The sequence below is a fragment of the Apium graveolens genome, chromosome 6, assembly GCF_009905375.1.
Source record: "Apium graveolens cultivar Ventura chromosome 6, ASM990537v1, whole genome shotgun sequence".
In the NCBI taxonomy this organism is placed as follows: domain Eukaryota; kingdom Viridiplantae; phylum Streptophyta; class Magnoliopsida; order Apiales; family Apiaceae; genus Apium; species Apium graveolens.
In genome coordinates, this window is record NC_133652.1 from 262,973,135 (window position 1) to 263,045,223 (window position 72,089).

Sequence of the window (72,089 nt, forward strand, 5' to 3'; positions counted from 1 at the left end):
TCCCCCTCCCATCGAGCAATTAATTTTGACGAGATAGCAAATAAGGAGGGGCTCAGAACAAATATTGAGCTAATTGATGAAGTCCGAGACCAGGCGGTAGCAAGAATGGAAAAGTATAAGGAGAAAACCAAAGAGCACTTCAGCAAGAAGTCCCGGGTCAAAAACTTTTAAGTTAGAGACTTGGTCCTTCGAGACACGGAAGCTTTAGATTCCACCAACACTGGGAAGCTAATGCCAAGGTGGGAAGGCCTATATAAAGTCAAGGAAGTTCTAAGGCCAGGAACATACAAGCTCATGAACATGGATGAATCTGAGATCCCAAATACATGGCATGGACTCAGGCTCAGAAAATTTTATCAGTAGAAGAAGCAACCAAAAGCAACCAAAACTTGTAGCCTATGGCAAGCAACCAATCTATGATCCTATATTTTGTATGAAGAAAATTTCAAGTCAATGAAAAGAGTTTTCCTTTCTTAGAAAGTTATTACTTTTAAATTACTAGTAAACAAAGCAAAAAACAATCCGGATATAGTCTTATAACCGGGTTCGAAGCAAAAAACAAAAGCAACCACTATTTGCTTAGAAAATTTCTAAGTAAATAGAGCAATCAATCAATCCGGATATGGTATCATACCCGGATTGAAAGCAAATTCAAAAGAAAAAAATCAACCCGGATAAGCATTCGAATCCAGGTTGAAAACAACCATGATGTACTCAGATTATTTTCTAAGTACATAAAACAAATAAGCAAACATCAATCCGGGTAGGTATCAAACCCGGATTAAAACCAAAGCCAAAAGCAAAAATCAACCTGTATAAGCATTCAAATCCGGATCGATATACTATAGGAAAAGCAAAGTCAACCCGGATAAGGCTTCATACCCGGAACAACCCGGCTATAAACCCAATCCGGGTTGGGGGCCATAGCCACAGCCCGGATCAGGATCATTTGTGCAATAGAACAAGGATCCGGATTACTCATAAAAATAAAAACTACAGACTGAAGGAGAAAGACAACGAAAGTAAGAATTAAAAGCAGGATCCGGGTCGCCATCAATCCGGAACAAATTCAAACATTACAAATAACCCAAGTTCAAATACGAAAATCACAAATCCAAGCAAAAGGAAAATTACAGGGGCTGGGCCCGAGAAGCTTATCAAAGCTGGTCCGGACCTAGAGGAAACTGGGGCAGGGGCCGTCATAAGGTTCCGGTTCTCCCTTACCCTGCTCAACTGCAGCCTTCACAGCCAGGAACTCCTGGATGAAGCTCTCCCAGGATTCCAAGGGATCGGTCTTTATATGACGTTCAGCAACAACCCAGGATCTGCGGACCTCAGGCACCCCAGCTTGGGCAACCTCAAATTCATAGACATTACTGGCTTTAAATTAGGCATTTATAGCTTCCTTGTTCAAGTCTTCCTTAGCAGCGAGTTCAGCTTTCAGCCTCTCTACCTCCTTCGCAAGCCCCTCAGCCCGGTCCTCTGCATCCTTCAGCTTCTCATTTAACCCGGATTCAACAGTCCGAAAGCTCTCCCGGGCCTCCTCCAGCTATCCCTATAAACTATCAGCCCGTATCTTCTCAATGTTAGTCCGGTTGTTGGCCTCCCGGATCTCCGTGAAAGCGACATCTGAGCAGATAGATATGGCACTCCCGAGCTGAGAAGAGATAAAAATGAAGCTAAGTACATAATGAATTGGGGGCATAATCCGGGACTAAAAACCTGGAAATTCAGAAATTACCTGCCCCATTGCCCAGTCACCCTCTTCAAGGCAGCAGCCATGCTGTATCCCTCAATCTCCTCCCAGTCATCTTTGGAAGGGATACTGGACATGAACCCGACTAGGTCGACCAGAGATTTGGTACCTATCTTCATCTGGCCCTCTGCCTTCTGAGTTGCATACAACCTGGTTGGAAACCACAGCTTTGCCCCGGGGGGGCTTGGTCGGGACGGACTTCCTTTTCTTCCTCGGGGGATCATCACCACCTGGAATCTCCTGGACCTCAGGCTCAGACTCGTGGCCCGGATCCGGGATGTTCTGAGGAACGGAAGATTCGGCTCCTCCCTCAATATCCGCGGAACCAGATCCGGGACCCGGAGCCCTCTTACTCGTCTTAAAGGCCAAGCCGAGAGTGTTGAATGCCGCAACATAAGCAGAAGAAGACATGATTTTGAGGAAATTGCAGTTGAGATGAGGCAAACCTGCAGAAATGAAACAAAAGGAGATCAAATCCCAGATCAAAGGCAAACATCTTATGCAGATAGGTTACAAGTAAAAAACCAAACTGGACTTTGATCCGGGTCATCAAGAAAAACAAGAGAACCGGATCAAAGGCAAACATCTTATACAAACAGGTTACAAGTGAAAAAGCAAACTAGACTTTGATTCGGATCATCAACCAAAGCAAGAGACCCGGATCAAAGGCAAACATCTTATGTAAAGAGACTACGATTAAAAATACAAACGGGACCTTAATCCGGATCATCAAACGAAGCAAGGGACCCGGATCAAAAGCCGACATTCTATCCAAACGTGTTAAAAGTAAAAAAAAGGAACCATAATCTGGATCATCAAGCGGGGCAAGGGATCTGGATCAATGGCAACATAGGTTAAAGAAAAACTTACAGCCAAGATTAAAAAAGCAGCTTATGGTTCATAAATGTGTCCCGAGTCGGCTGGAACTCGAAAGATTCGCAGAAACACCTGATCTGCGAAACAGCTTGGCCTTCAAGCACAACCGAGTTGAACTTAGTTTGAACTCCCTCAGTTGTAAGTAGGGGAGATAAGCCAAGTCATATCCCTTCAAAAGGATAATCTCCCCATTCCAATACTTCAAAGAAGACTGGTGCATGATTGGCTTGGCTCTACCCGGACCATAACCACACTCCACGGTCCGGAACCTAATCTCGTAGAAAGGTTTCTGACTGGATTTAGAAAGATAGAAGATCTGGTGGAAGAGCTTCAAAGTCGGCAGGAATCCGGATTTATTACAGCAAGCGATAAACCAGGTCATCGACTTTATTCCATTCGGAGTGATTTGCATCGGGGATATCTTGTACACATGCTTGCAGAGGTGTTTGATGAACATGTGGCACCGGGCTCCACCCAGATCTAAGATGTTCCATCTAGAATGGGACAAAGCCGTCTTCCGGCCGGTGATAGATCCTTTCATGGGGTTCCGGCCATCTCCATTCAATTTCGGGCATCAACTGGAAAGTAGCCCGGACCGCCTCATTCATCTCGCCTGGATCCGCCTTAGAGAACGAATCCTTCAGCTGGTAATGATCCCAGCTTATAGGGAACTCAACAAACATCCTCTCGAGAGCTTCCTGGTTATATACCCCGGGGTGACCGTTAGGCTGTCTATCATACCTAACCCTGCTATAATAGACCTCATTTTCAATCTCAGTTGGCTTTTCAACAAAATGGTACTTTACATCTATCCAATACCCCTCGAGCGTGAAGGGAACTAAGCCCCTTGGCATCTTCTTATACCGGAACTTCGAGATTATCTCAGTGGAAGGAAAGGCTTTCTTAACCATCTCGAACCGGATCTGTTCTCTATCAAAGGAATCCGGATCACTCTCACCTTCAGGAAAGGTCGGGTAGCAGTTAAAAACTTTTTATAGCCCGCTCCTTGGTCCGGACCATATACCTATTAAAATGAAGGTCAGTTAGCCTGGGCCCTACATATTTTATTTTGTTTTGCTAAGCGGTCCGAATCAAGTATGTTATGTTAATTTTACCATAACCTAATGATCCGGACCACCAATGCAAGTCCAACCCAGAAAAACATCAACGATCCGGATCATGTTAACTATAAGCCAAAGATTTTAAAAATCATGGACCCGGATCCAGGTGGCAAGCACCCCGATCCGGATCCATAGCAACCAAAAACAGATTAAAAACCCCAAGTGCAATCCTATCCAAAAGCTACCCCAGATCCGGGTTCAGCACCTCCTACCTAGATCCAAATTTAAAACCCTAACCCACAAATAGAAATTATGGGAATCAAAAAGCAAAACATGAAGTTTTTGACTATACACACATACATTTCAACCAAGAACACGAAGAACAACCATTTAAAAACCCAGAAAAATCAAACACAAAACCCTGATTCCTCATGCAAAAACATAGCGAAACCAGCAGATCTATATATATACATAAGCAAAAACAAGTAAACCCACTACAAAACAAACCAAAACATAAAGAATCCATAATAAAATCGAAGCATCCAATAACTCAGTGAAAATTACAAAAAATCGAGAAGACAAATGAAGAAAGGAAGAAGGAAACTTACAAGCTTTAGAGCGGTGAAGAAGTACGGGGCGAGGCAGAAATAGGAGCAAAATCCAAGCCTTTAAATCACGGTAAAAGCTTCGAGATTTTCAAAGAGAGAAGGAGAAGAGACTTTGGGTTTTTTGTTATTTGTGAGTATAAAAGAAAAGGAAGAAAGAATGGAGAAGGACCCCTTTTATAGGAGCAGGAGCATAGAACCGCCCCCACCACGTGGCGTAGCAGGATTGGCTGACAGAGCAGTTACAAATTAAAGCAAAATTAAAAGCAAATTGAAGGTACATAATCATGAGAGGGCAATTTTCAAGGAATATAGTTGCTAACAATTCAAAATTATTGGGGGAAAAGCTGAAAAATGTTACAAATTCCCAATTCTTTCAGAATCCAGAGCCCTCAACCCGGATCAATGACCATTATCCTGATCCTAATGGACCCGGATCGATGGCCTTCAGGGGGCAGAAATTTCTCCAACCAAATTATTCTATAATCCGGATTGGTCCCTACTACACCAGATCCGGATTGGGGGGCAACCAGGGGAATTTTTTTTTCTAAAGCATCAACTCTTCCACCTTAATCCGGATTGGTATCTACCACACCAGATCCGGATTGGGGGGCAACCAGGCGCATAAATTTTTCCAAAGCTTCAATTCTTCTACCTTAATTCGGATTAGCATCTACTACACCAGATCCGGATTGGGGGGCAACCAGGCGCATAAATTTTTCAAAGCATCAATTCTTCTACCTTAATCCGGATTGGTATCTATCACACCAGATCCAAATTAGGGGGCAACCAGGCGCAGTAATTTTTCCAAAGCTTCAATTCTTCTACCTTAATTCAGATTGGTATCTACCACACCAGATCCGGATTGGGGGGCAACCAGGCGCAGAAATTTTTGCAAAGCTAAAATTCTTCTACCTTAATCCGGATTGGTATCTACTACACCAGATCCGGATTGGGGGTAACCAGGCACATAAATTTTTCCAAAGCTTCAATTCTTCTACCTTAATCCAGATTGGTATCTACCACACCAGATCCGGATTGGGGGGCAACCAGGCGCACAAATTTTTCCAAAGCTTAAAATCTTCTACCTTAATCCGGATTGGTATCTATCACACCAGATCCGGATTGGGGGGCAACCAGGCACATAAATTTTCCTCCTACAGCAACAGCTATGTGACAATACTCTACTCCCTCATCCAGAAAATCTGCATAAGGGAGTGGGGGGGAAAATGATAGGGTATAAGCGACCCGGCTAGGATCCAACCTGGATCCAAAGGATATCAGGCTCAACCTATGAACCAAGACCCCCCTCTCCCAGGACAACCAAGTGGAGAGACCAGGCCCGGGGCCATCCCATGACCCGGATCCGGATCGAACCCGGAACCTGGACCATCTGCCTACCTGGATCCGGATTAGGGCCGAGATCACCATGAGGGGGGTCCCAGCAAATACATGCGCATTCCACAACCTGCCAAGGAAGGGTATGTGGGCACGTGACGGTGACAGCTATCAACAACCAATATACCAGACAAGCACGGCGCGTGTCAGAAGGCCGTTAGGACATCCTGGAGGTGGTCCTCCCCTGGACACGTGTAAGCAATCTATCCAAGCTATGCGCCCTCTACTCCCAAGATCCAATGGCCCTGATTTACAGGTAACAACCCCTAAACCCTACCTTTGGGCTATATATACCCCCAAGGGTGAAGGGTTTAGGGCTTAGAAAAAAGATTCACACTTTGGGTCACTCCCTCCCTCATATCCGCACACACCCACAACAACCTTTCTATCACATACATACATCTTCATCTTCTCCAAAACCCTATTCTTATTCTTATACCAGAGGCACTGTGGGAGCCAAACCCCCCTTCCGGTGTTGTTTTGCAGATACCCAACCAGCAGCTACACCTCATTCACACCCAGAAGGTCCAGGAACGGCGTCGGACGGAGCCGCCCGCTCACCGGAGTTATCACCACAATCCTATATCAGCTGCACCCTTGAGGTACTTGAAAATTCTTTTCACAGCTATTAGATGAGGTTCTCTTAGATCATCCTGAAATCTTGCACAAAGATAGGTAGCATACATGATATCAGGTCTACTTGCAGTTAAATAGAATAAAGAGCCAATCATACCTCTGTAGTTAGTAATATCTACTGATGATCCAGTATCTTTATCTAACTTGGTTGCAGTGGCCATGGGAGTTGAAGTAGTAGAACTGTCTTGCATTTTAAATTTCTTGAGTAGATTTCTGGTGTACTTGGATTGACTGATGAAAGTACCTTCTTCATTTTGTTTGACTTGAAGTCCCAAAAAATAGCTCAACTCTCCCATCATACTCATTTGATATCTTGACTGCATTAGCTTGGAAAATCTTTCACAGAGCTTTGTATTTGTACAGCCAATGATGATATCATCAACATATATATGTACCAAAAGTAAGTCATTTCCATGGTTGAGGTAGAATAAAGTCTTGTCAATTGTGCCTCTGTTAAATCCACTTTCCAGAAGAAATTGAGCTAAAGTCTCATACCATGCTCTTGGAGCTTGCTTAAGGCCATAAAGTGCTTTATCAAGTCTGTAGACATGATTAGGAAATTTTGGATCCACAAATCCTGGAGGTTGTTCAACATACACCTCTTCCTCCAATTCTCCATTGAGAAAAGCACTTTTCACATCCATTTGAAAGACTTTAAACTTTTTGTGAGCAGCATAAGCCAAAAAGATTCTTATAGCTTCCAATCTAGCAACTGGTGCAAAATTTTCATCATAATCAATACCCTTCTGTTGAGAGTAACCTTTAGCAACCAGCCTTGCTTTGTTCCTTGTAATTATGCCATCACTGTCAGTTTTATTTCTGAACACCCATTTTGTGCCAATAATTGATCTATTCTTTGGTCTTGGCACTAGGGTCCAGACTTTATTTCTTTCAAATTCATTTAACTGTTCCTGCATTACTTGCACCCAATCAGCATCTTGAAGAGCTTCATTCACTTTCTTTAGTTTAGTCTTAGATAGAAAGGAATGATAGAGACATTCATTTGATGTTGCTGTATTAGTTCTGACACCTGCTTCAGAATCTCCAATTATTAAGTCAGGTGTATGTGCTTTAGTCCACTTCCTTGCAGATGGAAGTTGATCTCTAGAACTGGATCCTCCCTCATGATCCATGCTGTCTCCATCAACATTTTCTTATGTCCCCCCTGTAATTATGCTCTCTGAGACTTCAGAATTTGAGTTGGATCCTTCAGGAATTGAAGAATTAGAGTTTCCAGAGTTATTAGAATTTGGCTCATCAGAACTTGATGAATCAAAACTTGAAGAGCCAGTGACAGGTTTTGATGCTTCTTGAGAGTCTTGAGTTGTGGTAGGATCTTCAGCTTGCTCCCCCTGAACAGGTGCATTTTTCCTTGGAGTAGTTACCACAGTTTCAATGACATCAGAATTTAACCGTCAGAACTTACAGGATCAGGATTTAGGTCATCAAAATTTACAGAATTAGAATTTTAATCTTAATTTTCAAATCTCAGCTGATCATGTTCATTGAAATTTTCAAGTCCAGTAATCTTCTTATCATCAAAAGATACATTGATAGATTCCATGACAACCCTTGTTCTTAAATTATAGACTCTGAAGGCTTTTGTGGAAAGTGGATATCCAACAAAAATTCCTTCATCAGCTTTTAGATCAAATTTTGACAGCTGTTCAGGATGAGTCTTAAGAACAAAACACTTACATCCAAATACATGAAAATATTTCAGATTTGGCTTCTTTTTCATCACCATCTCATATGGTGTTTTTTCATGCTGGTGATCAGTGTAGCATTCTGTGTAAAACAAGCAGTCTACATAGCTTCAGCCCAAAAGTAGATTGGCAGCTTTGCTTCATCAAGCATAGTTCGTGCAGCTTCAATAAGAGTCCTGTTCTTTCTTTCTAAAACTCCAATTTGTTGTGGAGTTCCAGGTGCAGAAAATTCCTGCTTGATTTCATGCTCTTTGCAGAACTCTTCCATGATTGAATTCTTGAACTCAGTGCCATTCTCACTTCTTATGATTTTAACAGAATCTTTGACCAATTTATCCAGCTGTTTGACATGATCAGTTAGAGTAGATGCAGTTTCAGTCTTCTTGTGCAAGAAATACACCCAAGTGTATCTTGTGAACTCATCCACTATAACCATAGCATATTTCTTCTTTACAATTGACATGATATTGACTGGACCAAATAGATCAACATGCAGTAAGTGATAAGGCGCAATAATTGAGGATTCAGTTTTGCTCTTGAATGAAGATTTTCTTAGTTTTGCCTTTTGACATGAATCACAAAGGCCATCAGGAGCAAATACTGATTTTGGCAGTCCTCTCACAAGATCTTTCTTTACAAGCTCATTTATATTGTTGAAATTTAAATGAGAGAGTCTCTTGTGCCAATTCCAGCTTTTTTCAATTGATGCTCTACTTAACAGACAGATTGGAGAACCATCAGAACTTGTTAAAAGACTGGCTTCATATATGTTACCATGTCTGTAACCTTTCAGAACCACTTTGCCTGTAGAATTACTTACAACTTCACAGTGTTCTTCAAAGAAATCCACATGATAACCTCTGTCACAGATTTGACTCACACTTAGCAGATTGTTTTTAAGTCCTGAGACAAGAGCCACTGATTCAATGATGACATTCCCAAGATTGATATTTCCATATCCCAAAGTTTTTCCCATGTTGCCATCTCCATAAGAAACTCCTGGGCCAGCTTTCTCCGTAAAGTCTAATAGCAGGGCTTTATTTCCCGTTGCCCTGCAATCACAAAGACCACTATTGGTTAGTTTTAAGGACCCAGACTTGCTTGGATCCTTTGGCCTTATTAAGTTTGTTAGCATTTACAGTAGATTTAATTTCAGAGTTTATGCTAACATACTGTTTATCAGACTTTATATCAGACTTTGCATCAGACTTTACACTAGAAGGAATAATGCTAACTTTCTTTGAAGAAGGTTTTATTTGATAATAATCATAGTACTAACTATGATATTCCTTAAAAGTATAAATGGAATGCCATAAACTACCACAATGAAAACAAGGATTTTGTGGTTTAAACCTAACAGACTGACTCTTAACTCCTGACCTAGGAGGTAAAGAGTTTATATCCTTATTCTTCCTGCAAAAAGAAGCAAGATGGTTAGAGTTTCCACAGTTATAACATTTCTTTCTAGGAGCATTAGGAACAGGCATATAATTATTACTTTTATTCACACCTTTCTTTTCATTCCAATTTTTCCTAGCTTCCTTTACCTTGTTCACATTCTTAATCTCTTTCAGCTTATGCTTAAGCCGCTTCTTTGTCATTAAGCCTATATTTACTTCAGCTGATTTATCCTGTTTTAATTTGTCAGAAGTTGACTTTTCTTTGACTTCTGTTTTAGAATCTATCATCTTTTCATAATCAAACTTAACATTTTTTGCTAAAAACTTAACAGGATTTATCTTGGGCTTAATAGTCTGTTTAACAACAATTGGCTCAATTTGCACAGTTCTTTTTTCACTTTTATCATCTCCATAACCTAAGCCCTCTTTTCAGTTTCCACTACTTAGTAAATTCTGAGTAGTTCTGCCAGAGTTAGTCCAAGTTCTGATGATCTCTTTCATTTTCTAAATCAGTTTTTAGAGATTCATTCAATTTTAGCACTTCATCTCTAACATACAAAACCTCATCTCTTTCTTTCTTAGTTTGATGAAGAAAAACTAATTCCTTTTCTAATTAGTCATTTTTGTTTTTAAGAGCAAGATTTTCAGATGTTAACCTTTCACATGTTAAAGTCTGATCTCTAAAACTAATGAACATGGTTTTAAGATATAATCTCAACTCAGTAATATCATCAGTATGAAAAACATAAGTTGTTTGAGGTACCTTCAGTTCAGCAGTGTCAGTACTGCTATCAGCATTTGCCATCAAGGCATAGTTCACCTCATCTTCAGAATCTGAAGTGTCTGTCCAGCTTTTCTTCTTTGTGACAAGTGCCTTTCCTTTATCACTTTTTCCTTTCTTGTAGTCAGGAGATATGTGGCCTCTTTCACCATAATTGTAGCATTTGACACTTGAGTTGTCTCTTCTGTCAGACTTTCCTCCTTTGCCTTCAGACTTTCTGAACCATTTCTGTTATGGATAAAAAACATCTAGTTATTTATTGCGTGTATTTAATGTTAGGGTTTGATAAGCTTCGAGCTTTAATGGCTGCGCTTGTGTTTCATGGTTTGAATCCGCCCTCACAAGATGCCTACGTACCTTAGCGTATGCCAAGGATCAAGCCAAAATGTAGTTCTTGGTGATGCATGCCCTCGGGGCTATGGCAACGAGAGCTCACCAAGGACGTAGTGACTTTCATGTCCTTCAAGGACTAAGTCTAAAATGTCATTCCAGGTAATGGCCTCGTGGCTTGTAGGATGCCTTCGTGGTTTTACGATGCTTAAAGTTGTCTTCCAAACCGTGGTTTCATAGTGGTGACGTATGGAGCTCTTGTCCAAAACGTTCTGCTGAAGTTGAAGGGGTAAGACCCTTTATATAGATGTTGAGAGTCTAGGAATTATGATAGAATTGGGTGACTTGATGGGCAAATCCCCTTCTCAAACTGGACTTTGGAGTCCTAGAAAGCAGGAATTAGTTTCCTTCTGAATTTGGGTTGCTTGGAGGCTACTTCTTGTAGAAGTAGTTATTTATTTGAACACATTTATTGGGCTGTTTAATTAGCCCCTTTATTAATTACGAATTTAATAAATAGTTAGGGTTTTGGGCCTCATTAATTGGGCATTCCCCTTTGACCAAATCAGGTCTAATTAATGCGATATTAACTCCGCAATTAGGGTTGTTTTTATTCCCTATCATTTGCCCCCCAACTTCTGGGAAACACACTCGATGTTTCGTAGAAGGTAGGTTATCTCTTACCCTATCTGGGTTATCGTTTTTAGCGTAAAGTGTGGAGCAACCTACACATTTACAACGATTTGCCTTATCCGAGGCTTCAGGATATTTTTTGGAATTTATATAATTTTCCATACTCATTTTCTTACCTTATTCCTATTTTTAGGAATTTTATGGTATTTTTCCTTAATTTTCGGGGATTATCTCGTACTCGTAGATATTTTCTCTAAATTTTTAGGAATTTTTTCCGTACCTCAGGGTATTTTTCATATTTTTTCCTAATATTTTAGGAATTTTTCCGTACCTCTGGGTATTTTTCATAATTTTTCCTAATATTTTAGGAATTTTTTCGTAGCACCGGGTATTTTCCTAATATTTTAGGAATTTTTCCGTACCTCCGGGTATTTTTCATAATTTTTCCTAATATTTTAGAAATTTTTCCGTACCTCTGGGTATTTTTTGTAATTTTTCCTAATATTTTAGGAATTTTTCCTTACCTCCGGGTATTTTTTATAATTTTTCATAATATTTTAGGAATTATTCCGTACCTCTGGGTATTTTTCGTAATTTTTCCTAATATTTTAGGAATTTTTCTGTACCTCCGGTATTTTTCTTTTTATTTCTGGTCAAAATTCGACCAGGATGCGTTCTGGTCGAACTGATTTTAGACCAGGATGCGTCTTGGTCGAACTGATTTTAGACCAGGATACATCCTGGTTGAACTATGGGTCATTCCTTCATCCTGATCGAACTCATTTTAGACCAGGATGTGTTCTGGTCGAACTGATTTTAGACCAGGATGCGTTCTGGTCGAACATATTTTAGACCATGATGCGTTCTAGTTGAATTATAGGTCATTCCTTCATCCTGATCGAACTCATTTTAGACCAGGATGTGTTCTGGTCGAACTGATTTTAGACCAGGATTTCTGGTCGACCTGATTTTAGACCAGGATGCGTTCTGGTTGAACTATGGGTCATTCCTTCATCCTTGTTGAACTCATTTTAGACCAGGATGCGTTCTGGTCGAACTGATTTTAGACCAGGATGCGTTCTGGTTGAACTATGAGCTGATTTGTCATCCTAGTCGTATGGATTTTCGACCAGGATTCTCCCCTTTTTCGATGAACACTCTCGTCAGATTATGGGATATTTCAACACTCTAGTCGAATTGATTTTCGACCAGGAATCCTGACCCCGTATACCAGGAATCCTAATCCTTTAGACCAGGAATCCTGACCCTGTATACCAGGAATCCTAATCCTATAGACCAGGAATCCTGACCCCGTATACCAGGAATCCTAGTCCTTTAGACCAGGAATCCTGACCTGAACTCTGGTCTAACTATGAGCTGATTTGTCATCCTAGTCGTATGGATTTTTTGACCAGGATTCTCCCCTTTTTCGATGAACACTCTCGTCGGATTATGGGCTATTTCAACACTCTGGTCGAATTGATTTTCGACCAGGAATCCTGACCTCGTATACCAGGAATCCTAGTCTTTTAGACCAGGAACTCTGAATTACGGGTTACCATCCTTTTAATGGCCATAACTTTTCACTTTTTGCTATGATTTGAGCATATAATATACCGAATCGAAGCTTATTACGAGCTCTAACTCATAATGGCATCTTCATTTTTTTTGCGTGCCTTGATCCCTCAATTTGGACGGAAAGTGGCCTAGACGAGCCTTCAATCAACGTGGCCTCTACGAGCCTTATTTCTAGTTAGTCCAACCAGGTGAGTTGTCCTACTTAAATTCTCAACTAGATTAAACCTTGAGGTTTAAGGTATGTTGAGCCTGAGTACCTTATTTTCTCAAAATATTTCCAAGTTTGTGGGATCCTTATCCCAAATATGTTTATGTTTAGGGACGACCCTTCGAATATAGATATTGCCTTTTCTTTCTGCCCAATTTAGGACGCTTTGATCTTTCCGAGGACTAAGTCTCTCTATCGATGAAATCTTTCTTTTTCTCTTGCATTATAGTCATCGAAACTTGTTGCAGATGCTCAACAATCCCGGTGTTGGCTTCAGTGAATCTAAAGTATGTGTCATCATGTCTTCCTCGTTCTCCCCGGGCTCAAAGACCTCAACCTTTAGAGTTTTTTGAGTGATTCATAATGGCATCACAACCTCAGCTTTATCATCCAGTAAGAATGGAATAAGTCCTATAATTTCTTTGCAAGTGGCATATCTGCCTAGTCATTTCTCGAGTATTCGTCCCTCTTTCAGTCCATCAAGGATTACTCGACTTCCTGTGGAACATGATTTACTATCACTCTTCTCACATCATTGATGTTGTACTGTCCTCTATCACCCGTCACTAGGATTTATATGAGTTCATACCTTTATATCGCACTTTTTTACGGGAATTGTGTCACTTGGATGTTGGTTATACAACTAATGGTTATAGCCTCAATCTTCTTTGTGTCAGGATCTACCTCCGGGCACTGGCTATGGGAATGTATCAAGAGTATCAATCTTATACGTTGTAAATGAGACATGGGAATTGGTTAAAATCAATATCTCATAAGATTTCCAAACTACACGTGTGTGCTTCCGAATTCAAGTATACTTTCCTCTCACAATCTTTGGCATCAGCCATCATCTTTGGCTAATATAATCTAAATAGGATACGTTTTAAGTGTCAACCTTGCCCCCCGAGACCAACTCCATTTTTCGTGTTCTCATGCATTTCAGGTAATGAGTTACGAACTACTTCTTGTACAAAGTCCTTGTTATCGGATCAAGCTTCAAAGCTTTTTCCAGCATTTTTCATGCTTCCATGGCATCGTCGGGTCATCGACTAGTTTGAATCGAGACTTCTAGGCAATGAGTCCTCGCACATATCGGTGCTATCAACTTTGTATTAGTTTTTGGGTCTTTGAGACTTAGAAGTAAAAACTTCCCGTATAAGTTTGTATCTCTTGAGTCACGACCCTCATGCCTTCCTTCCTCAGGATGTAAAATTCATCAAACTCGGTCATGACTTCACAAGTCTCTCATATCTTGTTGGCGAATCTATTGATTCTAAAACTCCAGCCTTCTGGTCGACTTATCTTTAATTCAGACAACCCGGTTAAACCGTATTTCGGTCAGGATTCAGTCTCCTTTCGAGCTGAATTCTGCTCAACTACTATTTTTTCCGGTGTCAGCCCTGCCCCCTGGGTGCTGCTCATGGATGAACTTCTTTCGAGGTTAGTTCCGGTTCTAGGGTCCCAGGTATTCCGAGTACGAAATTACAAAGAATTTCTTACATAACACCTCTCAACCAGAGTGTACCTAGGTGCTTTTGCAATGGCATTCATGCCTCATATGCATTGGGAAATCACTAGTTTCTAGCTAAACCTTCATAAAATTAACCCAACAATTTTCCACACCTACTATTGGTATCAACTTGGAATCCATGCTTCAGGTTCCGAAATTTATAAATCTTTATCGTTGAATATTCAAACTCAAATTGGACATTATCCTTCATGATTTCCTCCACTAGGATGTAACTTTACGAAACATCCATTGAATTTATTCACGGCTTCGCATGCCTCTTTTGTACTTTGTTTCGAATTCCCCATTTACTTGAGAAATCACCAACACCGAGTCTCCATAGACTTTGAGGTTTTCAACCCTCAAGGTTCGAGCTAAACCAAGTCTGACCATCGAGGCCTTATTTTCAACTTCGTCATTCATTATTGAGAAATCCGATGTCGAGGTTAACTATATCATTAATCCGTCATGAATTTGCAACACTTACTTTTGTTTTGAATGTTCCATTAAAATAGAGAACCAACTAGTACTTCAGTATGATATATATATCTTGTCCTACATGTTTTCTTGCCCTCATAGGGTATCTCATCCTGCCCCCTAACTTCTTGGTTGTCAATAGGACATTCAACCATGAAGTCGACCAAATATTGAACCTTAGATAATGTACATGTTTATACTAAATTCGTCACGCGCGGTTATCCACTTAAACCACCTTCCACCAGCCTCAGGGCTGTGTATTGTGCCCCCCGGGGTTAGTTTGGCACATTTGGAAATACAGTTTAACTTCCTCATGCCGTGGTCATGGCTAACGCGAACTTCTCAATACTAGAGTTATTCACATAATTTTTCAATGACCCAATATATGGGTTGCTGAACCTCCATGTCTTTTCTCACAGGGGCAAGTCTCAATTACACAATTGAGTTTTCCATGTATAAATTTAGTACTTCTTCTAGTGTTCCGGTTTTCTGCTTCTTCAATTTCTCAAAGATTACATGGATTTCATCAATCCATAATGGGTCCTTTATTTTCTTCAATACCGTGAAGAAGGGAAAACACTTGTCACTGGGTTCAAAGATGAACCTCTCCTAAATCGCACTCTTTAGTTTCTCTATATTCTTAATGAAAGATGTGGGTTCCATAACCAGGAATCTTATCATCATGGCCTTGATTCCCCACTCAGAGATGTGGCCCAAAAATTTACGAATCCTATCTCGAAGGCACACCTTGTAGGATTTAACATTACCTTGTGGTGCATCAGCACTTCAAATTCCTCTCGGAGGTGTTTCATGTATTCTGCCTTGTCTAGGCTTTTAATTTCATTATACCATAGACTCTCATGGTCTTTCAATAGAGATGCTCAAAAAATTTTACTTTCTAACCTTTGGTAGGTGGCATCTGGTTTCTCAAAATAAAAGCAGCAAAAAGATACATAATATTACAAAGTTAATAAGGAGTGGTACCTTAGAAATGCCGTCCTTATAATCAGCTTACTGTTTTGTGGTTTCTCGCCTGCCAAGGGCAAGAATTCCTCTTCTTTTTCCTCAATGTACTCCGGTTACAAGTGGATAAGAATCATATCTGCTGTCGAATTTTCTCATTGCTCGTCGAACTTTCGGAATTCCATGTCTTCTTTTGGGAGGACCTGCCCCCCACTCAATCGGACCTTTAATCGTGGCAACATATCATAAAAGGCAAGTTGGGAATTAGTGATTCCCATTTTCCAAGCATCTTTCACAGTTTTATATCATAGTGTGATGATCATCGGGTCTTCATGGGAGAATTTCAACTCTTTCGAATCAGAATAATCAAAATTATTGGAAATTTCCATTGTCGCTCCTTATGGTGTACTACCTTTCGGGCGCAAGATTTCATTAATTTTCTTGAAGTCCCAGCGATTATTAGTCTTCTAAAGATCATATTGACAATCGGCCCTCGGGGCTGCTTATTTTCCTGGAGTATCTTGATCTCCCCTTTTATTCTTCATAATCTTTCATTCTATTATTTCTCTACCATTTTGGTGAACCTCTTTAGTATCCCTCCTCGAATTTATAACTTAATTGTATTCCTTAGCTAACGGCAATCGTCGATGTCCTCTATGTGAAATCTCGGATATAAATTTTTGTTCCTCTTTTCAGGGTTGGTGCGTAGTGGCATCGGCCATCAACAGTCTTCATCTTTTTTAATTTTCATCAACATGCGGCTTCTTGGAGTATTAAAATTTGCACACTTGGTTAATTTCGGTTCTCTGTTGTTCTTTCTTGTGGGGAAAGTCTCCATCAGAGATACTTATCCTTAGCATCACACTTTTGATCCTCCTTTTGCTTCTAGTTGTTATCTTCATCACCTCCTATCAGGGGTCAAATTCTTCTTCATGTTATTTATTTTCACCTCCCCGCTGTTGCAACCTATGTATGTTTTTCATATTGGTTTCGGCCAATGATAACTTAAAGTTAACATCCTAGGCTCCTTGTTGGACTATCAAAGACATCATATCATTCAAGTATATGGTTATCTAGGATTTTCTTTGAATCGGTCTAGGTCATATAAAGATTTTTTTATCCTCGTTTCATGTTCTTGGGGATGCAGTGTGGCTCATGTACTTTTGCACCATAATTGTAACGCCCCCAAATCCGGGGTCAGAGGATTTGGTCGTCACTATAAAACTTCAATCCAAATCAACCTGTTTAATCAATAAATAAATGCCAGCGGAAGATATTTAGCATAAATGACCCCAAACTAATCCAATATCTTTTAAGGTTACAGTTCTAGAAACAAGATATCCAAATTCCACCAATAAATTTTCACTTTCTTTTATAACTCTTTTCTATAAATTCCAACTCACAATTTAACCCACTAGTATAACTTCGAAATGAAGTATACTAGGCTCAAATAAAATACACAACTATAATATAATATAATATAAACAAATTATACATAAAAACTTACACTAATTCGCAAACCCTGGACCAACCACCTTCCAAGAGCTTCTTCTTTGCTTCCGCGAATTACGCAGCTAAACAGCTCAAGCTAGTCCTCACTGGAGGTTAAATTTGAAAACAGGCAAGTATGAGCGAAAGTAATGCTCAACAAGTTCATTATAATATATATATGGTTGTTTTGATATAAAACTGACGTCTGCATTAGAGCAGAACATTTGAAATCTTAATTGCTGAATCATAAAATTTTAGTTGAGAAATCCCAGAATTGATTCCTTAATTGTATTCAAAACCATTTTGATATTTTTGAGCAAAATGCTTCAACAATACTTTGAATCTTGACGAGAATAAAAGTCGTAAAACAGTCTTTACGGAAATATCGTAAACCAAAATAACATGAAACAATGATCATGGAATGAATCATAAACTTTACTCAAACCGAACTCTTGAAATCAATACTTATTTTGCTGTCATATCAAATTAGATATCAATACGAACTTTGATGTTCACAACACCCATACTGAAGTCAACATCAATCATCTATACTAATACCACCTGTGATATTTAACAACAACGTAAGTATCAGCATAAATCAGAATCTAAATCAAAACTGCATTTTACCATTATTCCAAAACAGAAATAGTTGATAAATCATTTATTCTATGATTATCAAAACAATAAAGAAATTTAGATATCAATTTAGGTTGGAACCAATAACATTTCATGCTGTTCCCGATGATCAGTCACGAAACAACACCGGTATCCCGCAGCCATACCGTAATTATAGGTACTACCCGTATCCCGAAGACATACGGTACCTATAGGGCGCCAGAAAAGGCATAACTAGCCTTGAAAGATATTACAGCTGGACCGATATCTCGATCACCTACGCTGTAACCAATAACCAGTAACCAGTAACCATTCCAATCTTAAAAACCTTTTTATTGAAAAAGGAGCCGAATCCTTCGACATCCTAAATAATTTTATTCCCCCATTCACTTGGGCAGGAATACTCGCAACAAAATCATCTTTTTCAAAACCCAAAACATTTATAAATCTGATAATTTGATAAGTAAAATCACTTAGCTATTCTGAACATAGAACAACAGAAGAATATTTGAACAAACAGAATCATTTAATTCAGCGATATGTAAAACATTTATCTATTACGAACTAAATAGGGAGAGCAATACTTACATGATAAGATTTAAAATAAATATCACTTGAACAATAAGTGATGATAGGGATACTTGCATAATATGATTTGAAATAAACGTCACTTGAACGATAAGTGAAGTCAGGGGTACTTGCCTTTGGGTTTTTAGCAGTTAGTCACACTCGCAAACACGAATCTATTCTGACATTCTGTCGCAAGACATCACCGTCTTTCTTTTCAACACTTGACTGATATGCTGCTCCTGCGATTGCTAGAAGCCAGATACCCAATACCATTCCATCTCATTCTTTATCCAACGTCTTGTCCCGATCAATTCGGGAGATCCGCATCTATAATTAAAAGATATAGCTTTAATCGTTTAATCGATAATCACTCGACGAACTACGCATCAAAAACCTATTGTCTACCCATACGATAGCCCACACATAAATATAACAGACAAACACAGGACCCTTGATCCACATACACACATAATTCACATAGCACATAAGCACATAACTCATATATCACATAATTCGTATGACATATGACTCGGTTCGCAAAAAGGTTCGACTCAATACGTTTAAAACTGAAATCAGGTCAAAATATGATTTATCGATCAAGATTGACTAAGAATGATTCAAAAAAATCAAACGGCCTTTCAATACAAAAGAAATTAGGTCTCAAAAGTATTTTTATTGAAATCGGAATATTTTTCTGAGTCTAGAGGCGTTTGCTTCGTATTAAACGGACGGACGGTTTATTTATAAAAATATTTTGTCCCAACAAGTAATTAGGTTTCGTAAAATTTAATTATATAACCTCGTTCGACGTTTCCGATTATCGTAAGTTACGTTCCCGTATTTTCGGAATTGATTTCCTGAAAATTCGAGCAGCGTCTCTTTTGTTTATCGGCCTACCCGTCGAAGCAATTCGACGTTAAATCACAAACACAACCAATCAATCAAGTCCAAACCAATCACGCAATCCACATTTCACAATTTCCCAACCACCGATTCAAACCAACTAATTATTATTATTACTCGTATTTATATTTATTTTAAAATATTAGGACTCAGAATAATTCATCACGGTCCACCGTCGGCTCGCCGAAGTTCATCGCCGACGGCGATAAAATCGCGGGTTTCCGTTTATTACGGACATCCGACACGAATTCCATCGATTAATTTTTATAATTTCTGCACAGATCTTTTTATTTTACGAATTGCAATCAAGTAATTTCTGCAGAATAATTAAAATAATTACATCACTAAAATTTCTAAAAACCAAAAATTCAATTCGAACTCATTCGAATTAGGCAACCCAAATCAGGCAACCAACACAGTCAAACACGCGCCTACGCGCTGCGGTACATAGGGGGGGTCGCCTCGCCGGAAAACCTGGCGGCAACCGGAAAACACCACAAACACAGGGCACAATCTAGCATAAACACACACACACATGAACATATACATACGACATATATATATATAAGTAACCAATCACAGGTACAAACAGAGAAAGCAAGCCGGCCGGAAATACGGCGATTGCTTACCGGAAAAACAGAAACAGGCAAGCGAGTATACCGGGGATGAGGAAGAGAGAAAATCGAGGGGAAACAAGTGACGCGAGAAAGAGATTGGAAGGGAGATAGAGAGAGACTGTTGAGAGAGGGAGAAAAAAAGAAATCGATGAGGGAGAGAGGTGAGCAAGAGAGAGAAGAGAGAGATTAGATAGATAATTGATAAATTGTAGTCTTTATCTGTTTTCTATCTGAATCCAACACCGTAATTAACAATTTAACGAACCAATTAAGGGTAAATACAATCCTGAAATTTATCAAAATAACTTTAAAATTTCCGAAATAATTTAAAACTAACAATATAAAATTTTCATAATTTTTAAAGTATTTTTGACTTGCGCGCTATACCCGCATTTTAAAATTAACGAACCGAGCTGCACTTGAAACAAATTCAGAAAATCACGAAAATAGTCTTAAAATATTACAAATATCCCGAAGTTAATAAAACATAAATTTCGTAATTTTTAAATAGATTTTGAAACACAACTTATACCCGCTTTTCTCAAATAAACGAATCAACGCACGGGTCAAATTAATCCCGAAAATTCCCAAAATAATTTTAAAATTCCCAGAATATTCCCAACTTAAATAAATATGAGTTTTATAATTTTTAAAGAATTCCGGAATTAAATACGGATTTTATAAATAAATGCACTCAGAAAATCATACAGGGCTAAATAATTAATGAAATATTGATTTCTAAATTTTATAAAATCCCAAAAATAATTATTGTAATTATAAAGTCATAAAAATAATTTTAAAGATAATTTAAATATTTATAAAATTAAAATTTTAATAAAATACTTTTAAAAACAAAACAAAACGATACGACTCAGTAATTAATAATACAATTAATCCTCAATCACAACTGAGTTTCACATAATTAATATTACATATAACACATAGCAGACACAATATCCATCCAATCCCTAATATTACTAAACGAACTCAATTTACCGATATCAATAAAATGATCGGTTTTCAAATAAACTTTTGAAAATAATACATTTAAGGAAATATTTTTAGATATTAACAAGGATCGATATAACACTCAACAATTAGCACATTACCATTTAATAACACAAACTCGTCAAATAGGAATAAAATATCCACCATTTTATTCTTTAAATCACATAAACATATTCAAATATTAATAATAATAATTCTGAAAATACGGGATATCACAATCTACCCTCCTTATAAGGATTCCGTCCTCGGAATCAGCAGAAGAAAGCACTAAGGGTTTTCTAACTAACTTTCCGTTTCCAAATAACCTCAATTTTCCATAATCTCAAACAAATCTTGTATTCCTTGTATTATAAAACTTTTACAGAAGCTTTACTGGGCATCATTGTTCCATTCACGTCCGTTGATCAATTCATCAATAGAATCACTTTTTACTGATTGCGAGAAAGAAGAATAGAAAGAAAGATAGAGAGAAAGAAAAAGGAAAGAGAGATAGAGATAAATAGAGAAAGAAATAAAGAGACAAACCGACTTCGCTATACGCCCCTGATAATTTAATCGCATTGCAATCCACTGCTACTCTTGGTAATCCCATCACATAACCATGCTTTGACTTGAACATGATAACTCAGCTTAATTTGATTGATATACCTTCGAATATTCGGAATGATAAAATCATGAAATTTCAAAAAGAAGAGAATTTGATATCATAACGGGACCAAAATCTGAATTTGAGAAAAAGTATTGTTGAAATGAAGGAATAACTGAGAGATCAATATGATCAAATGAACTTGGTATCAACCCTTAGAATCTCCGTCTTCCTTTTTCATGGAAGGTCGTTTAAACCAACTATATTGGGTAATCGACCCTCGGGGTCCAGGCTTTCCAAATTTTGCAAGTAGTCGATTTTGTTGTTCCCTTTTCAGGTTTCTTTTTATCCATTAAATCACGAGTTTGATGAGACGAAAATTCGATCTTCATTTTCCTAAGCTTTCAGCCCTCGAGGCTTGGGACATCCTTCTTCGGTCGGTCACTTCATGGACGTCACCTTCTTGGAGTGGCATCCTTATCACTTCAGATTTCATCATCCTCTGTACAGGGACTGGAACAATCACAAACTTGGTCATTGATGGGTTTCAATCCTTGAACATAAGGGGATGTACAGCCTTTGCAAGGTTGATGTTGAATTCTGCTTCCTTGGTTATAACCTTTAAATTCATATCCCGAATCGTCCCTAGTTCAGGAAAGGATAACATTGGTAGAGCTAAGGTCTCAATTACCATCTAAAATTGGGGATTGGACCCTTAAACTTGAGGATTCTATCATTCGAATTTGAGGATCTTAAATTGTGTCTTCGGATTAAGATCGAGTTTTTACCTAACGCATCTCCCAACTTGTTAAATCTTGTTGATGTGCTCCTTATGAGCTTGAATTCTTTTTCGCAATGGGTCTAGGAATCATCCTTTCACGCCCTCAAGACTGAGAACATATTCTAGCAATGGGCTATTTGTTTCGTGGCTCGGTCACCTTATCAGATGGACGATCACTGTCCTAGGTATTGGAATTAGAGAAATCTCGGAATCTTTTATGAATGAGGATCAGCCCCTGGAAATACCGGAATTTATAATCCTATTGCGTTCGAAACTGAAGTTTACTCTAGTCAGGTGGGTTAGCGTTTATCCTAGATGAAAACATAATTGTTAACATCCAAAATCTGATTGGGGTTTCATCATCGAGTTTTATATTCCTTAAGATTGGGGATCGGTCCCTAGAATTAGCTTTCGGGTTACAGGTAATCTCATTATTATGGGACCAGCTTCAGGGTTTTGTGATCGAAAATTATGGTGCTTCAAAAGGTGGAAGCGACAACTTGAGTTGTGGCTGGTAGATCTTGATCGCTTTATGTTTCCAGATCTTTTTGGGTTTCCGAATGTGTGCCTCATGAGCACGGAATTTATTTTTTATGACTTGGGGATTCATCCTTTCACGTCTTCGGGGCTAAAACCGCCATTTGACAATAGGTTCCTTAATCGGCTACAACCTTCTTGGGGTGATCTCTTCTTCATATGAACAATCACTATCCTCATCATAGGGATCATATAAATCATAACTTCTCCCTTCAATAAGGTTTAACCCTTATAAATAGCAAGGTTCGTACTCCTCATGTACTCGACGTTGCGTTGCTCCTCAAAATTTTACATCCCATAAGGTGGGTGATCATTCACCCTTGAGGGAAGCTCAATTATTAACATCTAAAATTCCGGTGCTCATTAGTGAGAGTACCATCTATAGTTTGGGACTCTTCCCTTGATTCTTCATCCCCTTGCGGTTGGAGACTGTTGTACCAGCAGTTGGGTAATGGGGATCTCTGTCCCTGAGAGATCAGTCTCTCAAATATTGAGGTTTGACTGTGGTGGAATCCCAACGTTGGATGCAATATTGCGCATCTCATCAGGTGGTTTCTCGGTGTTTCTTCATGCTTTCATGGTTGTCGTTCGGTTCCCACAGACGACGCCAAATGTTATGGATAAAAAACATGTAGTTATTTATTGCGTGTATTTAATGTTAGGGTTTGATAAGCTTCGAGCTTTAATGGCTGCGCTTGTATTTCATGGTTTGAATCTGCCCTCACAAGATGCCTACGTACCTTAGCGTATGCCAAGGATCAAGCCAAAACGTAGTTTTTGGTGATGCATGCCCTCGGGGCTATGGAAGCTGGAGCTCACCAAGGACGTAGTGACTTTCATGTCCTTCAAGGACTAAGTCTAAAACGTCATTCCAGGTAATGGCCTCGTGGCTTGTAGGATGCCTTCGCGGTTTTACGATGCTTAAAGCTGTCTTCCAAATCGTGGTTCCATAGTGGTGACGTATGGAGCTCTTGTCCAAAATGTTCTGCTGAAGTTGAAGGGGTAAGACCCTTTATATAGACGTTGAGAGTCTAGGAATTATGATAGAATTGGGTGACTTGATGGGCAAATCCCCTTCTCAAACTGGACTTTGGAGTCCTAGAAAGCAGGAATTAGTTTTCTTCTGAATTTGGGTTGCTTGGAGGCTACTTCTTATAGAAGTAGTTATTTATTTGAACACATTCATTGGGCTGTTTAATTAGCCCCTTTATTAATTATGAATTTAATAAATAGTTAGGGTTTTGGGCCTCATTAATTGGGCATTCCCCTTTGACCAAATCAGGTCTAATTAATGCGACATTAACTCCGCAATTAGGGTTATTTTTATTCCCTATCACTTTCTTATTAGAACTTCCACCTTTCCTGGAAAACTTCTTGCCCTTTCTAAACTTCTTGTAGGCTATCTTTGTGATACCCTTCACCATAAGAGCACACAGTTGCATCATCTCTGCATCAACAACCACTTCAGACAAACTTTCAGTTTCTGAATCATCATCAGTATCTGATGATTCTGAATTAGACTTTATAATGGGAGCCTTTGCTTTGCCCCTCTTTGAGATAACAACTTTAAGAGATTCCTCCTCAGCTTTAAGAGCAACTGTCCTTGACTTTCTTCCATGCCTCTTTCTCCTTTGATCCATCTCAAGTTCATGAGTCTTGAGCATATCATAGATTTCATCAAGAGTAGTTTCAGTAAGGTCATAGTTGTCTCTTATGGTAGTAGCCTTCAAATCCTAATTTTCTGGAAGAGCTAAAAGGAATTTTAGATTTGAATCTTCAATATCATATTCCTTGTCCACCAGTGACAGATCATTCAAAAGTTTGGCAAACCTGTCATATAAATCAGTTAATGACTCATCAGCTTTTGAGTCAAAGTGCTCATACTCTTGTGTGAGTATAGTTTTCATGTTCTTCTTGATTGCATCAGTTCCCTGGCATCTTGTCTCCAAAGCATCCCATATCTCCTTTACAGTCTTGCATCCAATTACCCTGTTTGACATGACATTGTCAATTGCACTATGCAGTAAATGCCTTACCTTGCATATTTGGCAATAGATGAGATGTCTTCAGCTGTGTACTCACTTTTCTCCTTTGGTATGGTCTTTGCTGGTTGATCAGCAACTGCAACAGAGAGCTTGGTAGGCTTATGTGGTCCTTCATTAATTCTGTCAAGGTATTCTGTATTTGTAGCTTCCAAAAACATAACCATCTTCACTTTCTATATGGGATACTCAGATGGTCTCAGTATGGGAACCCTAATTGTCTCATATCGACTGTGGGTATGAGTATTATGAGTTTCTTGAGTTTTGGTGGGCTTGGTTGGGGTTTGTGTTTCTTCAGACATGATTGTTATTTGGATCTTTACTGTATGTGTGTTAACAGAAAAGCTCTGATACCACTTGATAGGTCACACAACACTATAAAAGGGGGTTGAATATAGTGTTTTCACAATCAAATCGATTTCAACACAAGTATGTAAAAAAGATCAAGTATATTCAAATAAACTCGGTTACAATAGAACTGTTGTTCTCTCTCAGTGATGAACAATATCACTAAGAGCTGCTAGGTTACAATATATAATCTTCTCGATAATGATAACACATCTAGTGTAAACCCTAAGCTGTGTTTATATAATACACAGTTACAAGATATCTTCTAATTGATATGGAATATAATTCTGTCTCCTAAAATATATCAACTATATATCTTCTACAAGTCTTCTAGTCCTCTAACTCTTCATGTATATCTTCTTTTGTTTTAGTTCAGATATTCTCCTACAAATCATCTGCTTTCATTATCTGAAGTCTTCCCGTACTTAAGTCATGATATATATCTTCTGACGCCTTAAGTTCTGATATTAAGTTCTGACTTCAGTAAGTTCTGATTTCCAGTAAGTCCTGATAAGTCCCGTTGTTAAGTTCTGAAAACTAAACACAAATCAGATTAGACATGACATCTCAAATATATCTAACATCAACTTCTCCTAATAGAGGTAATCTTATTGAGATGATAAAAGTTTTTGGTAGACTAAGTGTTGATATTTCGAATGTAATTTTGGAAAATGCACCAAAAAGTGCCATGTATACTTTTCCAAAAATACAAAAAGATATTTTGCACATCCTTGCTTCTAAATTAAGAAATAAAATCTGTGATGAAGTAGGAGATTCTAAGTTTTGCATTTTAGTTGATGAATCAATAGATGCATCACAGAAAGAACACATGGCTATTGTGCTTCGATTTGTTGATGTTTATGGTATTATTCGTGAGCGCTTTTTTGATATTGTTAATGTGGCTGATACAACATCATTAACTCTTAAGAAAGAAATATCTAATATTCTCATACGGAATAACTTAAGCATTCATAATATGAGAGGTAGGGATATGATGGTGCTAGTAACATGCGTGGTGCATTTAATGATTTACAGGCTCTATTTCTTAAAGATTGCTCATATGCTTATTATGTACATTATTTTGCTCACCGTTTACAACTAGCATTGGTTGGGGCTGCTGAAAAAGAAGATTCTATTTGGGAATTCTTTTCTATGTTGTCTAATGTTGTAAATATTGTTATTGGTTCTTCTAAATGCCTGTTAGCATTACAGACTGCACATGGAATAGAGGTTGACAATTCTGTGGCAAGTGGAGAACATGAGACTGGTAGGGGACTTAATCAGATTGGGAATTTACAGCGATCTGGATCTACAAGGTGGATTTCTCACTTTAACTATATTTGCAGCTTGATTGATAAGTTTGGTTTAATAATTAATTTGTTGGAAAACATTAATAATTGTAGTAGTTCTTCGAACTCTGTGCACGGAGAAGCAAGAGGTTCTTTAAAGGCACTAAAATCATTTGACTTTTTATTTGTGCTATATTTGATGCATAAGATCATGGGCCTTACAAATTTGCTTTGTCGAGCCTTACAAAGTAAATCAATTAATATCTTAAATGCCATGGATTTAGTTGCAACAACAAAAGAATTGCTACAATCTCTGAGAGATGAGGGTTTTCACATTTTTTTGGATTATGTCACGTCGGTGTGTGTAAAGCATAAAATTAATGTACCAGAATGCTCGTTATATGGATGGTATCCGTTCTGTGCGACAAATAGATGATAAATCAATTGAGCATCATTATCATTATGATGTATTTAATGGTGCAATTGATTTTCAGTTAGAAGAGTTACATTATAGGTTCAATGATGAAGTTGTGCAACTTTTGAGATTAAGCACATCTTTGGAACCGAAGAACAATTTCAGCTTGTTTGACATTGAGCATATTTGTGCACTTGCTACTACCTTTTATCATGCTGATTTTGGATAACAAGAAATGTACCATCTTAATCTTCAACTTGATCATTACAAGATTGATGTGGTTAATCATGCTAAATTTCAGGATTTATCTACTCTTTTTGATTGATGTCTATAATTAGTTGATACGGGAAAGACATCACAGTACAATTTGATTTATAGGTTGATTTGTCTTATTTTGACATTTCATGTTTCTACAGCAACTACAGAAAGGGTTTTTTTTGATCATGAAATTAGTTAAGACTGATCTTCGGAATAAAATGGGGGAAGGGTATTTGAGAGACACTATGTTTATCAACAGTGAGAGGGAGTATACTGAAGAAATTGATCCAAATGAAGTGATAGATGAATTTTATGCTCAAAAAAATCGTCGAGCACAACTCAAATGATGTGAGTAAATCTTCGTTTATTTGTCATTATGAACTAGTATCTTTATTACTTATTTTTGCATATGTTGGATTTCAAATTAGCAGTATAGTTGAACTATGTGATTTTTGTTTTACATGTATATGCTAGCTTACTCAAATAAATTTTCATTGAATCGCGCGAAAAAAATCACTATAACCCCAGTAAGTTTATAATCCTGGGTCCGCCCCTGATACCGGCCACAAGTAATGGGAGAAGGAAGCGGATAAACAATAAAAATGATCAATTTGCTTCAGAATTTTTCCAGTTTTCCCATCAGGACAAGTTTTGGGCGGTCATAAAAAGATCTCACTTAATTGCTGATGCCAAAAATTCAAAATATACAAGCTCACAACTTTCTTGATCTTACTGTGCACCTGCTCCTGATGAAGAAAGTGACAATTCGAAATTATCCAACAAGTTGCGAGCTATTCTTGTGTATATAAGACTTCAGCACCAAAAAGTTTCAGTTATCATTTTTAGTACAACTACAGAGTAACCATCACTTGAATAAAAAATGTGAAGGGTTTTTAGCACATAAACGCAACAAAAACGTAAATTTAAATCTTAAAAAAAAACGAAACCCTCCGCAGGATCCATGCGAAAAATAATATTTAATTCGTAGTTCAGTATGTTTACCTTAAGAAGCTTTACGTTAATGGAAAGATGGAGGTCTTTAATAGCGATCCAAGAACGATGAACGGAAATTCCTAACAGCTGCTCCTCAAGTGTGAAGCACGCCATCGGTATCCACCAAGAGTAAAATATGATGGAGGAGGAAGAGGTTGAGAGAATTAGTTGCCTCCCTCTTGTTCTACTTTAGAATTAGGGTTAATTATTTGGGTTGAGGTAAATAGGGTTTATAATAGTATATTTATAGGCAAAATTTTCAGCTAAAAATTTTCCATAAAATATTATTATTATTAACCCTTTAATTGATTATTCTTATTAACCAATTAACTAATAATTAAAACACCTTTTAATCATTAATCCCTTTTCCAAACACTTTAGAAAAATAATTCTCTCACTTGATTTAATTTCCAAAATTAAATTCTTAATTAATAATATTAAAAATTAATTAAATCTCTTTTAATCAATTATTAAATCTGATAATTAATTATTTATTTCACAAATAAATAATTACCAGCCATTATTAATTAATTCCTCCACCATTAAATCATTCTCTTTTATGGTGTGACCCTGTAGGTTCAATATTAAGCCGGTAGTAGAAATAAATAATAATAAAACTATTTTATCATTATTTATATAAATTCTCTAATTCATTAAATATGATTAATTAATAAATTAATCATATTTATTCTACATCGTGAGTGATACTTCTCAGCATATCGCGACTATCCGGATAATACGAATTCACTGCTTAGAATACCAAGAATCCATTCAGTGAGTAGTTACCGTACAATCAATTCCTTCTACCCTGCAATGTCACGATTAAATACAAGGCATGGAACTTGTGTCAAGCCTATCGTATTTAATCATTTGCTTTCCCATTCACTATGCTTAGTTCTATTTAATGTAAATTAGAAACTCCTTTCTAATTTCATTCACTCTGGCCAGAGATTCCTGAACTAGCATAAGTGGATCAGCATTGAACATTCTCTTCCTTCACTGGAAGGGGTAGATCCTTTATTGATCATACACTATCTTCGTGTACAAATTCCTATACCCAGTAGAGCCCTTATAATTGTCCCTGGAGACTAAGAACTAAACCAAAGCATAGTTCAGTGTACACAAGATGACTATGATGACCTCAAGTCTAAGGATACTTGTACAACTATCACTATGTGAACAACTGCTAACACGTGAGTGAACTCCATCAGTTGTTCAGCTGTGTGAGTCATGTTCAGTGAACTTGTTCTATAATAAGCACCTACATACTAGCTATAGTGTCACCACACAAATGTCTATGAGAACAGACATCCTTCATAATGAAGCAAGCATAGTATGTACCGATCTTTGCGGATTACTAATTACCAGTTAGTAATCCTAAGACCAGGAAATGTTTAAGTTTAGAGTTATCATCTTTTAGGTCTCATTATTATGATCTCATCATAATTCATAAAAAGCTTTACTCTAAACTATGGTATATCTTATTTAAACACTTAAATAGATAAAGCCCGCAATAAAACCAAAACAAGTCTTTTATTAATATCAATGAAATCAAAACAGATTACATAAAAGTTATTCCTAAATCATCATACATGATTGGACTTAGGACACATCTCTTTCAAAACGGAGGTAATATTGTTATTCACCGGGTCCATTTGTTACTTCCTCCTCTATATGTACCATTATATCATTGATTTGTTTTTACATATGGTATTGAATATGATAGTTTTGTGTATATCTTTAGATTTTTTGAATATTAGTAATGATTTTGATTAAGTAATTGTTTAAATCTGATTTTATTTTATTCATCCAAGCATACTCTTCATATCATAAAATCAAATAGCTATTAAGCAAACATATGATGATTTAATATTTATAGATGAAAATGAAGCATATTTAAAACTTGGGGATTGAGTCTGGTTTGAGAGAATATTTAGTACCAAATGTTACAATCAGGCATTTGAGCAATCCATATAATAGTAAACGCAGAACAAACATGTTGCAATCCAACTTGTACTTATAATACGAATACAATGTCTGTATTGTGACATTGGTATATTAAAATAGAGGATACACAATAATTTTAAAATTGGAATAAAATCAATATAAGATATTTATTAATGGTTTCTCCGCTTCGTCGGTCGACGCCTTATATCCTATAACTAAAATAGAATAAAAGAGGAATTACAATAATATATAAATTAGAATAAAATCAAAATATGTTATAATTAAGTGTTTCTCGGCTTCTTTTCCGAGAACGACTCGTATTCTATAACTAAAAAGTATAATAAAAGGATATACAATAATTTTAAAATTAGAATAACATCAAAATAAGAATTTTATTGATAGTTTCTCGGCGTCATCGAATACGACGCCTCGTATTCATCAACTATAAAGGTATAAAAGAGGACGTACAATAATTTTGAAATTGGATAAAAATCAAAAAAAATATGAATTGACTGTTACTCGGTTTCCTTTTCGACGATAGTTCGTATTCTATCACTAAAAAGTATAAAAAAGGATATACAACAATTTTGAAATTATAATAAAATCAAGATAAGATATTTAATGATAGTTTCTCGAACGAAGAAAATGCCTCGTGTTCAACAGCTAAAAAAATATAAAAGTGGATTTACAATAATTTTTAAACTGAATAAATCAAAATAAGATATTAATCAACTGTTTCTGATCCTCGTATTCGCCGATGCTTCGTAATCAATAACTTAAAAGTATAATAGAGGGTATACAATAAATTTAAAATTGGAAGAATATCAAAATAGGATATTTATTGATAGTTTCTCGGCATCGTCGAAAAAGACGCCTCGTATTTTGCAACTAAAAAGGTATAAAGAGGATATACAATAAATTTGAAATTGGAATAAAATCAAAATAAAATATTCATTAAATATTTCTCGGTTTTATTTTCGACGATGTCTCGTATTCTATAACTAAATGGTATAATCTAGTATATACAATAATTTTGAAATTGGAGTAAAATCAAAATAAGATATTTATTGACAGTTTCTCGGCGTCGTCTTCGACGATGCCTCGTATTCTACAACTAAAGAGATAAAAAAAATATAAATAATTTTGAAATTGGAATGAAATCAGGATAAAATATTAATTTACTGTTTCTCAACTTTATTTTGGATGACGCCTCGTTTATAATCACTAAATAGTTTAAGTGTAGTGCTAGGTACCCAAAATTGGTTTCAAAAATGAGTTCCAAAATGATGTGGCATGGGTGATGTGGCAATTTAAGCTGTTATTCCCAGTGAACTAACAATGAGATTTACAGAAGGGGGGGGGTTGAATGTAAATCTCAAAACTTTTTCAAGTTTTGAGCAGTTTCTAGGCTATGTGTTTTAATGAACAAGTGTGTGTGAATTGCTTTCAGCTAATGCAGACAGATATATATTCAAACACAAATGTAAAGAACACAACAGACTTAAAAACTTTTCTGGTGGATTTTTTGTTCCACCAGAGATGTGTTATTTCAGAAAATTTGTGATTCAAAGAATTAAATCATAGCTGCGTCCTAGTACAAACTAGATGATTTTCTCTCTGGATTTTTCTAAATAGCTCTGGAAAAATTCACATCTAATTACTAGCAGCTACTTGGTTTATATATCACCAAGTTTATAAGTGAAGACAAAACTGTAAAATACAAATAAAAGATTCTTCAAATGTTTCTTCTTCATTTCTCCATCCGATGCAATTTAGGTTTAACGATGAATCTTTGAATACTTCCTTGTTTGCACCAGAATGGAAATGCTGCATTTTATTGATTCCTCCTAGAGGCTGCCACATTCCAGTTTATCTCTGTCAACCCATGTGCCTCTGTCAGCTTATGAATTGTCACTATAAACTGCTATTGAACTAAGCATCCGTTGAAGCTTTCATCCGTTGATGCTTTATCCGTTGAAGCTTTATCCGTTGAAGCTTTATCCGTTGATGCATTTAGCAGTTGAAGCTTTATCCGTTGAAGCACTCATCCGTTGATGGATGTTATCCGTTGAAGCTTTAGAGACATCCGTTGAAGCTTTGTTTCTCATCCGTTGAATGCCTTTAATATCAGTTGATACAACTTCATTTATACAAAATTATAAGGCATGAAATATTTACAATTAGCCCTCCTATTTGCATATCCACTAGTAGTTAACATGACTGATAATTTCCCACAATATCTAAGAATTACAACTTAAATACATAGAATAAAATGTGCTACAATACTAAACTTATTTCCAAGTAAAGCTACTCCTTCAACGGATAGCCAAAATGGTCTTATCCGTTGAGGCTACATCAAACTTATCATCAAACTAATACACATACTCCTAACAATCTCCCCCTATTTATGTCTACTAGAACTGTAGGCATAAATTTGGGTTTAGCTTGATGATAACAAAACACTTAACAAACATATGAACTGAAATAAAGTAGAAATTCAAAAGTGCTGCAAAAGTGTGTATACCAAGATAGAATTGAAGAATTACATTGTTTCCAAGGGTGCTCCTTTAGCCTGAGCAGATTAATTTCTTTTTCTTTGATCCCTTGTTTTCTTCCCTAGCCTCCTGTCATTCTCCTCTATTTGAAGTTGGAGTTGTCTGTAGAATTCAGCTTCATCTTCTTCATTGATGTCCAACTTAGATTACATATCCTTGAGAGTTTCATTACTGGCAATCTTGAGCTGATCTTCAAGTCTAAAAAATCTTCTGAATCCTTTATTGTCTCTGAACTCCATCAACCAATGAGGTGATTTATGAATTGTAATTCCTCTCTTTTGGATGAGTAATGTTCTAGGCAAGACATTGGGCTCCCACCAAGTTTTCCTTATGCTGGCAATCTTATTGAGAATCTCAGTTTTGGCAGTCCTGGTAAAGCCAGAATCCCTTTTTATGGCTGAGTAGACTCTAACCAAGGTAGAATAGCCTTCATTCAGAATCCTGTAGAGAGGCCAAGTCCTTTCCCCACTTCCTTTATATTTGAACACTAGTCTTTCTAGAAGCTGTCTGTAGGCATCTATTCCCCTTACTTCCTCCAGCTCATCCAGATAGAGTTCAATGTCTGAAATTTCTTATGTCACAAATGTGAACATAATCATCCTTTGAGGCTTGTGGCTTAGGCTTAGGCTTCTGAGTGAATTTGATTGAGGTTAGATGAGGTGTTGATTTGATTTTCCTTTTCTGTTTCTTTGATGGTGGAGAAGTGGTTAAGAAGGTGGGCAATTTGATGGTGTCCCAATCAATTGGTTCCTCCTTAGGAGTCATTGTTTCACCATGGATGTTTATGAAGGGGTTAGGCACAATGGGTTCAGGAATAGAAGGTAGTGGTTTGGATTTTGATTGGGTTTCTTCAGTTTCATCTACCATCTTCCTTTTTGCATTGGCCTTCTTTCTGTTCCCTTTCTGCCATTCCTTTCTTTCCTTACTTCTTTCTTCCACATCATCACTAATCATGTCCCCCATACCTACATCTTCACTCTTGTCTTCAATTTCTTTCTTTTCTTCAGCTTGACTTGACTTTAGCTATTTTTCAAGCTTTGCCTGGGCTCTTTTATCAGCCTTTAGCTTTTTAGCTTCTTCCTTCAATCTTCTGGTTTCTTCCCTTTTGGCTATTGAGAATTTGGGATGTCCTTGTATCACACAGATACTCTTTCCCTCTCTAAAGATAATGACCATGTTCATCCTTTCAACTACATCCTTGGTCTCCTTGTGCTTCATGATATTACCACCCAAAATCTTGTCTTCACCAGGCTTTGGAAGAGGAAAGTCCACTTCTTTTAACTGAGCAAGGCTTAGAGGGTTCTTTGTAGAGTCCTTATTGGATCTGTTGTTGGGCTTGAGAACCATAGGTTTCAGATTCTTGGAAGAAGTCTCTCCAACCTTATTCCTTCTTACTGGCTTGAGTTCCATAATGATTGGCTCCACCTTTGTGCTATGCTTCACAGATTGTGATTTAGAAGTTGTAGAACCAAAGATTTGTTGCATCCTTTCATCAATTTTCTTCCTTTGCTCTTTGACTTTCATCTCAGCTGCTGCTATTTGGATTAGATCAATTCCATCAAGCTTTCCTTTGATTTGAAGAGTTGGAGAAGTGGTGATGGCAGGAACTAGCACTTTCGATATTTGAACTGTTGTTGATGGCTCTCCTTCCCCTTCCCTTTTATTCTCCCCCTTTTTGTTATCATCAAGGATAGGGGTCAAGCCTTGTGCTTTTGCCAGCTGCAAGAGTAGATTTGTCTGAGATTGTTGATTTTGAAGAATTTGTCTGAGATTGTTGATTTTGAAGAATGGTGACCACAGAGTCTTCAATGACTTGAACTCTTGTTTCCAACTTGGCCAACCTCTTGTCAGCATCAGATTCTCTCCTTAATCTCAGCAACAAATCTTGCATTGTACCATAAGGCATAACTGAATCCAACTTCTCAGAATTGTAGGATTTCAGATCAGCAATATCCTTTTTGAGTTCATCCACACTTAAATTTTGTCTGATATGATGCAACTGCAAGAGATGCAGAGAGTCTAGATGAGCTTGAAGAATAGCCTTTGTACAAACATTTGTAGTCTCCTGAAGGGCCTTTTGAATAACCATTACTTTCTTGATCAAAGCTACACCAAACTGTCCTGGTGTAGATTTTTTTGTCCATGTCCATTCAGGTAAATCTGGAACAGAACTTGGGCCTTCATCTCCCCCTAAGTTCATGCTCCCATCCAAAGAATTGGAGTCATCATCATTAGAATTTACTTTAAATTCTTTAGATGGCTCACCAGCTTGAGAAGGCATCCTATTAACAGCAGCTATATCTCTTTGAAGAGATTCTGAAGTGTGCACTATGTTCAAAGTCTGCTCTGCCTCCACATTACCCTGAGCAGCCAACAGTTGATAGGCTGAAACATGATGAGTAAAAGTGTCAGCATCCAAGGAAATGTTATCAATTTCAGCTTTGTAATGTTGCTGAAATTGTCTTCCCTTTTCAGCATCATCCACAATCATTGACTCACTGGCAATGGTTGGATCCACCCTTATAGCTTCTGTACCTTCTTTTCTCTCATTTTCTCTATGTTTTCGCATCAGGGGCTCCCCCTGGCTCACACACACCCTCACACCCTCACCCTCACCTACTAAGGTGGCACTCCCCTCACTTACTTTTGCCATGCTGGAAGAAATAGCATGCATATTTTGACTCTCAACCTCTCCTTTTGCCTGGGAGCAACCCAGCCTCTCACTCAAATTATCACTCCCTTCCCTCAATCCTAGAAGTGATTGTACAGTAACCATGTCTTCTACACTTGAAATTGAATCAGTTATATGTGTAGAGACCATCAACGGATAGGGAGTATCCGTTGAAGTGGAAACTGATGATATCAACGGATAACTGCTGTTAAGCTTATCCATTAAAGAACAACCACTTGTCAACGGATGAGAGATATCCATTGAAGAAGGAAAAGATGTAGATATTGAAAGTGACATAATTGTTGAATCTGTGTGAATTGATTTTAAGTGAGGTGACACAGATTCTTTAACTAAGTCTGAAAGAATTGGTTGATGATCCAACAAGTCATCTAACAGATGATGATCACTAGGATTTGAGTGGGGCTCCTCCCTGAGTTTTAAAGAGGGAGAATCAGGAATTGATGTGAATATCATATCCACATCCAGAGATGGTGATGGTGATGGAGAATTTGGTGATTGTTATGTGTCTATTATGAGAGAATGGGGCTGTGACTCCACATTTGCTGGAGCCACATCAAGCTGAATTTGAGAAGGCAAAGATACAGGTGGATGTATATGTGCAGTGTGTGCCCCCTGTGTGGAAACTAGGGTTTTAGCCTTCTTTCTTCTTGAAAAAGCTTTGACAGGTGAATGTGTGGCTTCAGTGTCCCTCCCTCTTTTGTTCTGTGTCCCTGGTTGGGGACTATTTTCAATAGCTGCATCATTTTGGGAGGATGCAACTAGGGATGTGTTTGACTCCTTTTGAACCACCACGGTCTTTTGAGAAACTGTGACTTGGCTGGCTAGGGTACCACTCACCTCTCCCACCTTATCCTGGGGGGTTTCTTGATGTTCACCCCTCCCCTCACCACTCACACCCTGTTCACTCCCTTCAGGGTTTTGGTAGTTGTTACAACTGTTGTCTTTTGAGAAACAACAGAGGTGGTTTTCTTTGACTTGTGTTTTGGAATTTTAGTTTTGGTGGCTTTGGTAGGAATCTGTTGGGACAAAGACACAGATTCCATTGCCACACTAGAAGACAAAGAAATAATGGGGGTGGAAGATGTAGGAGGTGCAGAAGTATTTACCTAACTTACCTGAGGTGCATTCATTATTGGTAAATATACCAATGGCACCTGGCTGTTGAGGTTAATTCTCAAAAGGTCTGCAAGGACCCTTTTCTCTTGTGCCCAGCATTTGAGTTTATTGCTCTCATTAGTTATGACCAAACCTTCAGCAACATGGTTAGCCAATAACATAAAGAATCTAGCATAGTAGATGTTATGAGGTCTATTAGCTTTGTTACCTAACCTGGAACCTAATTCTAGCATGACATAGTTGTTAAAATTAAAGTACCTATCAGAAACCAGCATATAGAGCATATTAACAAGAGATGAAGTTATGGCATCAAAATTGCTAATCTTCCCAGAGAAAACCTTGATAAAGGCATCTCCAAGAAAACTCCTTTCTTCTAATACTCCCTAAACTAGCAGAATCAAAAGAATAGCCTATGGAATCTAACATAGCAGATACATCATTATCAGTGTGTGGTGTCATGGCATTATTCTCAGGTAACTTAAAGCATGACTGTATATCATCACAGTTAATACAGTAATCCTTACCTTTGAGAGAGAAAGCAATGGTCATATCTGTGGAGTTGAACTCTGCAGTTGTCCAAATCTCCTCAATTACCTCACAATAGATAGTTGGGGCTTCCAGCATTGCATAGCTTAGTTTGCAGTTCTTGATGAAGTCCATCATCTTGTGATAATCTGAATGGGCTTCATTCTTTTCCACCAAGGCTACGAAATTGTTCTTTTCATAAACAAAGCCAGACTGAGACATAATCTTGACTACTGGTGCCATTGTTGTGAGTAGAGGTTGCAAAGAAAAGATTGAGAGTTTTGGGAGAGAAAGAGAGTAAAAATTGCAAGAAAGCGTAAAATGAAAATAAGAATTCAATGGGCTTTTATACTTTCTCGAATTAAAACGTAAATAAAATGATTAAATGATACTTTTAAATAAATTACAACCGTTTGAGAATAAAGAAAACTGTAGAAATTCTGAAAACTGCCTTTAATACAGATACATACAACAGTGTATATCTGTATCAACGGTTAAGTAAACAAATCAACGGTTGTGACTCACTTAAAGTAGCTGATGTGACACTTCAACGGATGAGGTAAATAGTTATCCGTTGAAGATTAACACAATTTTTATCCGTTGAAGGATAAAATTACCAGAAATGTATTTGTCTTTCAACGGATAATGAACATTCGTTGATAGAACAATTTTGGCTTTCAACGGATAGGGAATATCCATTGATAAAATAATCTTTACTTAAAGCCAACTTTGTTCTTGCCACAAATTCATTTCAGGCTTCAAAGCAGATTATAATGAGGATATGAATTTATGAATAATTAAGCATACCTAGCTCACTTACTAATCTTGTGAATGTTGATTCATCAAGTGGCTTGGTAAATATGTCTCCAATCTGCTTTTCACTTGAAACAAAATGAAGTTCCACTGTACCTTTCATCACATGTTCCCTTATGAAGTGGTACTTGATATCAATGTGCTTGGTTCTTAAGTGTTGCACTGGATTTTCAGTAATGGCAATGGCACTTGTGTTATCACAGAATATAGGAATTTTGTCAACAGTTAGTCCATGGTCAAATAGTTGATTCCTCATCCACAGTATCTGTGCACAACAACTACCAGCAGCAATGTACTCAGCTTCAGCTGTTGATGTTGAAACAGAATTTTGCTTCTTGCTGAACCATGACACAAGCTTATTCCCTAGAAATTGACAGGTGCCAGTTGTGCTTTTCCTGTCTATTTTGCAACCTGCATAATCTGCATCTGAGTAGCCAATTAGATCAAAGCCAGACTCTCTAGGGTACCAAATTCCTAGATTTGGAGTCCCTTTGAGATATCTATAATCCTTTTAATAGCCACTAAGTGAGACTCTTTAGGGTCATCTTGAAATCTAGCACAGAGACATGTAGAAAACATTATATCAGGTCTACTAGCAGTTAAATATAAAAGTGAACAACCATGCCTCTATAACTTGAAATGTCTACAGACTTTTCAGCCTTATTTAATTCAAGCTTGGTGGCAGTGGCCATGGGAGTTTTTGCAGATGAACAATCCATTAAGTCAAACTTCTTTAAAAGATCATAAATATATTTAGTTTGACTAATGAAAATTCCACCACTAACTTGTTTAACTTGTAAACCAAGAAAATAAGTTAGCTCTCCCATCATGCTCATTTCATATTTACTTTGCATTAACTTAGCAAACTTTTACAAAGCTTATCATCTGTAGATCCAAATATAATATCATCTACATAAATTTGAACAAGTATTGTAGAGCCATTAACATTTCTAAACAAAAGAGTTTTGTCAACAGTACCTCTTGTGAAGTGATTATCTAGAAGAAATTTTGACAAAGTCACATACCAGGCTCTAGGTGCTTGCTTTAGTCCATAGAGTGCTTTCAACAGATAATACACATAGTCTGGAAAATTTGGATCTTCAAATCCTGGAGGTTGGCTTATATAAACTTCTTCCTCCAATTTCCCATTCAGAAATGCACTCTTGACATCTATTTGATAGACCTTGAAATTGGCATGGGCTGCATAGGCTAGAAAGATTCTGATGGCTTCAAGTCTGGCAACTGGAGCAAATGTCTCATCAAAATCTATTCCCTCTTATTGAGAATAGCCTTTAGCAACCAATCTGGCTTTATTCCTTATAATAATGCCATTTTCATCCATCTTGTTTCTGAATACCCATTTTGTGTCAATAGAACTCTTGTCCTTTGGCTTGGGTACCAGCTTCCATACTTTGTTCCTTTCAAATTGGTTTAGCTACTCTTGCATTGCTAAAATCTAATCTGGATCCAATAGAGCTTCTTCCACTCTCTTAGGTTCCTCCTGTGATAGAAAGCTACTATATAGACATTCATCTTGAGTAGCCCTTCTAGTTTGCACTTTAGATGTAGCATCACCAATGATTAGTTCAAAAGGGTGATTCTTGGTCCATTTCCTTTGAGGTGGTAGATTAGCTCTAGATGAGATTGCCTCAGTATTGTCATGATGTGAGATAGAATGTTGATTGGTTGAAACTCCCCCTGAGTTGCTGATCCTTTGAAAGGAATTGGGAGTTCTATCAACTGATGAAGTGAAATGATTATCCGTTGACAGACTGTGATCAACGGATGCTTCATTATGAACTTCAACGGATGATGCACTTTGCCTTTCAACGGATGCTGCATTGCTTTATCAACGGAAGCTGAATTATGACTTTCAACGGATGCAGCATTCTGTGCATTATCCAAGGGCAAATCTTGAATTCTTTTTGAGGTGTCTTCTTCATCATTCTCATCTTCACTATCATCACAATATATCTCAATGTTGTCAAATTTGAGTCCTTCATGATGTCCCTCATCTGTTAGTCCATCAATCTTTTTATCATCAAACACAACATGCACAGATTCCATGACAATGTTGTTTCTTAGATTGTAGACTCTATATGATTTTCCAGCAGAATAACCAACAAATATTCCTTCATCAGCCTTTGCATCAAACTTCCCTTTGTGATCAGGTTGATTCCTTAGAATGTAACATTTGCAACCAAAGACATGCAGAAAGTTTAAAGTTGGTTTTCTTCTCTTGAACAATTGATAGGGAGTTATGTCTTTTGCCTGATTAATTAAAGAAATATTCTGAGTGTAACATGCACAGTTAACAACCTCAGCCCAAAAGTATGTTAGGAGTTTTGACTCTTCAAGCATTGTTCTTGCAGCTTCAATTAGTGATCTGTTCTTCCTTTCCACCACACCATTTTGTTGTGGAGTCCTTGGAGTTGAGAACTCATGTATGATCCCATTTTATTCACAGAACAACTTCATGGTTGTATTCTTGAACTCAGTTCCATTGTCACTCCTGATATTCCTTACTTTGAAATCTGGATGATTGTTGACTTGCTTGATATGGTTGATGATGATTTCACTAGCTTCATCTTTTGATCCAAGGAAATAAACCCATGAAAACTTTGAGAAATCATCTACAATCACTAGGCAATATCTTTTCCTTGAAATTGACAATACATTGACTGGTCCAAAAAGATCCATGTGTAACAGTTGTAATGGTTCATCAATTGCAGATTCAAGTTTCTTACTGAATGATGCTTTCTTTTGCTTTCCTTTCTGATAGGCATCACACAGTCCATCCCTTATGAATTCCACTAGAGGGATTCCTGTAAGTCATATGTCATAGCCTATTTGTATATTCGAGGATTCAACTCAACTCAAATAAGAATATAATAAGTAAATAGTGGATCGACCGTCAGAGAGATCTCGCAAAGTAATATCTGTCAAAGGATTCAGAAACAAGGTTCATCTACAGACTTGAGGAGTTAATTCACTGGAAGAAGTTCAAGAAGTTGATCATGCCTCAGTGATATAAATCAAGATCGTGGATTTAATCAAGTGACAGAGATCTCGTCAGAGTATCATTAATTACAAGGATTTAATCTGAAGAAAATCAAAGTGTCAAAGTCAAGACATGAAGAAACGTCACGGAAGTTAGTCACTCATGAACCAGACAGTACATCGAGTGTCAACGTTGAAGTGGCGGAATTGATTCATAATTCTCAGTGATTTTCAGAAGATATTCAGAAGAATGGATGCTGCTCAGGGTTAGTATTAATTCTCTATTAATTAATTAAGTCATATAATTTAATTAAGTAAATAAATTATATCTGCAAAGATTAATTTATTGATTAATTAAATTAATTGATTAATTAATTCAGAATTAATTTTAGGAATTTTCAGAAGTTTAATTGGATTAAATTCAATCTTAAATCAGTAAGACAATTGAAAATGAACTAGCATGACAATCTGGATTGTCATACCGATTGTCATGCCAGTTCAAAAGATTGTCCTACCGATTGTCATGCCAGTTCAAAAGATTGTCCTACCGATAGTCATGCTGGTTCAAACGATTGTCTTGCTAGCTCAAAAGGATAGTCTCACCGATTGTCATACAAGCTTTAAGGATTGTCATTCCAATTCAATTAATTCGGCTGTTGATAAATAGAAGCAGAAGTCATTCAACTCAATGATCTCAATCATACAGAACACATTCAAGAACAAAGAAAAGAAAGCAGCCGCCTTGAAACATTTTATTTTCTTCTCTGCTTACATCAAGATCAAAATTCTAGTTTGTTAATGTTAAATCCAAACCACTAGAATTATTTATCTTGTTCTTGTGTAACAATCTAGCGGATCAAAATCCCTAGAACTTAATCTCAAATCGCGTTTAGCATTTGATTCTAATTATTGCAAAAATAGAAAAAGTTCATGTTGAATTTATTCTAGATTTGTGATAATTGATTTGAGATTAATACCTTGTAATCGATACAGTTGTTGTAACACCTTTCAAGTTTAATAATATTTTTATTTAACTTGAATTTTGTTTCACATTTTTTATTCCGCATTTATTCGATTATTTGGTACTGTTTGTATTCAACCCCCCTTCTACAAACACATTGGGACCTAACAATTGGTATCAGAGCCTTCTGATTAACGAACAAATCAAGATCCTAGACTTTTGTGATTTTTCAACTCCTTGAATTTTTATTTATTCAAAAATTCATAATGACTTCACATAAAGTTGGAACCGTTAAAATTCCACAATTTGATAAAGAGAATTATATCATGTGGAAGAAGAAGATGCTATTATTTTTACAAGTTGCAAATCCCAAATATTCAAACTTGTTAAAGAAGGGTATAAAAACTCCGATGGTTATTGAACCGGAGGTAATAATAGATGGTGTGGTGACTACTAAAGCTAGAACCTATCCAAAAGAGCCCGAAGATTTTACTCCTGCTGAGAAGGAAGAAGCCTCCTTGGAGGCCAGCCTTCAATTAATATTAATTGAATCCCTTGATCCCTTGATGAACAGACATGTGATGAACTGTAAAAATTCTAAACACATGTGGGAAACTATTGAGGTAATTAATGAAGGCACAGAGGAAGTTAGGGAGAACAAGTTGGAAATCCTAACCTCTGAATATGAACATTTCAAATCAAATCCAGGAGAAGGAATTACTGAAGTGTTTGAGAGGTACAATGCGTTGATCAACAACCTGAACATCAATGGAAAGTATTATTCAATCAGGGAGGTCAACAAAAAGTTCCTTTTAACACTGCCAGCTCATCTTGAACATAGAATCACTGCCATTAGAGAAGCTAGAGATCTGAGTGAGATTTCTTTGGACAGGCTCTATGGAGTGTTAAAAACTTATGAGTTGGAGCAGATTCAACAGAAGGAAGTCTATGGGAAGGATAGAATGGTCAGCACATCTAATGCACTTGTAGCTGAAGGTCAACAACAACAACAATCTCAACAGTTAGAAAGAATGGTACGGTTTTCCAAGGGTGAGGAAAATGAGTTAGTAGCAGAATATGATCCTCCTACTACAAATCAATCAAGTGATGATTTTTATTCCTTGGAAGAGCTGGAGCAATTGGAAGATGAATCAATGGCCCAAATTGTCAAGAGATTCTCCCATGTCAGATTCAGGAGGAATCCCAAGCTTAAGTACAAGTCCAACTACAACAAATTCCAGAAAGGTGGATCTTCATCCTCTAACACCAGCAGTGGTGGGTACAAAACAGGGATGGTTGATCGGAGCACCATTAGATGCTATAACTGCAATGAGTTGGGACACTTTGCCACAGAATGTAGGAAGCCAAAGCAAGTAAGAAAGAATTCTGAAAGGGCTTATCTGGCAAAGGGAAGAAGCTGGGATGATACTGATAGTGAAGATGAAGAAGAAGGAAATCTTGCTCTTATGGCTATTGATGGAAAAGCTTCATCGTCAAGAAAAGAGGTAAAACTTTCTGATGCTGAAATGGTTTATCATCTAAGAGGTAACTTAGATTGTGCACGTCGTGATAATGAACTGTTAAGTTTACAGATCACAGACCTTGAGAAAGAGGTCAATGAATTAAGACTTGTGCACATTAATCAAGACAAATTAAAAGAACAGGTATCTTTTCTAGAGAATAGAGTTGACTGTTATAGAAAACTCGAAACTATTCTCAAAGACAAGATCACCGGTCTTGAGACTAAGGTTAGAGCCTACTTCAATTCTTGTTCGAAGGCTAAAGAGTTCTACAGTAAGCAAGCTGTTAATCAAACATCTGGAATAGGTTATGATTACAATGCTGCTATTGGAGAATTAGGCATAAACTCCCCTCCTCATGTATGTGCTAAAGGGAGGGAAGTACCACATGTGCTTAAGAGTGTTGATGAACCCCTCTATAAAGCATCAATTGCTGAACCATTTGATGCGACCTCTTCTATTATTCAAGAAGAAATACGTGCTGAGGATCATGCTAATGAGAAGATTGTTTCCAAGTCAAGTGAGTCGAAAGTTCCAGTCAAAGTTGTGAAAGCAACTGAGACTAACTCAGACACACATGAGTTGGATAACAATAATGCCATGTCTACCATGCATAAATTGCCTGCTGTTAATCACTCTCATAAAGCATGTGGTGTTTCTAATTGTATGTCTTGTGCTTTTAATATGATGTATGCTTATTTTAATGGTAAGCATGTGTCTAATGATAAGACTACTCCTCGTCAGCATGTGAATAACAAGAAGCATGATAGGTCTAAGACTGCTAGTCCTTCTAAGGCTAGAAAGGAGACATTTGTGCCTAAGCTTAAACAGAAATTTGTTAACGCTGTTTACAAGGTCAAATGTTCAGTCATTGAGAAAGTTGAGGCAATTAAAATTAAAAATGTTGTTTTGCCTGACAAAGGACAGTTCTATAAGTATGCCGGGCCCAACCAAGTTTGGGTTCCGAAGAAGGTCTAATCCATTTGTAGTGCAGGGCATTAAACAGGTGTAACCGGTAGTGTGGATTCTTGACAGTGGATCATCAAGACATATGACCGGAGATAGAGCCCTGCTATCAAATGTGGATTGAGAAAGCTGGCCCCATGGTTACCTTTGGAGATAACAGCAAAGGTTTATCCGAGGGATATGGCTATTTGCAAGCTGGGAATGTTATCACTGAAATTTTGTATAAGTGTGCTAGGTTATTATCAGGAAGCAGTATCTAACATATAGCACCAGTAACGAGACTTGAGAATATTACGACATATCAGGCACCTGCTGCACATTACACTTGGAATTGTACTCTAGTAAGATATGTACAAGTGTACTCCTGGTTGGTGAGTTAAAAGAGGAAGTCAGTGCACCACAGTTTATGGACTTTGCAGCTGCAGATCTATTGGACTATGCAATCTCTTCTTCACAATCTCACTTCAGGTTGGTATGAACTAGTATACTGCTCAAGCAATCGTCAAGGACATGGTATGGCACTCTAACTGCAGTTACAATTTTATATGAATAAGTAGAGTCATCATATTTATAACTATCTTATCACTAAGCACAATCATATTGTTTTATATGTGCAGTGGTATATTGGTAATGCAACATAACAATTAGTATCTAAAGTACTTGACAAGTATCGGTCAATGATATCTTGTTAACATTATGTTGCAGATATTTGTAAGCTTTTGACATGAATGAGAATTACTTAGACTTTACCCTAAGTGATCAATGTTTTATCAAAAACTCATTCATATTGAAAAACAAAATTAAACTTCTTTCTACATTAGTGATTTCTTATTTCATGTAAAATCTTTTAAAATCACTATTGTAAATCATTTTCTCTCTATTACCATATATTTTGTGTTACAGGTTCAGTCTCCAATGACTTTCTTTCATTGACAGTCATGAGGTTGAAAACCCACAACATCTATCCCAGACTGTAAAGACAAACACAGAAACAGAACCAACCAACACTCTCTTACCACTAAATGTAGTATGAATGAGCGTGAGGGAAATAGTGCCTTAGTGCACCACATAAGGAAGGTTCTGTAGTCAACCCAGTAGCTCTGTCTCCTACATAGATGAGTAGTATTTAAACCGAGACAACTGCTAGCCCACATACATCTTCTCAAAAAGATCTAATGGCTGAAAAGGCACAAAAACAGTTACTAGATTCATTCTCTCAACAGGGTGCGTCTATTGAATTTTGCCTGTCGGCCAAGGCATCCGATGTAGTGTCACCACTTCTAACATAAACAATTCTTGATGCACAAGGAAAGGTTACACACACAAAGGATGAGTTGACGGAAACAAGAGTTTCGACCATTTTAAGGTCAGATTCGATTGTTCAAGGTTCGTTAATGGACCAATTGCCTTTACAGGTGTTAGGAGAGGATACTGATCCAAAAGCCATATGTTAGTGGTCAGTGTCTACCTCCCCAGGCTTAAATCCCCTGGATGCATCTGCGGATAGTGGATCTGACATAGGCGCAGATCGGCAACTTGTTGACAATGATTCAGATATTACCTGATAAGTCACAAGGAAATGTCTTCACAGGCATTAGAAGGGAACTTTGATCTTTATGCTAAATTCGTTGGATCATTGTTTACCTTCCCAGAATTCAAATCTGGAACCCTAAAAGGGAAACTAGCAACTTGTAGATTATGACTCAGATTCATCTGACGAGTTTAACAAGGATGGGGATTTGTGAACTCCCATTGCACCACCTGTGACCTCCTTAAGGATGGCTAAGGTGATTTTCCTTGTAGGTACAGCTGGATTATGGAGCTATGAGAGAAGAGTGATACACTTGTGAGAATGAGTGTAAACACGAGTGGAGAGAAGAGTGAAACACATGTGAGGTACACTAAAACACAATCACACACTCACAGTGAGGAAGAAAGAGAAACTACTTGTTATTTCTTTTCCAACCAAGTGAAATATGAGAACTCCTTTAGACGACGGCATACATTCCTTCTTTAAGGGGGAGATAAAAGCTTAAGTAATAGTTTGGAGGATTCCTCAACTAAGGGGGAGAAATAGCAGGGAGTAAGAAAAAGATCCTACTTGTACACTACACCACACCATTGTTGTTTGTAACTACGGATCCTATTGTACGGGAGAGGTGGTAAACACAAGGTGATTTTCTAAGTAAGGGGAGAAGCTGTTTTCAAAAGGGGAGTACCATTGGCTTTTATCTGCGGATCCTATTGTACGGGAGAGGTGGTAAATGAAGGTGATCTTCTTTAATCAGTTGATTCTCATAGGGGGAGAAGCAAGAGAGATATGGGCTTCTCAACAGGAAATGTGGTTGTACAAATGAAAATGGAACTACTTGAAGATATGTTCAGTCTAGAGGAACATCTACTTGGAATCTGGAAAATGTTAAATCTCATCCAGAACTTTTCTGCTATTTACTTTGCATGTATGTTATATCTTTTTCTTATTTGTTAGTTGAGTTATCCTCTAGGTATTTGTGTGTTATTGTCTAACAAACAAATAGGGGGAGATTGTAAGTCATATGTCATAGCCTATTTGTATATTCGAGGATTCAACTCAACTCAAATAAGAATGTAATAAGTAAATAGTGGATCGACCGTCAGAGAGATCTCGCAAAGTAATATCTGTCAAAGGATTCAGAAACAAGGTTCATCTACAGACTTGAGGAGTTAATTCACTGGAAGAAGTTCAAGAAGTTGATCATGCCTCAGTGATATAAATCAAGATCGTGGATTTAATCAAGTGACAGAGATCTCGTCAGAGTATCATTAATTACAAGGATTTAATCTTAAGAAAATCAAAGTGTCAAAGTCAAGACATGAAGAAACGTCACGGAAGTTAGTCACTCATGAACTAGACAGTACATCGAGTGTCAACGTTGAAGTGGCGGAATTGATTCATAATTCTCAGTGATTTTCAGAAGATATTCAGAAGAATGGATGCTGCTCAGGGTTAGTATTAATTCTCTATTAATTAATTAAGTCATATAATTTAATTAAGTAAATAAATTATATCTGCAAAGATTAATTTATTGATTAATTAAATTAATTGATTAATTAATTCAGAATTAATTTTAGGAATTTTCAGAAGTTTAATTGGATTAAATTCAATCTTAAATCAGTAAGACAATTGAAAATGAACTAGCATGACAATCTGGATTGTCATACCGATTGTCATGCCAGTTCAAAAGATTGTCCTACCGATTGTCATGCCAGTTCAAAAGATTGTCCTACCGATAGTCATGCTGGTTCAAACGATTGTCTTGCTAGCTCAAAAGGATAGTCTCACCGATTGTTATACAAGCTTAAAGGATTGTCATTCCAATTCAATTAATTCGGCTGTTGATAAATAGAAGCAGAAGTCATTCAACTCAATGATCTCAATCATACAGAACACATTCAAGAACAAAGAAAAGAAAGCAGCCGCCTTGAAACATTTTATTTTCTTCTCTGCTTACATCAAGATCAAAATTCTAGTTTGTTAATGTTAAATCCAAACCACTAGAATTATTTATCTTGTTCTTGTGTAACAATCTAGCGGATCAAAATCCCTAGAACTTAATCTCAAATCGCGTTTAGCATTTGATTCTAATTATTGCAAAAATAGAAAAAGTTCATGTCGAATTTATTCTAGATTTGTGATAATTGATTTGAGATTAATACCTTGTAATCGATACAGTTGTTGTAACACCTTTCAAGTTTAATAATATTTTTATTTAACTTGAATTTTGTTTCACATTTTTTATTCCGCATTTATTCGATTATTTGGTACTGTTTGTATTCAACCCCCCTTCTACAAACACATTGGGACCTAACAATTCCTCTAACTAAGTCCTTTTTGACTAGATCATTCATTGTCTTGAAATTCAAATGGGACAGCTTCTTGTGCCATAGCCAACTTTCATCTGGACTTGCTTTGCTGAGAAGACAAGTAATTGATTCTGAATTTGTAGAGTTGAAGTCAGCTAAGTACACTTTCCCTTTTCTAACTCCAGTTAGAACCACTTTGTTGTCCTTCTTACTTGTGACAACACAGGCTTCAGAATTGAAGGAAATAGTATTCCCTCTGTCACATAGTTGACTGATGCTCAATAGATTGTGTTTGAGACCATCAACTAATGCAACTTCATCAATGATGACATTTTCTTTTGAAATCAAGCCATATCCCATAGTCAACCCTTTGCTGTCATCTCCAAAGGTTATGCTAGGGCCAGCTCTCTCCTTGAACTCTGTGAGCAGGGTGAAATCTCCTATCATGTGTCTTGAACAGCCACTGTCCAAGTACCATAGATTCCTTCTTTTTCCCTAACACAACAAAATCAATCAAGTTGATTTTGGTACCCAAGTTTCCTTGGGTCCAGCCTTGTTAGTCTTTTTCCTAGACTTCATTCCGCCTGCATCTTTTGATTTAGGTAACTTTGGGTCAACCTTGATCTCAGATGTAGTTGGTTGAAGTGTAGGGTTAGTCACAGAATCATTTAGCACATTTGATTGAATTTGATAAGGCATGGATTGTGCAAACATATTATTCCACATAGGCATGTTGTATGGCATCTGAGGCATACTGAATGCAGTAAAATAAGGATTATTAACATATGACATGTTTGCAAAATATGCATGAGGGTTCTGATGAGACATAACAGACATAACATGCAGAGGTGACATAGACATGTTAGGCATGGAGGGAGTTAAAGGCATGTGAGCTTTCTTAACAGATTTGCAGTTATCAGATAGATGATTAACACTTTTACAATGCACACAGCTTTTTCTAGGAGCATACTTATCAGGTGTGTAATTGTTGTGTTTATTAATCCCTACCTTCCCATTTCTATTAGATTTTCTTTTAGTCTCCTTTTTATCCTCAACCAATTTAAGCCTATTTTTCAGCTGATCTAAAGTCATGTGTCCTATATTCACCTTACTGGCATCTTTGGATGTGCTAGCTCCTTCTTTGACAAAGTTCTTGAAAGTTGAACCAACCTTCTTATTGAGATTTTTCTTTTTAGAATCACTTGCCTGTTTTAATTGATGAGCCTTCAACGGATGCTCTTTTTCTTCCTTCAACGGATAACTTTCATTGTCCGTTGATTCCACATCCGTTGACAATCCATCAATTAATTCTAACTCCTTTTTATTTTTCTTCCAGGAATTCTCACAGAATGATTCAATTCCCTGAACCTTGACAATCTGGGCACTAACATCCCTAGATGTTTTCCAGGCCTTGATTACCTCTTGCTCATTTTCTAACTGTTTAGAAAGAATTTCTACTTTCTTAACAGCTTCTTCTAGTTCACTTTCAACAGTCAAGCATTTAATTTTAATCTTTTCAAGCTCAATTACCTGATTCTCTAACACAACATTCCTATCACTTAAAAACAAATTATTCTCTTTGATTCTTGTGTTTTCTTTAGCTAGTGATTTAAGGGAAACACGCAAATGATATAATTCATTGGACATATCATTTATGGCTTCATTGCATTCAATCTTAGAAAGATGAGAGAGATCAGTAGTAATTACCTGGTTGCTTGATGAACTAGTTTCATTTTCATCAGAATTAGCCATCAGGGCTAGGTTGACATATTCCATATCATCATCTTCATTGACTCCATCTGCTGCCCAATCATCTTGAGTCAGAAAAGCTCTTTCCTTTTGTTTGAGCAAATCAAAATACTTCTTTTTGTAATCAACTTGCTCAAATTTCTTCTTATCAGAGGTTGGCTTCCTGCACTCATTGGCAAAGTGTCCACTAATGCCACAGTTATAACATTTAAACTTAGATTTGTCCACCATGTTTTTGTTTGACTTAGTGAATTTTGTATTTTTCCTGAATTTTATCTTTGCAAACCTCCTGGACAGAAAAGCCAGATGTTCATTAACATCATCAGAGTCATCTTGACTGGAATTGTCTTCATCCTCAGCTACTTGCTCATTTCCCTTGCTTGATTCTGATTTGCTTGTGCCAATTTTGAGACTTGGCATTGTCTTTTCCTCATTCCTGGCTTCAATCTTCTCATTGTCAGCTACAAGTGCAACTGATCCTCCTTTTCTCTTTTCCTTTTCCAACAGCTCATCTTGCTCCATTTCAAGTTCATATGTCTTCAAAATTCCATATAATCTTTTAAGTGTGAAGTTCTTATAATCTTGAGAATTTCTTAGAGAAACAGTCATAGGCTTCCATTCCTTTGGTAGAGACCTCAGAAATTTTAAATTGTAGTCCTTAACTTGGTACACTCTGCCATACAGCTTCAATCTATTCAACAGTTTCTAAAATCTGTTGAAGGTGTCATTCAATGATTCTCCTTCTTCAAAATGAAAATATTCATACTGTAGAATGAGAAGCTGTATTTTGTTTTCTCTAACTTGCTCAGTACCTTCACAGATAAGTTGCACAGTATCCCAAATTTCCTTAACAGTTTGGCTGTTAATGACATTGTCAAACATATCTTGATCTAGGCCATTAAAAAGAATGTTCATGGCTTTCTTGTCCTTGTGAACCTCTTCAATATCTTCAACAGTCCATTCTGCTTTTGACTTGGGAATAGACTGTCCAACAGCAACTGTTGCAGTAGCAGCTGTGGCCACCTTGTGATGGATGTGAGGACCATTTTCAATACAGTTGATGTAGCTTTCATCTTGAGAGAGAAGATGTAAATGCATCTTCACTTTCCAGTGATGATAGTTATCTCTTTCCAGGATTGGAATCTTTACACCAATATCCTTCTTACTCATGATGTTAGCAGAATAGATCTTTAAACTCTTTGTATGTTAAGAGCTAGCTCTGATACCAATTGTTATTCCCAGTGAACTAACAATGAGATTTACAGAAGGGGGGGTTGAATGTAAATCTCAAAACTTTTTCAAGTTTTGAGCAGTTTCTAGGCTATGTGTTTTAATGAACAAATGTGTGTGAATTGCTTTCAGCTAATGCAGACATATATATATTCAAACACAAATGTAAAGAACACAACAGACTTAAAAACTTTTCTGGTGGATTTGTTGTTCCACCAGAGATGTGTTATTTCATAAAATCTGTGATTCAAAGAATTAAATCACAGCTGCGTCCTAGTACAAACTAGATGATTTTCTCTCTGGATTTTTCTAAACAGCTCTGGAAAAATTCACATCTAATTACTAGCTGCTACTTGATTTATATATCACCAAGTTTACAAGTGAAGACAAAACTGTAAAATACAAATAAAAGATTCTTTACATGTTTCTTCTTCATTTCTCCATCCAATGCAATTTAGGTTTAGCTATGAATCTTTGAATACTTCCTTGTTTGCACCAGAATGGAAATGCTGCATTTTCTTGATTCCTCCTAGAGGCTGCCACATTCCAGTTTGTCTCTGTCAACCCATGTGTCTTTTTCAGCTTATGAATTATCACTATCAACTGCTATTGAACTAAGCATCCGTTGAAGCTTTCATCCGTTGATGCTTTATCCGTTGAAGCTTTATCCGTTGAAGCTTTATCCGTTGATGCATTTAGCAGTTGAAGCTTTATTCGTTGAAGCACTCATCCGTTGATGGATGTTATCCGTTGAAGCTTTAGAGACATCATTTGAAGCTTTGTTTCTCATCCGTTGAAGGCCTTTAATATCAGTTGATACAACTTCATTTATACAAAATTACAAGGCATGAAATATTTACAATTAGCCCTCCTATTTGCATATCCACTAGTAGTCAACATGACTGATAATTTCCCACAACATCTAAGAATTACAACTTAAATACAGAGAATGGAATGTGCTACAATACTAAATTTATTTCTAAGTAAAGCTACTCCTTCAACGGATAGCCAAAATGGTTTTATCCGTTGAGGCTACAAACACTAGATTTCTACTTAAGTGTTTTGTTTAACTTATCATCAAACTAATACACATATTCCTAACATAGGCTATTTTAATTTGGAGGATTGATGTGAATGCATGAGGGGTCCATCTTATTTAAATATGCATGACCAATATACACGTAACACGTGAAATTTTGGAATGGTTTTGGGATTCAATTTTGGGTACATATCATTTATCATATTACAATATATGATATAGAATAATTTTGAAATTGGAATAAAATCAAATTAAGATAATTATTGACAGTATATCGGCGTAATTTTCGACGACGCCTCATATTACGCAACTAAAAAGGTATCAATTAGAAGATATCAATTTACTATTTCTCGGCTTTGTTTTCGACGATGCCCCATATAATGTAACTAAAAAGGTATAAAAGATAATAGATAATAATTTTGAAATTCGACTAAAATTAAAATAATATATTAATTGACTGTTTCCTGGCTTCGTTTTCGATGACGCCTCATATTCTCTAACTAAAAAGTATAATATAAGATATAATAAAATACAATATTAATAAAAGTTACAACAATCTTTTATTATCTTTATTAATTTAAAATAGTTATGATACTTATGAAATTACTTTATTTTATCATATAATGACCTCACGTCATAGGTTTTTTTAGCGATAACTGCAATGTACGAAGACATTTAATTAAGTTTAATGATTATTACAATAATACTTGATTGTAGTATAAGGTTTTTTGGAAAGAAAATATCAACCAATTTTTATTCAAAATAAGAAAATTAGGCTATTATATATGTTCTTTTAAAAATAAAACTTAAAGTTTCAAAAATTAATAATTAAATTAATTACATTTTCAAAAAAAATACTTTGTTCTAGAATATGATATTTTTTAAATAAAGTACTGAAATAAAAATATGATAGTTTTTTGTTAAATTATTTTGCGGTAATTATTCATTTGAAATATAATAATTTTTTATAACACGATGTTTTTAAATAAAATTATTAAGATTAAAAAAGTACTGGTAAAATATTTTAAAAAAATGTAATACTAGACTCAATATGGCACACATTAAGATCCTATATAATAAGTAATAAGCTTAAGAGAGTTCTTATTTAATTTATTTCGGCTAAGGTTAACTTTTTGTTTCGATTTAATATCTAATTCATATCAAAGTCGAAATATTCCAACTGATATCAATTCAAATTCTAATTCATTCATAGCTATATTATTCAAATTGATTAGGGTTGATGATGGCATTGGCATGTATAAAATTTGTATCTTTATTGGACCCTAATGGTTCTGTTATTAAGACCATTAAATTTACCAAACAGTTTTGGAGTAAAGAAAATAATCTTGTTTATTTCTTATTTCTTGAATTGCAGTTTATCTTGTTGAAGTGCCATAGCATTTTATTATACGTATTTTTCGGGTTAACTTAGGCAAGTATCCACATTCCTTACAAGACTGGTAGACAATTTCGATTTCTTTAGGACCTATTAATTTTTACTAAATTAATTTTATTATTTAAAAATTAAATAATTTTTATTATAGAACCTATTTAGTTTAATTTTACATTAAACTATAACATGGATATTATAATATATATTATATAGATATTTATAAGATATATATATATATATATATTATAAATATATGCTATTAAAATACACTTTTCATCTGGGTTAAAATAAATTTTATATTCTTATTCCAGGTTAAAATAAAATTAAAACAAATTAAATAAAATTAGTTGGATTTGATTGATATAATGTGCCTTCGTCTAAGATAAAATGATAAATATTATTGATCCGACTATTAAAAATTACATTATTAAACCAGTTTAAAATAAAATAATATATACTATTAATTAAGGAAAAAATAAATATTATACAATTGATTTAAACTAAAATAAAAATAAAAATTATAAGAAAAATCATCCGTGACAAAAAAATACTAAACAAAATTAAAATCGAAATATAATTAGACTAACTAAAACAAATCATACACACACAATAATGTAATCTATTGATGCGGATAAAACAAAATTTATATCAACATATTTTGTATATTATAAGTAAATATTTATTATTTTTTCTAAATAGAGATAGAAATATCAATAAATATATTTTTCAATTAATAATATTGTTCTTTTATATAGCTCTTTTAACCTAGGAATAATTATATAAATTATGTAGTTCAGTAGTACCGATGTCATTACACAATATTTTATTGTGTTATATGATAATTAATATGAAAAAATTAAATGTAGTTTTTGTTTAGAAAGAAAATAAGATGGTCATATTTTTCGTTAAATGTCTGAATAATATATATATATATTTTTAAAATCTTTAATAAAATCCATTAAAGTACAAATTATTTGTACATTTAATTGTTTACTCTTATAATTTTAAAATATATCGAATAAAATGGGATGTTAAATTTTGTTTATTCTTATAATTTCATGTAAATAATACACTATGTGATTAGTAGGTAATAAGTAGGTGGATAGCAATTTCACAGTGAAAATTATTAATATTCAAACAGTAAATATTATTATGTCATTATATGGTTAATGCTAATTATCATAACTCCAAAAATATATGTATATATCTAAAGTTATCCAATTTTAATGTGTTTTTATGTTATATTTTTACTTTTATTGAATAAATATATTTGCTTTCATATTCTAATATCAAAATTACTTTAAAATTTTATGAATATATTTGTGTCAATCTTTTAATAAAAAAAGGTAATAAACAATGATATAATAAGATATATGAAAAATCATAATTAGAACTTTTTATATGTAAAATGAGAACTTCGTAAATTTTCAAATTTACATCGGAGTTCAAATTTTAAATCACCCAAACTACTAACTAAATTCAAAAATACTTATGGAAAACAATATCATGACAAAAATGTAGAACAGTTTGCATCAATAAATTTCTTAACATTTCTATAAATAATCAGACGTGTTCCCCACGGTGGTTGAAACTTGAAATTCTATTCTGAAAGAATATTTTTCTGGGATCCTTAACATATGGTTAAGTTCTTCCTAAAGCACCGCTAGTTTAATCTCACCTAGTCTGACATGCAAGGCAAGAACAATAACATGATAGGGAAGTTATGGGGGTAAATATTACCTATGAAAGATGGGAACCAAGACAACTTTTCAATATTGGATTATGTCTTATAATTGGGGCTATTAACTCAAGCATGAAAAAACTTGTGAAACAGCAAAAATCACAACTCAAATGTACAACCTTGTTTACTTATTAGGATCAAGCATACCAATATGAACATCTTCTTATAAAAATAGCCAAACATGAAGTACTTGTAGCAAAAATAACATTGTGGTTAGTTGGCTGGAAAGGGGTAGAAGGGAAGAAAGTACCTAGAAAGTTAGATGAATAAAAAAATGTCCAAGGACATAAATATAGGAAATAAGAATGAAGAGGAAATAAGGTGCAAACAAAAACTGATGAACTTTCAATATATATCATAAATGTGAGAAACAATGAGAATTAATAGGTAACCTTGAAATGTAATTAGTATGAAAATGAAAAGTTTACATAATTGTATACGATATTATCTGATTATTCTCAATCCACCACATTATATTCAGACCGACAAAATGCAAAGAAGAGTATATACTTGTATATACTTCAGAAAAATTATCAAGTATGCATGATAAGTATGATAGTTCAGAACTTTTACCGACTACAATTATTAAATACTAAATGATTATATCACACACCAGGGCTTCCATTATATTAACTAACCACTTATTAATAAAATGCACCACGCCTTCTACTATATTAGAATTCAACATAATACTTTGATAAAACTTTTAATGATTATATTTCAACTATTTGGGATATAAAGGTCACACAACAGTCTATGGACATAATATGATAATGTAGTAGCTTTGACACTAGATTTCAGAAAGTATAGTTAGGAACTACTAATATTGCTAAATAAAAAAAATTGTATTAGATGGTGGAAAGATGTGATTAGAAGAATAATGTTGCATAATTAGAGGAATAAATTTGAATAATAGCAGTATGACTTTGTAATATGCAGATTCAAGCATTTGGAGATTGTAAAATTGATCATGCATTCCTGCAGAATTCAAAGATTGTAAACCAAGATTAGCACCTATGGCACCCAGATTAGAAACACTTGTGCGCCAAATAACACCAAGGCTGCCAAATGACTGATTGGTTTATGAATTTATCAAGTAGTCCAACTCTGTCATATACTGCCCTATACGGAGGTGCACATTTGGCTTTCAATCTTCATCATTTTCTTCACATTCTGTATCACCAATATATTTAAGAAAAAACATAAATTTCTTCAAGAAAACTTTGATTTGTATGTATGTATAGGACATGACACCTGATGTTCTAAAAATATGTTCTGTTCACAATTTTTTGTATCAAACACTCCACTGGGTACACTGACACAAACAAAAAATAAAAAATAATGTAATACCTTCATCAACTACTTCCATCGCCTTTCATTTATTCTCCTCCTGAGAAGCATCAAAAATCTCCTCGGTGACTTAAAAGAATAGTCTCACATAACCACGTAAATCTTAAATTCAAGATCCAAACATAAATTTATACGCACATACAAATATATATACATACACACATACAAACTTTTATTCATACAGGATGAAAAAAACATCAGTTAAAAATCAAACTTATATTCACACAACAACATCATTTAAAAATCAAAATACTATAGTAAATCAAAAAAGAAGAAGAAGGTAGAGAAAATATCATATCACAAACCTGAACTATAAATTTTGAAATAATGGATGTACGATCGATTATCCCTTCATCCTGCACAAACTTTTAAAATTAAACAAATTAAACAAATCACGTATACATATATAAATATATATTAAAATAAACGGCGAAAATTGAGATAGAATAACGATGAAAGGAGAAGGAGAAAAAAGAAGAGGAAGAAGAAGACGAAATTAATTGATAGTGTGTATCGCCATTCTTGAGAGATATGTGAGAATTAGTTACAATTTTAAATTTTGAAAATTGATTGATAGTGTGTATCGCCATTGCCTAGTGATCAATTTTTTTTGGAAATACATTCCAAACTTATATTAAATGCTAATAATATTTAGAAAAAGAAATAAATCACTCTGTGGTTACACTAACCACACCTCACCGTTGAAAAAAAGGAGAAAATTACAGTTTGTATCCACGTCAGTTTTTAGCTACTAGCATTTAAGATCTTGACAATGTACATCTACAATTTCTTATTTAGTACAATTTGTAATATTTAAAGATTTTTTTATCGAAGATATAAGCGACTTCTCTAAATTCTGTTCACACGAAGGGATTACCCGCTGAAACTCTTAGATATGAGGCTGCTAAATGAGTAGCTGATGCTTCAGATAAATAAGCATAATGGTTGGCTGGTGAACTCAAACTGCCGTACTTGTACAATGGCCTTGTGACCTGTTGCAGGATATTACGTATGAGAAGGAAGCATCACAAATGTAGCACAGCATGGAAAGATCATACCATCGCATGTATGCACTTGTCAAACGGCGTCCCTTGGCTGGAGGAACGGAACCTACATTGTTGGTGTTTATTAGTAGGTTGTGCTGCTGCTCTTTTCTTCCCTGTCTTCACTTTTCCAAACTGTTGAGGGTGTTTCTTCAATGTTTCAGAATAAATTCAGCCTATAGTCTATACACTTCAATGCACTCGACAACAATTCATATTGCTCTGTACTAACATAGAAAAGAAAAACTAAATAGATCTAGCAGAAAATGTTGCCTTCAAAACATTGAGATTATTATTCCCTTTTGAAAATGCTGAGCAATTCTTGGTTAGTCAATTGTAAGGATCGTAAATTCCTTTCTATTCAGAGGCGTGTCCGACATTTTTTGAAGTCATGATTGTGACTAACCTTGTCGCTTTAAATCTGCAATAAGATAATAAAATCAATATGAAGATACAAATATTTAACAATACAATCTTTATATGTAATCATTGTTAGTCGCTAAACACGCGCTAAATTACACGCAAGTATACGCGATCGCAAGTAATATAGAATAAATTCTAGTTCGTTCCCACAGGGATCATCTTAGGTTAATTTCACTCAATGTATCTATGCAATACTAGTATGGTTCTTATCCAATGCTAAGACGAATAACAATTTGAGGTGATTTATACTAAATTAACTAAGAGATTATACTAAAGAACTTAAACTAAGAGATTATAAAGGGTTGAATAATATATGACACAAATATTAGATTCTAACTTTATTAAATACTTCATTCAATAGCTTTTTCGTTCTTAACCTTAGCATGTAATAGTGATGACCCTAATCAAATAACATGAAACTGATAAACGTCAACTTTCGTCGTACGCATGCCATACTACCAGACATCCACAAAAGAGATAGAAGCTGAATAGACACCAATTATATTGAGACCCTATATGTCTATAGAATTTGACAACATAACGGTTTAATGCACAAGTTATCTTTTGGTATTACATAGAGAAAGTAAGATGGTTAAAATTACCTACGAATCATGTATATCACATACATGAACTTATGCTAGCATGGCAAGTTCTAAACCCCTAAATTCACTTTCGCTTCATTAAAGATTAACACGGTATCTTATAAGTTCGCGACGCTCATAAGATGATTAAGCACAACCAAACTAGGTTATCATGCAATCACCACACACTAAGGTATCGAAACGAATTAACTAAAGAAATCCATAAATAAATCCGTTAAAACTCCACAATAACGATTAGCCCATAATCGGACTTATCATCAACGTGGGTTCCGATGAAAGCATGGTATAATAAACGTAGTATTTATACTTAATAAAACCAAGTACGAAACAAAAGTAAAGGTTCAAGAATAAGAAAACTAGCATCCAACGTTACAACTTAAAACAAAGAATCACAAGAATAAACTAGATCTTCTTCGCCTTGGTTGAATTGTGCTCTTCAGTCTTCTTACGCCTTATCCTTAGCTCTTGTACTTCTCCTCTTTAAAAATGAACATAAGTTATGTATATATATAGAAGCCCATGCAGAGTAGAACCATGAAAAACAGGATTTTAAATTCCCGACCTGGCGTGGCCGCGCGCTTGACCAGCCCCGCGCGCTATCACAGTGCGGGCGCACCGTCTCTCTGGAGAAAATTCTGACTTCTTTCTTTTCTTGCTGGTTTGAACTCGTCTTTTCACGAGCCTTTATTCTAGACACCATCTTAACACCAAATTAGCACTAAAACCATGCTAATTCACTGATTACCTGGAAAATTCCTGCAATGCAAAAACACGTTAAAAACACTAACTACTTGAGTACAAAACACTAATTCAAAGATTTACGGAGCGTTATAAAGTGTCATAAATGCCACTCAACAATCGTGTAGGCTGACCATTCTTGGGAAGAAGGAGACAATGGACCTAGCGCTATTCGTTTCGGAATTTACAACAAAGGAGAGACAAAGGTTGAGCCAGAATTCGGAGACACGGTAAACACAATGTGTATCGTACATGAGATGAAGCCATCCCTAATTTGTCCATTGAGTATCACTTTATCAAATCAATACAAACAAAAAATTACAATGCTTTTGCTTTGCCTCTAAGTGGAAAATTGCATAATATAAGAGTCAATGAAAAAATGGACAATGATCTTAAGATAAGGTAGGGATGTAGTAGTTTCCATGTTTATGGGAGATAAGAGACTTATTTTAGGAAGCTAACAAATTCCAGTTCGAAAACTTGAGAAGAATATAGTGCTACTTACACATATGGGTCAGACTCGGTTGAATTGGATAATCCTGGCATGGGTAAAAACTCTAGAAAAGCCAGACAGTTTACACGAGGTGATGAAATCTATTACCTCTGAAAGCCTCACCGGTCTCTAGACATTTTTTCTGCATAAACTAAATTTAGTTTATAGTAATAATAACTAACTAAAATAAACAATCAAGGAGCATCTCTCATTAAAAGTAAAACACAATAATACTTAGTACAACATTGAAAAGAAGAAACAAACCTGAAATACTACTACAAATGATCCCTACCCAAAATTTTGTTCAACCATATAGCTCATTATTTGGATTACCGTATTAAACACATTTACATCATAACCCAATAAATATAAGTTGTCTTGGTACCCAATAACTCATTATTTTTTCAAAAGATCCAAAGCGTGATATTGAAAGATCAGATAATCTTAGACAAATTCGATCACCGATTTCTAAAGAAGTCGATTTCCTGTATTGATGACAGTAATATAGTAAAGACTCCCTGCTTGAAGTCACCTGTGGAACCATGTTTTTAAGTCTTTAGGCAAACTGAACACTATATCAAAAGTCTCATAATGTAATATGACAAATTATTTTATGATGACCTCAAGATACCCAGAAAAAGGCTGCTTGACAATGTAGCTTAACACAAAATTTAAAACACTCTCTAAAAAATTGCAAGAAAGAAAAACAGTGCTCAAGTGTAATGAAACAACTATTTAGACATTTTAGCAAATTTGCCATTGCCAAATACAGTAAAGAGCAGCCTGTCTTAATACCCTGCTTTGAGATCATTAACCACATCATAGAGCATAACTACATTATCTCAAAAGTCAAAAGTAGATAAATTTAATCCTTATAATAAATTCATGTATTAAACAATTGATCCAAGTTAATAAAGTTTGTAATAAAAAATATTAAATGAAAGATGTGATTGCAGAAGTAGCTTGAATCTTTATATTGCCAAGTTATGAAGAACCTTAAAGTATACCTGGATCTCTAGAGTATGGTCTTCTCAGAGGAAGAGTCATAGGGTAATTATGTATCTAACATACTGCTATTACTATACCTACCCATGGTTCCTTGTATTCTTTCATCTGTCTCCCACCTGAAACGGCACCTTCACGTGAGGAAACACATTTTTATTCAAATGCACCAATTATTTTAACGCGGCTGAATGAGAGCCAATAAAAAAGTTGAATTACCTCCAGTAGCTCGAGTCGCTTGACCATTTTTTAAAGCACCATATGATCTCAAAGAAGATTCACCGTCTCTTCCGAAGGCAACCTGAGCTAGTTTGGCTGCATGAATGAAACAAATGAGTTTTAATACATCAATTTATGGTTAAAAAAAAAATCCCTGGATCATATTAAAAGGACGAAATCGTTATGAAAAATTACGGGTGCGAATTATTAATGCAATCTAAATTGCCTGCCCCAAAAGGAATTTTTCTTTTTCTCATACTTAATATACTCAATAAAAAACCATTCACCGAACATGTATGAAATTCTAAACATTATATCAAATTAAAAGTAAATATTACTTGCAGATAAGTCATCTCAAAATAAACTATTTAAAAAGGCACTTATATTTTTATTCAGCCTTAGGTCTTACACTCGTGGATGCTTCCTAAAATTGAGATATAATTAGATAAGTTCTGCTATCAAAATACTGAAGTATAAAAAAAATAGGAGTAAAACTATCAACATAATCAGAATTACATTGAAGCGTTGCATCAGTTCCTCTGCATCACTACATTATCTCAAAAGTCAAATATAGATAGATTCACATAAAAACATCATCTACAATCATCTATTTTCTCAATCCTTAATCTAATACTCAGCTTTACAAATCCAGCCTTTCATCGAAAAACTCAAAAACTATTCAACACTACACATTTCACAATCACAAACAAAGACCCACATCAAAAAAATTGACTACCGATGATTGGAGAAACATTTTCTTTATTTCTCTGCAGAATTATGTTAATACTTGATCCACAGCTTCAACGCCTAACACTTGTTTTCTCAAAATTGGATTGCTGGTAGTTAAATTTACATTGAGAGTATATAACTAATGCGCTTCTTATATGCCGAAATACTATAATGATTATTGAGTACAAAATCATTAGTATGAGATGTTTGTGATGCTACTAATATATACAGTTACATAACCGAATTTTAAATTTATATTTACTATTAGTAAACCTTCGTATAAAAGAGAATTAGTCATGTGTCATGAAAGGCCTAAAATAAGTTTCGGATAAATTTGTTATGGTAAAACAACTAACCTGAATCAACCACATTTGTGTTGGGTGATCAAGAGGATCAATAAAGTCATATTTGGATAATAACCTAGTCATTCAAAGAGAAAAAAACATTATCAGCACTATACATATATATACAACCTTTGAAATCAGGTCAAATATCATCCGTAAACATCAAATATTAAAATAAAAAAGTCATAAATTAACACTTACATACATAAATAGGCGATATTGCAGCAAATGAAGTCACATCTTCACCAGTAGCTGCTGCTTCATCGGTGAGAATCAGCTTTTTACATTCCCCAATCTGCAATTCAGAAGGCCTAGAACTACGGTATAAGTGAGTATCAACATAATAGCTCACCAATGGTCAAATTACATAATTTAAGTGCACTATGAAATACTAACCTACAACTATTTATTGATATTAAAAATAAATAAATAGATTCAAACTCAACAAACACACGATGAGATTAAATAGTTATACATACATGGCTTAAATTTTTTGAAAACATGGTGAGATTCATCCCAGCTTCTACACAAATCTAAACCAATATGGAGAATAATATAATCAGATAAAAATACTTCAAGTTCCACAATTAAAAAAAATTAGAAAAGCTGAATTAAACAACAAAAGTATAACATTGTGCAAAAAAAATAACAAATAAATCAAAACAAAATTGTTTAGAACTAACATCAAACAGTTGGAGTGCAAAATGCGATATAAAAATATATCCAAGAAATTATTGTTAAAACTTAGCCATACTTTTAAATTAATTAACCAAATACGGTATTACCCCTTTTCCATGGGAGGTCTACATATTCATAATACACAAAAGGAACTATACCGATAGAGTGGGGAATATCAGAACTTTCAATTGCCTAAAATGTTGATGGGTAATTTGAGACTTGATAATCATCTGAAATTGTAGTATACTATATATATGGATTATGAATAATAAATTAATAAGAAGACGCTTATAAAAAATCACTTAAACATGTAAAAAATAGAAGAGAAAGCATTATAGAGATTCAACTTTGAAATAAATATAATGATAATCATAAATACAAACACAAACCTGATTACATCTCCGAAGCAATAGGTTTAGCATCAATTTTATATTTATCCTGCACAAATCAAATAAATTAAACAAATCACACATAAATTACGTACATATATGTATATATATTATATTAAAGAAGACGATGACGAAATTGAGAGAGAAGGGTGAAGAAGGAGAAAGGAGAAAAAGAAATTAATGATAGATCTGAGAGATATTGTTTGTTTGAGTTTGTTTGTAACAAAGATTACGATGATTAGAATTCAAAAAAATTTGAACGTATAATTCAGTTGTTACAATCAGAGAGCGGTTTAGGTGTATAGATAGATATATTAGGTTAGTTTATATAGGGGTTATAATGGATACAAATGTGAAAGATTCATGGATATGTATATAATATAAAATTTTATGTGTAAAAAAATAAAATAGGACATGGATCATGGATCATGGGTCATGGGTAAATTTATGGGCAAATCTTATATGGGCAATAGTAGCCTTTAAGATTATATAGATATAGATATAATTTTCCGTTGAGCTCCTATTTAGCTCCTTGTAGTTAGAGAGCTCTATAATATATATAATATATAATAGGTATGTAGGTAATAATTTTAAGTTATGTATCAAATGATACTTATAGCTCACGTGTTAGAAAGGTGAAATTAGGTTGATTGGTAGTTGGTTACAAATGTATTTAATTATGAACATTGATTAATTTTAGTATGGAATTAATTGTGAAAGACAATTATCAAATTAATAATCTTTATTAATAAGCAAAACCTCTTTTATGTAGTACTTTATTTTCACTTATTTTTTTATTTTCACTTATTTTTTAAGTAGTACTTTGCTTTCACTTATTTTTTTGTTTCACCATCTTTTAGTTTTTATAATTCATGTTATGACTCTAAGTGTATTATTTTTGTCCTTTTTAATTCCCATATGACCTATTATTCTATATGTACTATTTTTACCCATTTTCTGAATTTTATAAGTCATGGTTTTTTTTATTATTTTTATAGGTTTGAATCTTATTTTTAATTATATTTTAAAATAAATAGTTGTATATATTGGCCCAACTAAATAGATTCCGAAAAATATAAAGCACGATCAAGTAAATAGGTCATGTGTTTAAATTATAATATTTTAATTTGTTGGTGGAATTCTATTCCAATAAAATGATATGGATATTATAAATACTGTATTTTGGTTTCACCCCTAAAAAATAATAAAAAAGTTCAAACTATATTATGATTACAATTCTATTTCCGTAGAACTCTAAATTATTTATTGATAGGGTACTTGGTTTCATCCTAATATAGTTACGCCGTATTTTGGTTTCACCCCATGTAGAGTTCGATGTTGATTTTTAAGGAAATTTAGATTGTTGGAATCGTATTATAATTACGATATCTCTATTTTCCGTAGGATTCTTTTTTATTTATATTATTAACATAATAAAATGGAATCCTTTATACATCTGTACTCATGGTTGTAATAATCAGTAATCGACACTAATCGGTTTAGGTACCGATTATGGATTAATCGGTAAATCGGGGATTAATCGGAGGAATTAATCGGAACAAAAATCAGATATATTTATATATTTTAATAATATTTAATATATTTACCTTATTTATTATGAAATATATAATTCAAAAATAATTTATAAATATTAATCGGATTTCGAAAAATAGATCGGCCAAATATTTTTTAAGGATTAATCGGGGATTAATCGGGGATTTTTTAAAAAATCGGGGATTTTTAGAACAGTGTCTATACTATACTATAATTACCGGAATGAGTTATATTTTGATTCAACGGTTATTCCCCTATTTTGATTTTTAAAATATAAATTAATAGTGTTAGACACATACTAAATTACTAAATTGTTAAACTATTAGAATTAGTCTCCTTATCCCTATCCCGTTAAACTAGAACCAAAGCTTAACACTTTTTTTAAAAAAAAGCTTATCCTACTAACACGTTTCTTCTAATTCTTTTGTTATTTTGATATTATAAATCTATAATTGTTATATAATTATATAAATATATTAAAATTATTATATGATTGAATAAATAAAATTTAAAAATATTTAATTATTAATGGAACTCATGCATTGCACGAGATCAAAACTAGTTGTTTTTAATAAGTGAATCTATCTTTTAAGGGATACTTTCTTTTTTTAATTGTAGGTAACCCGCAGCCGCTACCCTTCGGGTGCGCACTGAGTAAATCCTAGGGGGTAGCCTGCAAATCACGTGAACCAAGGTAAACCACATTTAAGCGACGAGCTCTGACTCAGGAGACATAGTCATAAATTCCCCTTCCGTGGTATTCGAACGTGTGACCAAGATGATAGTTATCCCCTCTTTAACCAACTCCTCTTTAACCAACTGAGCCAACCTTGCGGGCCTTTTCGGGGATACTTTGGTTTGAGTCTTTTTGGTTTCACGAACTTTTGGCTGCACGCCTTTTTAAATCTTACTATAGCTCTAAATATATTATTATTATTCTTTTTTTTTTATTTCTATACGACTTATAATTTTATATGTAATATTTTACTTGTTTTTTGATTCTTATATATCATATATTTATATTGTTTTCATATAAATGAAATCGTATATATATTGTAATTTCTAGATTCATACATATAAAATTTTATTTTAGTACCAAATGCAAATTTATGCCTACATAAAGAATTTTTTATTAGAAGAAAATACGCGGTCACAAATTATATAAAAACACAAATTCAGCTAATAATGAAAATATAATATGCAATTATTTAGTACTGTTGATTTAATATTTTGTTAAATTATTCGTCATTTGTGTTACTCATTACTTGGCTAAAGTTTTGATGTAAAATGTGAGTTATTTCTTTTTGGACAAAAGACACATAATAGCATTAACATTGAGTTTGTTATTTCTAATAAAATTTGAGTTAATGAAAAGTACATATAATTTCAAAATATAAACTCCAACAATAGTACATTTTTTTTATTACATATTTTAATTAAAATTTAGAATTAATTTTTATAATCATTATTATTTTGATCTCGGCCCTGCTTGGCACAAGTTATCAATTAGTAGGAGTTGTACTATAGCTTGATATGCAGTTGTTGCTACAAGCACAGCAACAACTAGTATACCATTTTTATCTACCAAGTATATATGCCGATAGTTTGATAATATCCATCTTTTGTACCATGGAAATCCATTTTTCAATGACCGCGTGATCGATGAGTTATTGTTGGTATCACAATAAAGTGTTTCGTTGTAATGTGATTTTCTCCTAACCAACCAATGCATTATTTTCAGTTTCTTATCAACCTGTAACATTGCCGGGGTTTGAGCTTGGATAATGTCCACAGCACTCTCGCCATTCAAATTCCTAGCGTATATGTCCATCTTCGGAATTAACATTCTTACCATCTGTATCAATGTATATCATTAGTCTCTATGCAAAATTGCTTGCATGAATATTTCTGATTAAATAAAGCTACCACGAGATGAATTACTTCGACGTAGTTTTTGGATGCTGCTATATGCAGAATAGAATTTCTTTCACGATCTGTCCACCCCAACATAAATTCAAAATCAAGCAATTTTAACCATTCCAAAATAACCTTAACAGTGTCAATTCGATTGTGCAGGACCGCAACATATAGAGCACTCTGTTCTCCAGCATTAACATCAAGAATTGATTCAGGACAAGCCAACAGAAATTCAACCACAAGATCTACTATCTTCAAGAATAAATCCATTTGCTAGCATATATGGTAGGGTGATGCGGCAACGAATATTCAAAACTACTATCTTCTCTCTGGTGTGATTTATCGAAATCTCAGTCATGTACCTAAACTTCCACATAATAATTGTCGAATATAATGCCAGGTAGACGGTAATAACAGTGGAAGCCACCATACCGAGAGAAAAATGGCCAGCAAATGTACAGGGTTTAAAGAGTGGTCGGGAGACTTCGGAGTCAGTTTAGCCGGCCTTTTCGCTGTAGGCTTCATTTTATACTTCAAAGCATATAAGAGGCATGCGCATGACTGTTAGCCTACATAGGGCTGTCAAACGGATATTTCTATAGGGATATGTGTGTGTCCGAATCCAAATCTGAATCGAAAATTTGAATTGACTGTGGGTTAGTTAAAGATGGAATGAAAAAATGAAGTGATGTTTCTTTATTGTTTTTTAGGCAAGAATGAAGTATTTATGAATTATGATAGAATTTCTTTAAGCCGAGGTTCGTTGTCAGCAAGTTGTTAAATCGATCTAAAAACTTAGCTACAGAGATATATTTTGATGTAGTCAATAAAAACCTCTCTCTGTGCGATTTTATTTCATTTGAGCACTTGGATTTTGTCAAATCATAATTTGTTTTTTGGCAATAACCACTTCTCATTGTCAATCGACGATCCTTCGAACATCTCGTAGTAAAGCTAAGGTTTCAAGTCAAGATTAAAATACTTGCATGCATTTTTCAGAATATTGAAGTATGTATTCAGCTCTCCATAAATTTTAAAAAAAATGTTCATGGTTCGGGTTGATCTCCAAGTCGTGCGACCACATAGGTCGGCACACGGCATAATTGTATTGTTGAAAGTAATAAAAATAATCTTGTTACATCACTTTTATCTAAGTGAATATAAATTCTGTACTATTGTTATACCCCAGTGTCCAGGCTTTCAGAAGATGCTTCACAAGCAGCAATAGGCACAAGTATTCTTGCTGGTGGAGCTGTCACTAATCAGTCTAATCTTACACTTACACGGGGTGTTGCTGTTGCTCTTGCTAGCTAATAATTTTCAGTTGCACCAGCAACTATCAATACCAGTGTGCAACTTAGGAAGCCATCAAATTTAACTGATATGCTTTCACTCAAATTATGGTGATCCATTTTTTCCGCAGGTTCTGGTGTTATTACTCACACTACCTACACACCAAGAATTATGGTGATATCCATCATTCAACTATTGATTCATCAACTAACAAATGTTTGTTAGTCCATCTTCCGGATCACGTTTGATTGTCCTCATTACTCTTATTGTTACCCTGTCTCTACTCATTTTCTTACAATTTATATCAGGTATTTCTCTGATTGTTACCTAGCATTGTAGCATATTCCTTTTGTATTCGTGACAAGAGATTGAGGGTTCGAGCTGCATATGTGCATGAGCTGTAATTGATGGTTACAAGAAAACCATATCTCATCAACTTTTATTCATCTGTTTTAAGTTTAACCAAAGATTTTTGAACCACACAGTTTTAGAACTTGAACATCATGCTTTGTGTATCAAATCTTGACTTCCCCATATATCCTGTTTAATTAGTTGTCTCGGTTATGTATGTAACATAAAATCTGTATTACAGAAGTGGTCAGTTTAACCAAAAAGGTATATGAAAAACAGCTATTTCGAGGCCATGGGAAAAATATCATTACAGCTTCAAATATGCAAATCTGATATCACAGCCATACCTAACATCTTTATTGCTTTTTGCAGATATTTCAGCCATGGATTCAGAAACGAAGATTTGAGTATTTGACCCAAAATTCGTGGAAGACAAGCTACAAGTTCTTCTTACAACTAAAGGACAGCCTAATAAAGAGCCTATCAAACAGTTAGTCTATTTGTTTGTGCCTACAACTAGCATTGTAGTTAAATTTATTCATATCTATCTAATTCTCTTGGAACTCTGCAGGATCTTTCTGGGAATTAACAATGACAATGATAATTATATATCACTTGCGTAGTTAAGGGTTTTGATCATAGGAATAAAATTAGAGATGATGGTTTTGTAAGAGGAGACTACGGTGACAAAGTTAGAGAAGCATTTGATGTCGATGGTGAGACTAACATTAATGAAGACAACTTTGTTGAAGGACTCACTAAATATCTTTCACATGCTCAGAAGTCCGTCAATCAAAATGTACTGCAAAATCCCAGCACTGCAAGTCCCAGTCTTCACTCAAATACAAAAGATGTTGATTACTACTCCTCTAAGTTCTTCTTACATTTAGTGCACAAGCATCAAATACATCAAGTTATTAGGGAACAAAAAAAATGTACTGCTTTGTTATTTACAGATATACGGATCAGTGTTCATGGGCAATCTGATTAGTTCAACAACATTCTTGATTGTTATTTGTGTTCGTGATATACCGGTTGATGCCTATGCTGAATTTCTGATTGCTATTGCCTATTGCCTATGCCTATGCCTATTGTTCACTAGTGATGCATAATTGAAATTCTAGGTCATACTGGAAACAAGTAAATACAGCTGCAAAATTTTCTCATTTTATTTTCTACAGAAACTTAGAGGAAGTCTGCAAAACTGCCCTTACATGAGCAGCCACTACTAGAAATACTATTTAGGACATCACCCCTTTAACATCGGTTATTTTGACATGAAACTTTTTACAAAGAGAAGATTAAACATCGATATGATTATTAAACATTGCAATATTATAAAAGCCGATGTCTATGAGAAGATTAACATCGGTTTACAAAGAGAACCAATGTTTGATATGAATATTAAAATTGTTTATTTTAAACAAAATAATATCTAAGAGCATATTTAAAATCGGTTATGTTAAGCAAACTGTTATCTATCTTCACTTTTAACATAGACCATGATAGTTAATAACCGATGTCTAATGCAATATTTTTAGTAGTGAACATCACTTTTCTGAAACATCCACATAAAAAGCCATTATTCTTAACATTTTCATAAACAAGTCTTTACATAAACAAAATCAAATAGCAGTTTCATATTTATAGCCTTTCCTCTCTAATTCCTTGCTGAAGCTTGCACTGTGCCTCAGTAAGAAGTGTCTCTCTCTCCTGCCATTTCTATCCATTCTGCCAAACCTCACAAATTGCCACAGAAACAAGAAGAGCGAAATCGTAAAGAGCCCGGTCTCCAGGTTAGAAAGATAGAGCCCAACAAAGTAGCATACAATAATAGGAACTATTAGTTGTATCACATAAGTGATACCAGGAGGCAGTAGTATAAAAATCAGGGACATAGCGGCGATAAAAGCTGCAGTATTGAATAATTGGAAGATGAAAAAAAAGTAATGTGATGCATAATCTATGAAACCGGGTCTAAAAATTGTGGGAAGTTGAACTATAGCTTGATATGCAGTAGTTGCTATAAGCACAGCAACTACTAGAACACCATTTTTATCTACTAAGGATATATGCCGATAATTTGATAATATCCACCGTTGGTGCCATGTAAATCCTCTTCCCAAGGATTTTTTAAGGGATGTATTATCGTTGGTATCACAATAAAGTGTTGCATTGTAATGTGATTTTCCCCGAGATAACCAATGAATCATTTTAACTATCGTTTCATTCGGTAAGAGGTCTGGGTCTAGAGCTTGGATAATGTCAAAAGCCCTCTTCTGAGCTAGATTCTTCGCGTATATGTCCATCTTTGGAATTAAAATCTTTATCATCTGCGAGCAATGTATATGATTAGTATCTTGAGTGATATTGCTTGTGTGAACATACTTTTGCAAGTTACTGATTACTATTATGCATGATATTTACTTGATTTACAATTTATTTTCTTTTTATCAAATAAAAGGCAACACATGATGAGTCACTTACTTCAACGTTCTTTTTGTCGGCTGCTATATGCAGAATAGAATTGTCATCCTCATCAGTCCACCCCAATACAAATTGAGCATCCAGCAATCTTAACCATTCCAACATAACCTTAACAGTGTCAAAATTATTGGCTTCAACAGCACTATGTAGAGCAGTCTGTTCTTTGGCGTTAACATCAAGAATTGATTCGGGACAAGCCAACAAGAATTCAACTACAAGGTCAGTGTTTCCTTTCTTAGCTGCACAATGCAAGGGAGTGTTGCATTCTTTCCCTTGCACGCGGACTAGTTCTCTGTCAATGTTTATCATACGAATCACAACATCATCATGATTCCATTGCACAGCGAGGTGGATGGGGCAGTATCCTTTTGGATTCAGTTTTCGAGTAAAAGATGGTTTAAGCCTCATCATTTCGACTGTGAAAGCTTTGTGTCCTGCCTTGGCAGCTTTATGCAAAGGCGTGTCTACGAAAGGTATGTTATCAATTTTTTCTAGAATATATGGTTCCTCCCCAATTGATTCATATAATTTTTCTATATCGCCCTCCTCAGCAGCCTCATTCAGCTTCTCAATCGAATTCATTGTAATTTCATGGAAGGTAATTTTTCAATGTTCATTCCCATGATGATATATACAAAGGCTGGGGCGGCAATAAGTTTCGTCCCTGTTAATCTTTTCTGTTTGAATAATCGTCGAAATCTCAGTCCATTGCTTAAACTCTCACATAATAATTGTCAAACAGAATGTCAATGTAGTAGTTTACAACAGAGTAAGACGGAGGCAACTAGAAAGAAATCAAATAGCAGGCAAGGTCACGTCATTTAAACAATTAACTTCTGGAATTTATACATGTTAGCTTAGGCATACATGAGAACCAATTATCATCGGTGAACTGACAACAAGAATATCAATCAACTAGGTACAACAATGTACGAGCTGCGTAGTATTATATCTTTCTCTTCTCTTTATATCTCTTTATATAATACTCCCTCTTTCCCAAAATAAGTGTCAGCTTTGAC

The 72,089-nt window shown here is 35.3% G+C and overlaps 2 protein-coding genes and 1 long non-coding RNA gene across 3 annotated transcripts; 2 read left to right on the forward strand and 1 right to left on the reverse strand.

Annotated features, from left to right (window-relative positions):
* Positions 1 to 25,972: 25,972 nt before the first annotated feature.
* Positions 25,973 to 27,346, forward strand: LOC141665970 (uncharacterized). Its single transcript, XM_074471958.1, has 3 exons — positions 25,973 to 26,396; positions 26,516 to 27,060; positions 27,197 to 27,346. Exons 1-3 carry the CDS (start codon positions 25,973 to 25,975, stop codon positions 27,344 to 27,346), a joined length of 1,119 nt encoding a protein of 372 aa, XP_074328059.1.
* Positions 27,347 to 68,154: 40,808 nt separating this feature from the next.
* Positions 68,155 to 69,565, forward strand: LOC141668968 (uncharacterized). The gene is made up of 3 exons (XR_012553290.1): positions 68,155 to 68,540; positions 68,956 to 69,073; positions 69,155 to 69,565. It is a non-coding gene; the product is annotated as an uncharacterized LOC141668968 (long non-coding RNA).
* Positions 69,566 to 70,208: 643 nt separating this feature from the next.
* LOC141665971 (ankyrin repeat-containing protein BDA1-like) lies at positions 70,209 to 71,652 on the reverse strand. Its single transcript, XM_074471959.1, has 2 exons — positions 71,071 to 71,652; positions 70,209 to 70,916 (listed from the first exon to the last, which is right to left on the reverse strand). Exons 1-2 carry the CDS (start codon positions 71,650 to 71,652, stop codon positions 70,209 to 70,211), a joined length of 1,290 nt encoding a protein of 429 aa, XP_074328060.1.
* Between the last annotated feature and the right edge of the window lie 437 nt (positions 71,653 to 72,089).

What these genes read in the sequence shown, in the direction of transcription:
- LOC141665970 (XM_074471958.1), top strand. Translation starts at nt 25,973, where the DNA reads ATGACATCTCAAATATATCTAACATCAACTTCTCCTAATAGAGGTAAT. An exon ending in AAGCATTCATAATATGAGAG is followed by an intron (nt 26,397 to 26,515) that starts GTAGGGATATGA and finishes GTTTACAACTAG; the next exon opens with CATTGGTTGGGGCTGCTGAA. An exon ending in TTTTGGATTATGTCACGTCG is followed by an intron (nt 27,061 to 27,196) that starts GTGTGTGTAAAG and finishes ATTGATTTTCAG; the next exon opens with TTAGAAGAGTTACATTATAG.
- LOC141665971 (XM_074471959.1), bottom strand. Translation starts at nt 71,652, where the DNA reads ATGAATTCGATTGAGAAGCTGAATGAGGCTGCTGAGGAGGGCGATATA. An exon ending in CCGACAAAAAGAACGTTGAA is followed by an intron (nt 70,917 to 71,070) that starts GTAAGTGACTCA and finishes CATTGCTCGCAG; the next exon opens with ATGATAAAGATTTTAATTCC.